This window comes from Anolis carolinensis, chromosome 3 (assembly GCF_035594765.1).
Source record: "Anolis carolinensis isolate JA03-04 chromosome 3, rAnoCar3.1.pri, whole genome shotgun sequence".
In the NCBI taxonomy this organism is placed as follows: Eukaryota; Metazoa; Chordata; class Lepidosauria; order Squamata; family Dactyloidae; genus Anolis; species Anolis carolinensis.
Genome location: NC_085843.1, coordinates 188,111,893 through 188,183,981, shown reverse-complemented (window position 1 = coordinate 188,183,981; position 72,089 = coordinate 188,111,893). Strand labels below are relative to the sequence as shown.

Genomic DNA, 72,089 nt, shown 5'->3' with positions numbered 1-72,089 from the left:
ATGAGCGTCCCTTTTACAGATTGAATAAAACTTCTGTCGTTTGCCTTCACACTGGTGAGATCTTGATTTCTCATCTTGGAACATTCATGTTTAGCAGAACTCGCCAGGATATTTCCCTCAGTATCCGTGGGGTAGCTAAAACTTCAAATTTTCCAGCTTCAGCACTACCATATAATCCTCTTTCTGAATGCAGATTGACTGCATTAGATTATATGGCAGTGTAGATCTGTATAATCCAGTTCAAAGCAGTTAATCTGCATTCAGAAATTGGATTATATGCCAGTGTAGTTCCAGTCTGTGTGAGATCAGGGCTGGGGTGGAGAGGGGGAGGGATCCTTTCTAGTAAGTAAACAGAATTCATGCTACTCAGCGTCTAAAAGAAATGGCTGACAAAATTTAGCTTCACTGTAATCAGAATGTGAACGATATTCACTTCAGTCAAATAAAATTGTTGAAACCTTAAATTCATGACTTATATCAGTACCAGACAGGATGAGAGTGAAAAAGAATGAAGGCAAGGCAAAACTGTTACTAGCTGTTAGAATTGTAAAAAAGACTTTCACTCTCCTTGTAAAGTAGGAATATGCTTATAACACTATGTAGCAAAATTTGAAAAAAAAAATCTGTTCCTGGTTTGAAAGTTTTATTTCCTGTTTAATTGTATGGTCGTTACTTTGAAAGTACAGTACAGTAGAGTCTCACTTATCCAACATTCGCTTTTATAATGTTCTGGATTATCCAACATAGTCTGCCTTTTAGTAGTCAATGTTTTTGTAGTCAATCTTTTCAATACATTGCAATGTTTTGATGCTAAATACGTGAATACAATAGAGTATCACTTATCCAACACTCGCTTATCCAATGTTCTGGATTATCCAACGCATTTTTGTAGTTAATGTTTTCAATACATCGTGATATTTTGGTGCTAAATTCGTAAATACAGTAATTACAACATAGCATTACTGCGTATTAAACTACTTTTTCTGCCAAATTTGTTGTATAACCTGATGTTTTGGTGCTTAATTTGTAAAATCATAACCTGATTTGATGTTTAATAGGCTTTTACTTAATGCTTCCTTACTATCCAACATATTCACTTATCCAACATTCTGCTGGCCCGTTTATGTTGGATAAGTGAGACTCTACTGTATAGTAATTACTACATAACACTGATGTATATTGAACTGCTTTTTCTGTCAAATTTGTTGTAAAACATGATGTTTTGGTGCTTAATTTGTAAAATCATAATGTAATTTGATGTTTAATAGGCTTTTTCTTAATCCCTCCTTATTATCCAACATATTTGCTTATCCAATGTTCTGTCAGCCTGTTTATGTTGGATAAGTGAGACTCTACTGTAGTTTTTATACTCCAGAAACATTGTTTTTGTGGCTGCCACAAATAATGTTGAATTGGTTGAAACTCTAAGATATTCACTGGAAAACTATAGAAAAATGTGATGCAGGATGTCCCTTTTGCAGTTTAATACACTTTTTCCATATTTTTATGATAGAACCAATTAGGAAATGATATTTGTAACCCAAGATCAAAAATCGTGTTACATAATGTAATCCGTGGCTCTTCTGATATCATGTCCTTAGCCCCCGGTGGCACTGTGGGTTAAACCCTTGTTCCGACAGGACTGATGATTTGAAGGTTGGGTTGCTGACTTGACGGTTGCCGGTTCGAATCCAACCTGGGGAGAGTGTGGGTGGGCTCCCTCTGTCAGCCCCAGCTCCATGCGGAGACATGAGAGAAGCCTTCCATAAGGATGGTAAAAACATCAAAAGTCTTAATTTAACCATTTCCTAACAAGGGTTATGGGCCCAGCACGCTTCCGCTGAGCCACTCTGCTCATCTTTCTCTCCCAGGCCCCTTTCTCAGCCGGCTTGGAGACACTGTTTCCCTCTAGCCATAAATCTCTATGCAGTTAACTCTTACATTACTGGATTACATGCTGCATTACAGACACACACAGTCGGTTAGTTTAAAACTAAAAGTACAAATTTCAAACTACACAAAAACAATACATTCACAAAAACATCCAGGTGTCCCCTGGGCAACGTCCTTGCAGATGGCAATTCTCTCACACCAGAAGTGACTTGCAGTTTCTCAAGTCGCTCCTGACACAAATAAAAAATTTCCATAGCTTAAATATCCATATTGCAGACGTGGCCTTGAGTACCTTTGTATTGTTGAAGCTGGTGTTCCAGTGTGATGCCTATTCTTCATGAAGTCAGATATAGCTATAGTAACGTGCCATAGTCGCAACTCCTTCAGATTAGTATCGGACACTCAACATGGAACTACCTTTGAAAACTGGATCAGAAAAAAATTGTATAACCCAGGTGTGATGCTCTACATTATCACAATGCACTGCATTATAACAAAGAAAACATTCAAGGTAGTATTGTTGGTACTGATCCATCTGCCCATTTTATAATAGCCCCCATTTCGAGATGTTGCCAATGCTATTTTGCACTTTATTGTCCATTTCTACCGGCACATTCTGTTCTGGATTTTATGAATTAGTCTCCTGTTTTAATATTGTATGTTTTTCGTATGCTTCTTGCCGATTTTAACGATTGTTTTATTGCTATTGATGTTTTACTGGTCTAATTGTTTTATAGTTGTGTTACTGATATTGATTGTTTTATTGGGCTAGGCCCCATGTAAGCCACCCCGAGTCCCTTCGGGGAGATGGGTCGGGGTATAAAAATAAAGTTATTATTATTATTATTATTATTATTATTATTATTATTATTATTATTATTGCCTATTTTTATTATTTATTTATTTATTACAATATTTATATTCCGCCCTTCTCACCCAACAGGGGACTCAGGGTGGCTTACAATAAAACGCATATATAAAAATTGTACAATACACTATAAATCAGTTAAAAAATTAACTTACACCGGACATTCATAAAACGCATTATAAAATACAAATAGGCACCAGCACTATTTGTGGACGCCAGCACTGTAAGGAGCCAAAATATCTTTCCATTTCAAAGCATGTAGAACCTAGGGAAACTCTCACAACAGACAAAAAATTAGTAAAATATCAGGGCCAGTAGCTGCAGTGCAATTGCACATTTGTCATTCTTGAACTGGGCAATATGGGTGAAAGGGCAAGAAGGAAAGGACTCTGGTATATGGGAAACATCTGGTTCACAGTGACACTGAGCAGGAGTTTGCTGAACTCTGTTATTTGGATTTCTGACTGTCAATCCAGATGCACTAGCAAAAGGGTTTAGAGTCAAGTTTACATACGGCTGAAGTTTCTATTTTAGCTAAAAAATACAAGGATAAAATGTTAAAGCAAACATTTCTAGGTGAATGAGTGTGGAAGACAGCCAGGTTTCTACAGGATTAGAGTTCATATTTCAAATTGCCCATGTATGTGTGCAATTGTGGGAACTATTTGCATCTAATTGCTCACCGCTCTTTACTGGTCAGAAAAGATCCAAAAGTGTGTGGGATTTTAAACGTTCACTAACTTGTAGGGAAACCTGGTTATTGTACTCCTCTCAATGTTGCCTTAATGAAACTCCACTTGCTCTGCCCTAGACAAAAAAAGCTTTCTGGCACTAGGGTTCCCTGCCAGACCTCCGGGAACTTAGTTTGGGGGGGAAACTACAATAATGTCTGCTGTGAACAAAAGAAAATAAACACAATCTGAGATATCCTATGTACGTAGTAGAGGCCATTGGCTACACAGTTTATGACTATGACATTTCACATGAACCAAATCAGACAGATTCAGAAGTGTGCAAATCTAAGTATGGCAGCTCTGAAGTGAACTGAATATGAATCTTTTATTAGCAATTAGGATTCAAGGGATCATGAAAGCAAATAGTGTCTCCACAAAAATGTTGCCCCCTCCCCGCCCCACATTTGCAGGTTTCTGTTATGTGAACTTGATTGTTCATGAGTTTGCAGCAGCTGCTGCCTCGACCTCTTTGCCCCATTCGGTTTGTTACTCGCCCGATTTCTCCTTTCATGTCCTGCCAAAAGTGCTAGCCTTAACTCCAGTTTATACATGCGCACATATGTACACATGTATGTGTATATGTGTCAATATATTCAATGCTTCATCAGAGAAAGATACATTTAGTCATCCTGGCTGCTTTCGAAAACAATAGCAGCTTCACTCTTTTAAAAAGAGAAATCACAGTTCATTAGACTTTATTAACAGTTCAAATCGTAGGATGGCTTGTAAAATATTCATCGACTTTTTAATCATTGCTGTTTAGGTATTCTGCATATGTAAAATATTGTAGGTGTATTTTGAATTGGTTTCTTTGTATTGTAAGCTTTACAACATAGTTCCTAATTAACATAAATTAATTGGGAGTTAATGGTTCATTACCTAGGAAAATTGGGGTTTTTTTTCCAGAAAAACCTCTTTTATAGTGACCCTTTTACCTTCCACCATTTGGGCTTTTCCCCATCCTCATTGTCTCACATCAATACAGTACCGCTAGAAGCAAAAAGATGACAGAAGGAATATATAGTTCTCTACAGATAGAAAGAATATCTTTCAGATATGCAGATAATCAATTATTTTGGAAAGGAATAATAATAATAATAATAATAATAATAATAACAACAACAACAATGATCCTGCAAAAGTACTGGAAAATGAGCACGCAAAGATACTGTGGGAATCCAGACTGACAAATTTCTGGAACACAACACACCAGACATCACAGTTGTGGAAAAGAAAAAGGCTTGGATCATTGATGTCGCCATCCCAGGAGACAATCCCAGGACTGATGAAAAACAACAGGAAAAACTCAGCCGCTATCAGGACCTCAAGATTGAACTTCAAAGACTCTAGCAGAAACCAGTACAGGTGGTCCTGGTGGTGATCGGCACATTGGGTGCCGTGCCAAAAGATTTGAGCCAGTATTTGGAAACAATAGACATTGACAAAATTACGATCTGCCAACTGCAAAAGGCCACCCTACTGGGATCTGCACGCATCATCCGAAAATACATCACACAGTCCTAGACACTTGGGAAGTGTTCAACTTGTGATTTTGTGATATGAAATCCAGCATATCTATCTTTTTTGCTGTGTCATAATAATAATAAAATAAAATAATAATAATAATAATAATAATAATAATAAACTTTATGTCTAGACCACCCTCTCTCCCCCAGAGGGACTCAGGTCAGTTAACTTACATATAAAATGGCAAACATTCAATTCCACAACTACATCACTTAATATTAAAAAGAATAAAAAACAATAACATACTTATTATAGCAAAAATGCAAATTAGAAAAAAACAATAAATTTAATCATAATACAGTGTTCCCTCACTTATTGCTTGGGTTAGGTTCCAGGACCACCCGCAATAAGTGAAAATCCGCGAAGTTTGGATACTATATTTATTTTAATATTTATACATTATTTTAGTAGTTATATACTATTTTAAGTCTTTATCAACCAATTGTGTGTTGATAAATCACCTCCTTCTCCTCCCATTGCCGCTTGGGCTCCTTTTCTCTCCCTTTGGCTTCTCCTTCCTCCTTTCCTTAGGCTGTAAATTGTAATTTTTTATGATTTATAATAGTATTTTAGAGTTTATTGAAAAACCGCAAAGCAGCAAATCCGCAAAAAGTGAACCGCAAAGTAGTGAGGGAACACTGTAGTCAGTAAAAACATTATTGCACAGAGCATACAACCGGACTGAATTAAATGACCAAACTGCAAAAAAAAAAGTTGTCATTTCACTTAGACCATAACCGCTATGAGGTAATGATGTTAATCCTCCTCTCCGTACGCTAAGGTACATAGATGTGTCTTTAACTGTTTCTTAAAGGAGAAGAGGGTGGGGACCATTTTAATTTCTTTCTTGAGGAATACCTGTCCTTCTCCCAAATCAGTGGATATCAAGAGCTAGCCACCCTACCTTTATGTTGGCTGAATATTGGCAACAATGAATGTTGTTGTTGTTGTTGTTGTTTTTCCGGTTGTAGATTCAAGGCAGATTACAAATTTAAAACAGATACAGCTAAAAACTGTAATAGAAAGTATAAAAACATGACTAACCTATCAACATTTAAAGCAGATAAAAGCGTAACCATTAAAAGAACAAGAACTATAAACAACCCAAGCAGTCAGCTCTCAAAGACCCGCTGAAAAAGAAAGATCTTCATCCTCAGATATATGACTAGCCTAACCTCACCAGAAAGGGAGTTCCAGGACCTGGCAGAAGCAATCACTAAGCCCTCTGATGTATTTTTGTTTTCTCTTTCTCTGTCTCTTTCTCGGCACATGAAATAAAAAAAGGTCTTAAATCCACATAACAGTCATATTTGGAAGACGTGAATCAGTCCTAGCCATGCCTGCAGTTAGAAGATAAAATATTAACAATTAGCTTCTTGTTAAATGATTGCACAAATGAAACTGAAACATTTCATTGTCCAGCTGTTTTCATAGTTTTCAGATCAATCAGCCGTGTAGTGTTTATTTTTCTAATAGTAAATCAGAACGTTCTTTCAATTTCATAAAATAAGATTCTGTTTATACAAGTGTTTCTGTGCTGTATGTGTGCACATTTTGGTGCCCTCTCTGTGGGACAAAACTATGAAGCTAGAGCGTCTAGAAGTTTATGGCAGAATTGCTGCCATTTTCACAGATGAACAAAAGACAAATTGGAAATGTACAGCACTACCAGGGTGTACACACAGGCTTTTGAATAAGTACCACCTTCTTGAATGTTGAATTATTGTACAAATGCTTATCCTTGATCGGTTGCATCCGCATGGGTAATTTTCCTATATAGCCTCAGGGTTCAACTCACTTTTGGGTTCTCCCCCATGTTCTTATAGCACTTTTAACTTCCTCCGTGTTTACAAATTCTCACTTAGTGCACTTTGATCAGCCCATCCTTATGTTTTATTGATGTGTTTTAACTTTGTCTTATTAATGGTTTGATTTTTAATTGTATGTTTTAATTTTTCATTTGTGCGTTTTCGGTATTTGATGTTTTGTACGTATACTCTTTTGCATTTGTAAGCCGCCCTGATTCCCTGTGGGGAGATAGAGGTGGGGTAAAAGAATAAAATAATAATAATAACAATTATTATTATTATTATTATTATTATTATTATTATTATTATTATTATTACAAAGACCCACCAGATTTTTTTTTTTGCAAACTAGTCTTTCTTCAAAGAGTAATGAATTTTTTTCAGCAGTTTTAGTAGTTGCAACAAACATAGCCCTGTTTGTATGATTTAAAATTATTTTTAATTAACTTTATTTAAAGAGTTGTAAAAGTTACATTAAAAGTCAAAAAAAGGAAATCAAGAAAAGAACTATGGAGGAGAAAAACAAAAAATGACAAGAAAAAAAAAAAGATAACAGAAAGAAGGAAGAAAAAACAATGTCGATGAGCTCTGATTTATCTTCACTTGGCCCAAAGAAAACAAAATAAGCTTCACCTTCTAGGTCAATGGTTCTCAACCTGTGGGTCTGCAGATGTTTTGGCTTTCAACTCCCAGAAATCCTAACAGTTGGTAAACTGGCTGGGATTTCAGGGAGTTGTAGGACAAAACACCTAGGGACCCACAGGTTGATAACCACTGCTCTAGGCCTCCCAATTTTGACTCCTTTTTCGAACAACCCCTCCCCAAATTATTCTTCAAAACTCAAAATTGGCAAGCCCTTCACTTTCTGTTGCAAAAAATAAACAAAAGATTTCCAGTCTTTCAATTCTTTCCTATGTCAATTTGGTTAATTTGTCCATCTTGGCCATGATGGGTTGAAGGCAAAATCAGAGGCATTTATTCTCAATGGCCAAAGAGGATGTCAGAAGAGTCTGTGCTCCAAAGACTGACATATCCACAATTCCGAACAAACAATTTGATTTATTTACATTACACTGACAGTGATACAAAACAATAAGACTTTGCCATGTCAATCATTCATTGGCCCAGGTGATGCTGGCTGGGATACGACACCTCATTGGAGGAAAGATGTGGCCTCTGATTGGTTCAAAGGTGAGTTCGGAAATTTAATAAAATGTCATTGATGAATTTGAAGGCTTGCATCTGTCTGTGAGTCCTCCCAGGAAACAGGTGTGCTTGGAAAGGGATGTAGCTGATCAAAAGTTAATGGATCTTCATTCTTAGTTAAAGAATAGAAGGATGAAACTTTTTTGTACCTTTCTCCATAAGTTTTTTTTGTAAAGCAAAGAATCAATGACTAACCCAATAATAAAGGACAACATCTCTTTTTTTTAGTGTTTGTCCCTATTGTTACAGAAAAAGAGGCTGATTCAATATTGTTCTTTTTTTGTATCACCCTCTTTTGTTTATATAGAACGGGAAATGCAAAGGCGAAGATGGAAGTCATTTTTATCATTTTTACTATATTTTTTTAATTTTTTTATATTATTATTATTACTATTTTTCTTTATTTTCTTCTCTCCTTTTTCTTCTCTTCTTTTTTCTTCTTCACTTTCTGTCAAAAATCATTGTTCTCACTCTTTCGTTGTTACTTAATTATTATATATACCAATAAAAATTTTTTAAAAAGTTAATGGATCTTGATGTCCCAGTGCCGGGCTTAAACAATGAGTGCCAGATATAAAGAGTAGTTCAGTATTTTAAAAAACTCTAAAATTAGGGCAGTAAATTAGAAGCAACACTCAGAAAACAGGGGAATTCCAGACAGGGAACAATCAGGACCAGCTAACACCTCCCAACAAAGGATGCCCCCCGGCAGGAAGCAGCCAAGCTTTGAAGCTGCAAGACGATTCAATGCTAATCAAGCTGGTCAACTGCAACATTCACACCTACCTCAAACAGACCAGAGTTCTTTCTTCCACCCTGAACATTTCACAGATACATAAACCCCACTTTCCTAGTTTCCAACAGACCTCACAACCTCTGAGGATGCCTGCGAAACATCAGAAGAGAATGCTTATTTAATATGGTCATATAGCCTGGAAAACTCACAACAACCTAGTAGTTCAGGGTGTCAGGCGATACAATGGGGATCTCACAGAGGGGGCTCAATACAACACTATAGATGAGGCAATGTTCCCAGAATAAATTCAGATAATACTTGGAAACCCCTTGTATATATATTTATTTATTACGGTCAATGACCAGCACCAAAAGAAAACCCTTGTGTGTTCCGTGCGAATTTCCAGGGTATTATGAAGGGATTATGCTAAATGTGTGGCTATTCCCTGAGGTCTGGGGTGTGTGGAAAAGTTAGGCAACATGCCAGGGAGCAGTTCATTAAAGATTATTGTAGAATTAAGGGAGAGGTCAACTCATTCTCACTGCCTGTCCCAATGGGGGACTCTGGGGTTCATATTTTAGGGTCCAATTTTTGATAACAAAATGATCCTAGATACCAAATCAGTATGTTGCTGTGTGTTGTATAGAAAATTAAGAATCAAATTGCTTCCACACTAGAGCCCTTTAAGCACTGCATATTTCAGATTCTGCCACAACCAGATGGTGGTAAAATTAAGTAAAGGTAAAGGTTTCCCCTGACGTTAAGTCCAGTCATGTCTGACTCTGGGGGTTGGTGCTCATCTCCATTTCTAAGCCGAAGAGCCGGCGTTGTCTGTAGGCACCTCCAAGGTCATGTGGCCGGCATGACTGCATGGCGCGCCGTTACCTTCCTGCCGGAGCGGTACCTATTGATCTACTCACAATGGCATGTTTTCAAACTGCTAGGTTAGCAGGAGCTGGAGCTAACAGCGACCGCTCACACCGTTCCTGGGGTTTGCACCTGGGACCTTTCGGTCTCCAGTTCAGTGCTTTAACGCACTTCACCACTGGGGCTCCGATGGTAAAATTAGTCCGTGTTATTTCCCATGTGTTTACATTGTCATGATTATACATAGTTGTCACCATAGCAAAGGTGGAAAAGAATGGCATATTATTGGTATAGGATTTATTACGAGTGGATATTCTGTGGTCAGTTTCCCAAATTTAACACCTCTTTTACACTATTCACATATCCCAGGATCTGATCCCAGGTTATCTACTTTGAACTGAGTCTCCATTGCCATATAATCTGGGATAAGAAGGTAATTTGGGATGAGATCCTGGGATATAAGGACAGTGTAGAAGGGATCTCATCTTATTTGTAGTCCACAGAATATGTGAGCATGATTTGCATAGAAACTTCACTTTGTATGTAAAATTGTAATTGATTCCCTTCCTTTCTTCAACATGGATTTTGCACTGTCTTATCCAACTATGTCCACAATATTTATTTTTAAAAAACCAACCATCACTAATACCATTCCAGCATGAGTCTCTAAAGAAGTGACAAAATCTAATGGCTTTGTCAACACAAGTGATACATCTTTGACTGCCCAACATCTCATGTATACAATTTCATCACAATAATACTTTAATAATAATAATAATATTTATACCCCGCCACCATCTCCCCAACGGGGACTCGGGGCGGCTAACATGGGGCCATGCCCAGAGTAATACAATATAACAAAATATAAAACAACATAACATAGCACCATTAAAAATACAATAAATGCATCAACATCAAGAAATCAAAAAAACAGTAAAACAAGGGCAGGCCACGTGAACACAAAGATAAAACCTGGGGTGAGAGGGACATAGGGGTACTCCACTGTGGGCAGGGACATATGGAAGTGGGGTAATCTAGAGGATAGATGTTCGGGGTGGGAGTAACACAGAAATAACAGAACTAACTTTAACAGAAATAACTTTAGTATACTGGATTTAGTATACGGGGCCCCTGGTGGCACAGTGTGTTAAAGGGCTGAGCTGCTGAACTTGCGGACTGTCAGAACCCTGCTACTAGAGCCTGGATGTGGCTCTGAGTTTCAGGGTCACTGACATTGATAAGACACCTGCGGCTCAGGACTCGGAGAAGAAACGGCTGCTGGACTTGGCGGGGAATTTGCGCGGGGTTTTGCTGAGCGGGAAGAGACTTTTCAAATGAGGGGGAGGGTATATAAAGGATGGTTGGCCGGAGCCTCCCATTCTTGGCTTTTTTGATGTTCATGTTTCCTACAGTAAAAGTTTCTGGTGATAACACAGAGAGTCTCGTGTGTTCATTCAGGAGCGGCTGTGGTGAGCTGACACTAAGCCAAGAATACGGACACCATCCCGCTGTAGCGGTGAGGTGTAACATGCAAGTGGAGGATGGAGAGCTCTTGGGCGCAGGAGGAGGAAGGTCGGAAAGGGCCACTCCCGAGCCGGACGCTGAGTTCCACCAGCTGGCGGCCCTGGCGTCATCCACCGCTTATGCCCAGCCAAATGGGGTAACCCAGAGGCGTGGAGTGGTGCGGGGAGACAGCACCGGAGGAGAGGAAGGTTCACCTTCCCCAGGCCCACAAAGGATGGTGTTTCTGGAGGAGAGGATGTCGGCGATGGAGACCACCCTGGCAGTGATGTCGAGGGCGATGGAGCGCCTGGCGTTTTTGGCGGAGCCAGAGAGAGGAAGGGAACTTCGGGCTGGCTCAATGTGGGACGTGAGCGTGGGAAGCAGCCAGGGCTTTGCAGACCTCCCAGCACCGAAGGGAAGGGAAATGCGAAAGGAGCCCGGCGCCCAGCCCAAGACCCAAACAAGCCTGACGCGGGTGGAGGAGAGTGACGACGAAGGGGAAAAACCTCCGAGAATCCCAGCTACGCTCCCAGCTGAGACCCTGGTGCCCCTGGCGAATGCCGGGCGTGGCACAGGGCCAAGAGAAGCAGCAGCGGGGCCCACTGGTCCGCAAGGGGGCTTGCGACGGGCGGAGAATTGGGGATTGCCTCCACAGGGACCCCTACCGAGACGAGAGGAACTAAGGATCGAGTTTGGGGGAGAGTCCTCTGAACTGGATTTTTTCCTGACCACGGTGAGGGGCTATATGGAGGACAATGCTCACACCTTTAGAACGGAATCCAGCCGGATACGGGCCATTGGTGCAGTGTTGAAGAGGGGAGCGGCCAGCTGGTACGTTCAGCTACACGCGCGGCGCGACCCATGTCTGGGGTCACTCCGACGCTTTATGGGGGCCCTGGAGACCCGTTTCCGAGATCCACTGGAGCAGATCCGGGCGAGGGAGAAGTTGAAGACCGTCTCCCAGGGGCAGAGGTCGGTATCTGAGTATGCGGAGGAGTTCCAATGCCTCGCCGAAAAGGTGCCGGAATGGTCTGCAGTAACAAAGATAGAACTCTTCAAAGAGGGTCTCAGGCGGGAGATCCTCTCCTGGGCGGTGCATCGTGATGAGCCTGACACACTGCGCGGATGGATTCAGCTGGCGGGGCGCGTCGAGACATCGCTGGCCCAGGCGAGGAGGCACCGAGGAGGGCTACAGCAGCGGCCGCAGATGAAAGAGGGGAGCCGGAAGGAGGGATCAACCCCAGCCGGGAGGAGAACGGAGCCGACAGGGAACGTGAGCGCCAGCAGGAGTGGCTGCTTCGTGTGCGGCCGGTTGGGCCACAGGGCTGCCGAGTGCTGGCAGAGAAAAGGGGAAGGCGGAGGCCAGCCCAAACCCAGAGCCGTGGCAGGAAAACGCGCCGAGGAAGAACCACCGATGAGGCACCACTCGGGGGAGTTGGTAAGTCAGGACAAAGCTATGATAGTGGTCCCCATTCAGCTTGAAAATGGCAGCAAACAAGCAACCTGCAAAGCATTTGTGGATTGTGGATGTTCAAGGAACATCATCTCCCCTGAATTAGCCGAGGGATTGGGATGCGAAAGAACGAACCTAGAATCCCCAATAGCTTTTTCGCAGTTGGACGGATCCACAGCATCGGGATCGTTAGCTAAGTACAGTGCCGAAGATGTAAAGTGTAAGATAGGGAGTTGGGAAGGAAAGGTGTCATTTGTGATATCACAAATAGCCAGCTATAATGTTATACTAGGCATGCCGTGGCTGGGGCAGGCCAACCCGCAAATCAACTGGGAGGATAAGAGCATGATCTTCAGGATGAATTTGGAAGAAGGGAGCCAGGAAGTTGAGAGGGAGCCAGGGAAAAGGGGGGAGGAAGACTCTATCAGAATAGCAGAACTGGCAGATAAATTACCCCCAGAGTATCGGGATTTTGTGGACGTGTTTGATGAGAAGGAAGCAGACAATTTCCCACCGAAGCGGAGAGTTGAAGTGAAAATAGAGCTAGTCCCAGGAGCAGAGCTTCCCAAGGCAAAAATATACCCGATGTCAGCTAGGGAAAAGGAGGAACTGAGAAAATACATTGATAAAAACCTAGCGAGGGGTTTCATAGAGCCTTCAAATTCCCCTCTAGGGGCGCCTGTGTTGTTCAGGCGGAAAAAGGACCAAACGCTGAGGCTCTGCATTGACTACAGGGGCCTAAATGCAATCAGTACTGTAAATAAATACCCCCTACCCTTAGTGAAGGACTTGATCGCCCAGTTATCGGAAGGACAGATATTCACTAAATTGGACTTAATTGAGGCCTACCATAAATTGCAGATCAAACCAGAGGACAGGTGGAAGACGGCCTTCTCCTGCGCATTCGGATTATTCAATTATCGTGTGCTCCCCTTCGGTTTGTGCGGGGGAGGGGCCGCGTTCATGCAATTAATCAACGAAGTATTGCATCCATTGTTGTACAAGGGAGTCTTTATTTTTTTAGATGACATATTGATAATGTCTCGAACTAAGGAACAACACGTAGAACTAGTCAGGGAAGTCCTACAAAAGTTGAGGGAAGCGAAACTGTATGCGAAGCTTGCCAAGTGCGAGTTCAATAAAGACCAGATAGACTTTCTGGGGTATAGGATTTCCTCCCAGGGAGTGGCGATGGACCCTGCGAAGGTGGAAGACGTGAGGGGGTGGGAAGCCCCCAAAACACGGAAGCAGCTGCAATCCTTCCTAGGGTTCGCAAACTTCTATAGAACATTTATCAAGGACTTTGCGCGCCTCACTTTGCCATTAACGGATTTGTTAAAAACTAAAGGCAGGGGAGAAACAGCCAAAGTGAAGGCCCCAGGGGCCAAACTGACATGGACAATAGAATGCCAGGAAGCTTTCGAAGCCCTTAAAAAGCGTTTTACTGAGGAACCTGTCCTACAGCACCCTGATATGTCTAAGGCCTTTGTACTACATTGCGATGCGTCAGACCGGGCATATGGGGCAGTTCTGCTGCAGAAAGACGAGGGGGGGAACCTGAAGCCATGTGGCTATCTGTCAAAAAAGTTTAGCGATACAGAAAAAAACTGGCCGATTTGGGAGAGAGAAGCCTTAGCGATTCTAAAAGCACTAGAGTGCTGGAGACACTTTCTGGAAGGAAGTGGAACACCGTTTGAGGTGTGGACTGATCATAGAAATTTACAGTATCTAAGATCCCCTCGTAAACTATCAGCGAAGCAAATTAGATGGGCCCAATATTTCAGCCGTTTTGATTTCAGACTCAGATTCTTCCAGGGGAAACATAACATACTCGCTGACGCTCTCTCTCGGATGCCTCAGCACGGGGGAGGAATTCAGGAATCTGAAGGGAGCCTGTTCCTAGATAAGCAGTGGGGCCTGGCAGTACTAACTCGAGCACAAGCGGCCAAAGAAAACAAACGTACTGCCATTTCCACGGGGGGAGGAGAAATATGGGAGGAAGAGTTGAAGCGAGCGTATGGAATGGACAAATGGTTACAAACTAACAAGGAAAAGGGAGAATTGTGTGGGGATTTGGTGTTTGTAAATAAGAAATTGTATATTCCTGAATGTTTAAGACGAGAAATGTTAAGGAAGTGCCACGATAACAAGGGTGCGGGTCATCTAGGCCCCACCAGGACTATTAAACTGTTGGCCAAACAATGCTGGTGGCCCGGAATGAGGAAAGACGCCAGGGGGTACGTCACGCAGTGTGAATTATGTGCAGAGGGAAAAACACCACCGGGGAAGCCCCAGGGGCTATTGCAGAAGGTGGTGGAGCCCATGAGGCCATGGGAATGCGTGGCCATGGATTTTGTAGGCGAACTACCCCCCAGCAGAGGCCACAGATACATTTGGACAATATTGGACCTATTCTCAAAACAGGCACACTTTGTGGCCCTGCCGAAACTCCCCTCAGCTGAAAAACTTGCTGATTTGTATGTGAAGCATGTATATCGCCTACATGGGTGTCCCGACAAAATAATTAGCGACCGGGGAGTCCAATTTACTGCAAAATTTTGGGGAAAATTCTTACAGCTGTTAGGAGCAGAAAGGAACCTGAGCTCGGCTTTTCATCCCGCAACCAACGGGGGAGTCGAACGCACCCAACAAACACTGTGCCAATTCTTGAGGATGTACACCAATTATAGACAGGATGATTGGGCGGACCTTCTACCGTTTGCTGAGATGGCTTTTAACGGGGCCGTACATTCGGCCACAGGTCGTGCCCCATTCGAAATAGTATACGGACAGGAGGTGGCACCTTTCCCCAGGCTACCCGAGTGGAAGGAAGGAGAGGGCCAGACCGACAAGGAATGGCCGGCCAAAATTAAGCAAGGGTGGCAGACCGTGGTGGAGGCATTGCGGGAAACACAAAAGAAGTACAAGCTCTTTGCCGATCGTAGGCGCCGAGAGGGGGACAAATTGGGCGAAGGGGATCTGGTTTGGCTGAGCACAAAAAACCTGAAATTGGGGTTCCCATCTAAAAAATTGGCTCCACGCTATATAGGGCCGTTCAGGGTAGCAAAAAGAATAAACGAAGTGACCTATGAGCTGAGGCTACCCAAGGACCTAGGAAAGGTACACCCGGTATTCCATTGCAGCCTGTTAAAAAAGTATAAAGGAACTCTGGACAGCGGAGAACAATAGTTGTGTTTAATCTTTTCCTTCCAGGACGAAGGGGAGGAGGACGCCATGTCAGAACCCTGCTACTAGAGCCTGGATGTGGCTCTGAGTTTCAGGGTCACTGACATTGATAAGACACCTGCGGCTCAGGACTCGGAGAAGAAACGGCTGCTGGACTTGGCGGGGAATTTGCGCGGGGTTTTGCTGAGCGGGAAGAGACTTTTCAAATGAGGGGGAGGGTATATAAAGGATGGTTGGCCGGAGCCTCCCATTCTTGGCTTTTTTGATGTTCATGTTTCCTACAGTAAAAGTTTCTGGTGATAACACAGAGAGTCTCGTGTGTTCATTCAGGAGCGGCTGTGGTGAGCTGACAGCGGACCAAAAGGTCCCAGGTTCAAATCCCGGGAGCGGAGTGAGTGCCCGCTGTTAGCCCCAGCTCCTGCCAACCTAGCAGTTTGAAAACATGCAAATGTGAGTAGATCAATAGGTACTGCTCCAGCGGGAAGGTAACAGCGCTCCATGCAGTCATGCCGGCCACATGACCTTGGAGGTGTCTATGGACAATGCCAGCTCTTAGGCTTAGAAATGGAGATGAGTACCAACCCCCAGAGTCGGTCACGACTGGACATAATGTTAGGGGAAACCTTTACCTTTACCTATACTGGATCATGTAAATGAAGTATTTTGCATTTGTTGTAATTTTTTAAGATTATTCAGTGGTTTGAAATATCTAGATCCAAGTGGTCTATTCATAAATAGATAAAGGATGGCTGAATGCCGTGATAACCTTGAACCATAAGGAAGACTAAGCTTTCATTTAAAGCCAATTTACATGTTTGAATAAATACAAATCAGTTTAAAAATAGAGAATTTGTTTAAGAATGGTTGCTTAAAATATCAAGTGCTTTAAGTGACAAAAAGCAGCCTTTTAAACTCTACTCCTTTCCCAACCCCCATTCCCAGGGCCCCCCAGAGATTTATGGCTGAAAATAAAATATGTCTCTCTGCAGGAAAAGGTCACTGAATGGTTGGAAGCAAAACTGAGGTCCATGGAAAAATCCATGTCTGTTTAGTTTACCAGTGTCACATAATTAGTCACGTATTAGGATTGCAATATTATGTTTTTTAACATATCCGTTGATGTGTTATTGTGTTTTCCATGTTTAGGGAAGTTATTTGAAGTACTTTAAAAAAAGCAACAACAGTTCTATTTGCTCCTTATGGGCAGTTAAAACAGGTTACAGTGTTGAGTATGGATTGCAGAGAGAAGAGTGAGTATGCACAATCTTCCAAGCCCCATCTATACTGCCATGTAATGCAGTTTGAAACTGCATTACCGTATATACTTGAATATAAACTGACTCGAATATAAGCCAAGGCACCTAATTTTACCACAAAAGACTGGGATAACTTATTGACTCAAGTATAAACCGAGGGTGGGAAATGCAGCAGCTACGGGTAAATTTCAAAATAAAAATAGATACCAATAAAATTTCATTAATCGAGTAGGTTAAATGTTTTTGAATATTTACCATATTTCAAAGAAAAACAATAAACTAGCTCTATAAGTGGAAAAGTAGGGGCAACAAAAACAATATGGTATCAACAATAACCTAATAATAATAATACAGTAGAGTCTCACTTATCCAACATAAATGGGCCGGCAGAACGTTGGATAAGCAAATATGTTGGATAATAAGGTGGGATCAAGGAAAAGCCTATTAAACCTTAAATTAGGTTATGATTTTACAAATTAAGCACCAAAACATCTTGTTATACAACAAATTTGACAGAAAAAGTAGTTCAATACGTAGTGATGCTATGTAGCAATTACTGTATTTATGAATTTAGCACCAAAATATCATGGTATATTGAAAACATTGACTACAAAAATGCGTTGGATAATCCAGAACATTGGATAAGCGAGTGTTGGATAAGTGAGACTCTACTGTAATAATAACAACAACAACAACAACAACAACAACAACAACGAAGACTTCATTTGGATCCCACCCTATCTCCCCATGGGGACTCAGGCCGGCTTCCAACATAGTAACAGGCAAACATTCAATGCTTATATAAACAATGCAGAGCTAGATATAGATCTATAATTATAGATACTAATTTCACATATGCATTTCCCCCTGAAACGTTTGCAAATCCCCTCTGTGTGTGCGTGTGTGTGTGCATTTCCTCCCTGTAATATTTTGCAAGCCCTGTTCTGCCTCCATGGTTAACTAAATGAACTGGAAGGACCCATAGCACGAAGGACAGATTGGACACTGTGTTATGTAAAACAAAATATTTTATTAATAGACAAAATTGATCTCTTTTCCTCTTGTTGCCACTATGAAGTCTCTTGTGAGGAAAGAAATCTTTGAGTCTATACAGTTCTGGATAGATATTGCCACACAGTATAAAGTCTTGTTATGACTGGATTCTTTGTATCTTTGAGATGACTTCAATGCAGTGTTGTTGACATGGCTTTCTCTATTGCTGTAGTCTGTGGCTTTTTAATCTAATTTGAATACAGTTCCAACATGACGTGAATTTCTGTGATCCTTTTACTTCCTACACTTCCTTCCAGTGCCTCACCAACTGACAAATTCTAACTGACAAAAATAACTGCCATTTCAGGCTGGCAGGAGCCAAGGCTAAGCTCCGCCCCTTTAGAATCTTAAAGAGACAGGGCAGCAGGTAATGTTTTGCCTCCTCGTGGCATGACAAGCCCTATATATAGGTAGGTAAGAATATATTCATATCTATCCAGACATCTTTCTTTATATAGATATTTGCAGGGACTTGCAAACATAAGAAGGTAAATTCATATATAAAAATAATATATATGTATGGCTACAGATACATAGGTACATGGATCTACAGTAGAGTCTCACTTATTCAACATAAACGGGCCAGCAGAATGTTGGATAAGCGAATATGTTGGATAATAAGGAGGGATTAAGGAAAAGCCTATTAAACATCAAATTAGGTTATGATTTTACAAATTAAGCACCAAAACATCATGTTATACAACAAATTTGACAGAAAAAGTAGTTCAATATGCAGTAATGCTAAGTAGTAATTACTGTATTTACGAATTTAGCACCAAAATATCACGATGTATTGAAAACATTGACTACAAAAATGCGTTGGATAATCCAGAACGTTGGATAAGTGAGTGTTGGATAAGTGAGACTCTACTGTATATGTATAAAGGATTTGCAAAGACCTGCAAACATATGAGGGAAAGTTCATATATAAAATTAATGTATATAGATAGATACACATATAAAGGTACATAGAGATGGCAAAAGCTTGAAGGGGTTAATGCCTATATATCTGTAGGAGAGTTTAACAAATATTTCAGGGAAAAATGCTTTCATAAGATTAATGAATATATATTTTTCTTCTTCCTGACTTGCAAGGGTGCCTTTCTCTTATCAAAACATTCCCTTGATTAAGAGCGAGGGAGGCTTTGCAAAAGAAAACACACTGATACTGGAGAAGAGAGAAATGGATTACATATTGCAAGCAATAGCCTGCAGGCTCCATTGCTGCCTTGACCCGATTATAAGCCGAGGGAGGCTTTCCTAGCTCATAAATAAGGGCTGAAAAACTCAGCTTATCTTTGAGTATATATGGTATATGGCATTGTAGATGGGGCCCTAGACATGATACATTAGTTTGAATAATAGATTTCTCCTGTTGTAAAATGTATATGTGGAAGACTGCATTACAGATGGTAGATACAATCAAGGAAGTCACTGTTCTAATTCTGTAAAACCTAAATAGTACTGTTGATGATAGGATCACCATAAGGGCCTCATCACATTGAGGCCAGTAAGCTAGGCAACAGCAGGGGGATTCACCATAGATAGTTGCAGTAATAACAATAAAAAATTATATCACTTGTTTTTCTTTGCAGACAAAATCACTTGGATAGGTCTGATTGGGATATAGAAGGATGTAGAGGAAATCCTTGGAGATGAGAGACTCACAACATGTATATTCATTTCCTTGACTTCCTTGGCTTCTGAAAGCAGCTAGAGGGGAACTGGCTAAGTGGTGCATGCCTCATTGCATGCAGAGAAATCTCCATCCCACCTAAAAGAGGCTGAAGTGAACTATTATTTTAATAAAGGTTTCCAGGAGTCCCACCATGCTGAATAACACTGAAAAACTGGTATTTTGTTTCCTTTACCATGTTTAGGGTACCAAATAGATTTTTTGATGCTGATCACATAAATAACTTCAAAACTGTCACACCACTTAAGGTTTTTGAGAAACAGCCAATTTTGTTTTACAATTACAGTAGAGTCTCACTTATTCAACATTCGCTTATCCAACATTCTGGATTATCCAAAGCAGTTTGCCTCCCGCCCCGATCCACAGCTATTTCTCTAGACAGCAAGGATTGAACTTTTCATGGATTTAATTTCCAACAATTACTACTGTAATTTCATTTTATGCAATTCTATCTTTATTTGTAGTCGATTTGTTAGTAGCCAATGATTTTTTAGTCAATGTTTTCAATATACTGTATTGCGATGTTTTGCTGCTAAATTCATAAATACAGTAATTACTACATAACGTTACCATCTTTTGGATTGCTGTTTTTGTCAATTTGTTGTAAAACATGATGTTTTGGTGCTTAATTTGTAAAATCATAACATAATTTAACATTTAATAGGCTTTTCCTTAATCCCTCCTTATTATCCAAGATTTCGCTTGGCCCGTTTGCTGGCCCATTATGTTGGATAAGTGAGACTCTACTGTATTGCAAAATTATGAAACTATTTTTCTCGACAGTACTTTGCATGATTTTTTAGATTGCTCATATCTTTGACAGCCATAACAACCATTATGTAACATGTAACAGTGACTCAGTCTGTTAAAATACCACAAAAATACATTTCTGATCATGTAGAAACTTGCTTGGACATGACAGAGACATGGACACTAGAACAGTGGTTCTCAACCTAGGGTCCCCAGATGTTTTTGGCATACAACTCCCAGAAATCCCAGCCAGTTTACCAGCTGTTAGGATTTCTGGGAGTTGAAGGCCAAAAACATCTGGGGACCCCAGGTTGAGTACCACTGCACTAGAGGATGAGGAGACAGGCGATGATCGTGATCAGTTGCAGATGGAAGCTGATGCTGATCCTGACTTTGTGCCATCAACATGCAGTGATCTTCATTTAATATCTCAGGCAGAGCTAAGCGATCTGGTCGGAGATTTGGGTTTATCGAAGAGTCAGGCAGAGCTGCTTGAATCAAGGCTGCAAGGATGGAATCTTTTGTCATCCAGTACGAAAATCTCAAAATGTCTACACTGTGATGAAGATTTGACAAAATATTTTAGCCAAACGGACAGTGTGACCTTTTGCTATCACATCAAGAGATTGTTTTGTGCTCTCAGATGTAACCATGACCCCATCAGAATGGTGATTGTTTATTGACTCATCAATCGTAGAATCATAGAGCTAGAAGAGACCACATGGGCCATCTAGTCCAACTCACTGCCATGCAGGAAAAGCACAAAGTATTTGACAGATTCTTAAGTTCAAAGACTATTTTGCTGCACATCGGCAATATCTACCCTTCTATACCTGGCGAACATGCTGTTAATATGAAAGAATCAGATGAGAACATGCAACTTCTGCTGAACCGCCTTCAATACTCAAAGCACAACTGAAATTTGTGTGGTGATCTTAAGGTAGTTGCAATTCTACTGGATCTGCAACTTGGTTGCACAAAGTATTGGTGCTTCCTTTGTGAGTCGGATAGTCGAGCAAGAGATTTGCATTATATTGGATGTTGTACATGTTGTACATGACCCACTAGTTGATCCAAAAAAGATATTTCTGCCACCTTTACACATCAAACTCAGACTAATGAAAAGTTTTGTAAAGGCAATGAACAAGCAAAGTGAAGCCTTAATTTATTTGCGGTAAATGTTTCTCCTCACAAATCAGGCAAAGAGAAAAGGTGTTTTAATTGGCCCACAAATCCAAGATGTGATGAAGGACAACCACTTTTATGGTCTTCTACAGGGTGCAGAACATGTTGCATGGGCAGCCTTTAAGAATGTTGGGTTGTTGTATGTCTTTCGGGCTGTGTGGCCATGTTCCAGAAGCATTCTCTCCTGACGTTTCGCCCACATCTATGGCAGGCATCCTCAGAGGTTGTGAGGTATGGAGAAAACCTCACAATGTTGTTTGAAGAATGTTGTTTGTAACTTTCTAGGCAGCTATAAAGCACCAAATTATGTCCAACAAGTTGAAAGTCTGCTTCAAGTATACAAATCAATGAAGTGCAACGTGTCACTGAAGATACATTTTCTTCTTTCCAGACAACCTGGGTGCCATGAGTGATTTTTTAATATTTATTTTTATTTTATTGTTTATACCACTCCCACGCTCCCACTCTCCTTCTGGACATACAATTTATACAACAAACTACAGAAATTACATTTGAAATATCAGTCTTAATCTCAATTTTTCCACTCCACATCTTAATACATTCTCTAAATAATTCCCAACTGGATTCCACATGTTCTTAATTATTATAACATTTGTTATTTTATCTATATTGTTCAATTTACAATTTGTTATTTCCACATTTAACATATTTACTATATAATTATACCAATTTGTCAAAATCCACTTTGTTTTATCTTTCCAACCCCTCAGTAAAACAATTTGTGCACACGCTATTAATTTGTCAACCTTTTGGACATTATACACTCCTGGTATCCTTGCATGTAATACATTTCTATTAACTATTATGATTTGAAGATTTAACATTCTATGAATTTCTCCTTCAATTGTTCTCCAGTACACCTGTACGCTGTCACATTCCCATATCATGTGATTAAACACACCTCTTTGTTTACAACAGTGGTTCTCAACCTGTGAGTCCCCAGATGTTTTGGCCTTCAACTCCCAGAAATCCTAACATCTGTTAATCTGGCTGGGATTTCTGGGAGTTGTAGGCCAAAACATCTGGGGACCCACAGGTTGAGAACCACTGGTATACAACCATGTCAACACCTCTCCTTTACCCCTGGTTAAAAAAAACAACGTGAAAGTTGTGCAGGAGTCCTCTACAATTTTTGTAACATTTTCCTTCTTACTTCCCTAAGTACATTGTATTTTTCCTTTGCTATAGTACTTATTTCCCTTTGGATATCTTCCCTCTCAATTTCTATATCCATTCTCCACATTTAAAATATTTCCTCTTTATTATTTCTTCTTTTACAGTTATAATTTGTTCATACAAGTCTCCTGCCTCTTTTTTTCTCCTCTCTCAAACATTTCCTAATCACCTTCTCAAATGGACTGTCCTGTTCCCTAATTCTCTCCCTCCGTCAATAAATATTTTGTCTTATAGTCCAACGTTGGATCCAATTTCCTGCTCCTATTCAATTCTGAATTTCTTTTTGCTGTAAAGGATTCCCATCATTTGTATACAAGTCCTCAACTAATCTTTTCCTTCTTCTTTCAATCGATCTCAGTGCTCTACCAACATTTATATCTTTGTTGTGATTAATTTGCCATATTGTTGCCAGCTTATTTTCATTGTTTGGACTTAATTTCTTCTTTCTTTTTTCCCCCACACTCTTATTGTTCCCTTAAATGGTTCCTTACATTCCGTTTCCTCTCTTCTATTCCATTCTTTAAATATTATTTCTAAATTTTTTGGTGCTGTGAGTGATGAATATAGTGAAAAGTTTCATTGCAACATTGCCAAGATAGAGAAATGGTATAAGGGCAAGGAGGGCCATAGCCAGGAAAAAAAATTCAGGGTGGGGGTGGTTGGAGATTGAAACCTTTTTTAGCGAATCATGAAGAGTAGTTCCATAATGCAAAATAATTTAGAAATAAAGGCTCCATTGATAAACTTCAGTGGACACTCAAGACAGATAAACTTCAGTGCACACTCATGGGAATTTGGTTAATCAGTTAAAATTCATGAGTAAACCAGATTTTTAAAAAATCTGAAAAATTTCAGCAGCTGGAGGTGAACCCCTAAACCCTGGGCAAGTGGAATCAGTCTATATTGAGTAACTATTGTTGGACTGCCATCTAGGAAGCGTCAGACAGTGATTACAAATGAAAATCTGCGGCAAAACATTTTTAGTTTTGTTTCATGACGACACCATTACTGTCATAGCACATGTTGTTATATACATACAGCAATGCTTATTTTTAACTTTGAATATGTTTTAATGGATTTTAACTGTGAATTTTAATACTGTTTATATTTAATTCTGTTGTAATAATTACATATTTGAATATTTTAAATTGTATGTGAATGTTTTAATCTTAAGGGGCATTAATAATAATGATCCTTGCAGCCCAGGAGCAACAAATGCAATTAAGGCCAAGATCGAAAAATCAGCTGATGACCCAAAATGCAGACTGTGCAAGGAAGCTGATGAAACCATTGATCATATCCTCAGCTGCTGTAAGAAAATTGCACAGACAGACTACAAACAGAGGCACAACTATATGGCCCAAATGATTCATTGGAACTTATGCCTCAAGTACCACCTCCCAGCAGTAAAGAACTGGTGGGATCACAAACCTGCAAAGGTCATGGAAAATGAATGCGCAAAGATACTGTGGGACTTTCTAATATAGACTGACAAAGTTCTGGAACACAACACACCAGACCTCACAGTTGTGGAAAAGAAAAAGGTTTGGATTATTGATGTTGCCATCCCAGGTGACAGTCGAATTGATGAAAAACAACAGTAAAAACTCAGCCGCTATCAGGACCTCAAGATCGAACTGCAAAGACTCTGGCAGAAACCAGTACAGGTGGTCCCAGTGGTGATGGGCACACTGGGTGCCATGCCAAAAGATTTCAGCTAGCATTTGGAAACAATAGACATTGACAAAATTACGATCTGTCAACTGCAAAAGGCCACCCTACTGGGATCTGCGCACATCATCCGAAAATACATCACACAGTCCTAGACACTTGGGAAGTGTTCGACTTGTGATTTTGTGAAACAAAATCCAACATATCTTTCTTGTTTGCTGTGTCATACTATGTCATTGTGTCAATAATAATAATAATAATAATAATAATAATAATAATAATAATAATAATATGCCTTTTCCTGGAAAACCGTACATGATACAGACATAATAAATACATAATTGTGTTCAGCGTGTTAAAATCAACTTTATTCACCCAAAACTGTGAAGAAAACAAACATTCCCCAAAATTTGTTGTCCAGTGTAATCATCAGCCAGTCTAATTTGGACAAGGTTATGGTGAATGTGGTGTTCTCACAGATCCAGGGATTTCTGGATGAGATGGATTATTGAAATCCATTTCAACTTTCCTCAGGCCTATTTATGCAGCCATATTGGGCTGGAAGTGTTGTCGTTCTTCTCAGATCTTGATGGGGAGGAAGAAGTGGTCCGTCCGTCCGTCCGTCCGTCCGTCCGTCCCATGCCGTCCCATCCCCCAACATTCCTGACTCTCTTCTGCCCAATGCTGAAATTTAAGAATGGCTGTGAAACCCAAACCTAAGAAATATACAGCTAAATATGTCTCCTCTTGCTTTCCCATCTGAAAACATCTGTACAGTGTAAGGAAGAGAGTTTGTTTTTGGCCTGTGTCTCTCTCTCCAGGAAATGGTGAAAATAAAATGAAACGGCCTTAACTCTTAAATTGGCAGGGCTTTTATTTTATAATGATTGAACAAATGCTTAGGGAACACCATTGCCCCAATAAATACAGGATAATGAAGACTTGATCTGGAGTAGAACTACATAGACGTGAAAAAGATTTTTTGAATGCCTGGTTGGGAAAATAGTGGGGGAGTTGGCAGCACTGGCACTTTCCCCTCTGCAATAACCTTTGACTTATTGGCAGGGTATATCAACATCCAAAAGCTGCCCCTGGTTTATATACGAAGTTGATTTATGCATGAGTATTTCTGCCTAATTGAATAAGCTAATATCAACTAAATTTACCTCCAAGATATTGTTTCTTACTGTTTAGCAAAACCGCTTTGTATCTCTCCTCGTCTGAATCACACGGACCTTACCTTCATGCCCTGCATTTTTTAAATTCAATGAACTATGAAAGTAGCAAACCCCGCAGTGCCCTAGCAGGAGACATTGATTCAGTTGACATGTCCCAAGAGATCTAAAACCCAAGCAGAAAGCAGTCTGGTGTGAGTGGGGTCTTAGACTTAAACTGGTGCTGCTTACTCAGCTGGAATTAATTTCCTTCGTGAAACTTTCTGAAACATCCATTTACGCACACAGGGGGCTGGAGAGAAGGAAGCAGAAAATAGCAAAGAGTCTTTATTTTTTCTTCTCTGTGTTGCTTAGTCTGGCCCTGGTCTGTCTTGAGTTTATGGTAAGACAAAGGGCATTTCCATAAATGAGATGTAAGAGTCAATCTACATACCTGGGAATTATATTGATACTTAAAAATGACTAAAACTTAAAATTCCTGTTTTGCACAGGACATTGTTTATGTATTTGCCGCTGCTCTAATCACACATCTCAGAGAGACTTCTGGTGAGTACCAATGATGATACAGAGTTAAACAAGCATTGCCCTGTTATGGGAAAAGTCAGAGAATGCTTGGTAGTTTGCTTGAAAATTTTGAGTTTCAGTTTCAGGGCAGTGTAGACAACTAAATTGGATTTGATTTGTACTGGTCCATTTTTTGAAAAATAATATTTTATTGATTGTTTTGCACACAGTAGTGAGAAATATAAACACAAGTAATGGTGGAAGAAAAAGAAGAAAAAAAAAGAAAAAACAAACATATAACAAAATTAAAATGAAATGCAGCAAGAAAAATACAGAATAAACTCCTAATACCTAATACCAAATATAAACTAATAAAAGGAAATATAAGAGGAGAAAGCAATTAAGATAAACAACTGGTCGTAGGAAACATCTCTAATCCACTGTGAAATCTTATAAACACAAAGGGAAGAAGCAGAGAAAAGGGAAGAAGAGAGAAGAAAAGACAAGGAAAAAATTTAAAGAAAAAGAAACTAAAATGAAAAAAAAATCATAATAATAAAATGACTTCCATTTCTTTGAATGGTGTATTTAATATTTTGCCATCCATTATTCTTTTGTCATTGTTGTCTCGGAGAGTCTGGGGAAGTTCTATATCATGGGCCCTTTCCATACTTTTCTTAAGTTATTATTTTAATTTTCTCTTTTTTAAGATAATTTAGCACCGGCTCCCAATTAGTCTGTTACCTTAATTTATATGTATTATTGGCAAGAGAGTAGGAGACAGTGTCCATATTCCTAATCTCTAAAATCTTATTAAACCAGGTATTAATTTCTGGGGTTCCTGTTTCTCCCCACTGCTTCGCATAAATCATTCTGGCTGCTGTTACTAAGTAGTTGAATAGCACTTCCTTATTTTTATCCTTTTCAATATTTAACATTCCCAGAAGAAAATATTTAGGATTTAAGTCAATTTTAATTTGTAGTATCTTTTGAATTCTAGAGTGTATATCTTTCCAATATATTTTGGCTTTCCCACAGGTCCACCAGCTATGGAAGAAAGTTCCTTCATGAGTTCCACATTTCCAGCATCTATTGGATGTATTTTTAAAATATTTTGACAGTTTTTGGGATTTTGTACTGGTCCATTGTCCACATGGGACACTGTCATCAGTGAAGGGAAAGGGGGTAGATTGTACCAGTGTCACCACAGTCACTGGTCTCAGGCAGCTACAAAGCTCCTGTCGCACCTCAGGTTAGCTTCACCTTGCTATATACACCAAACTGCACATAGGTTGAAGTCTTTTTTAGTTTATTAGAAAATAGAAGATAAAAGGTTCTTTAAAAGCAAAAGTAAAGTTCCAAAAAGTGGTTACAAAATAAAGCCATAGAGAATAAATCCCGAAATCACGAGGAATACACAAGGTTTCAACACAGCATGACAAAGAACATGAACACAAAAGCTGCAAGGTAATCCAGGAAAACAAGAGCTTGCTTCTTGGATGAACAAAAGTTGCTTTGACAAAGGTTTGTCTCCAAACACATTGCTTTAATACCCTTTGCAAAGCATGAAAGCATTTCTCTGGCCTCTAGCCTCCCTCTTGTTTGCAATTCTCACACTCCTCCGAACCCTGAATTCCAAATGGTCAGCTTGATCTAAGGAACCTGTTTCGTCAAGGTCAGCCTGCTCGTTAGTTTGCTGAGCCTCATTATCAGACTGAGAACTGTCCTCCTTTTCCAAGTCCATTTGCACCTGGCTAGTTTCAGTATCAACAACATCATTCCTTGCTGTGGGAAAATGAACTAGCACTCCCTGTTCCTCATCTTCTACAACAGGGACATCGTTACACCCCTAGGCAGCGCGAGCACTGAAAACCAACACAAAGGCGAATAACAATATAATATCTTTATTAAAGCAATTAAAGTTCCAAAAGGAAATAAGCAGCAAAGCTGAATAAGCAATTGACCTTTCAGGAAAGATCAAAATTAGTCCAATAGGTGAAAGTCTTATGTCCAATATTAGAGTCCAAAATCCAGAAACCGAAACACAATCAAACTCGGCTTGAGTATTGAGTGGGGAAAAGAGCAAGGTGGCAATGAGAGTTCTCCAGAATAAATGTCCACAACAAGATTTCAGAGCAAGGCAGGAACTAGATGTGCAGGAGCTGAAACACAGTCCAAACCTGGGCAAGGAGGTAGACCGGCGCCCGGTCTACTCAAGAGTAAGCGCACCTTCAGGCCGCTTAGATTCCAAAAGCTAGAGACGATGATGCTTCTCAGTCTGAAGTAAAATTGACACCACACAGGAAAGTTCCCAGCGTAATACTTTTATTGAGTTCATAAGCTCCCCCAAACCAGGTGCCTGACTCCCTAAAACTTCCCAAGAGAACTGAGCTTGTTATGTTACCACGCCAGGTGTCCGACTCCCCAATTCTTCCCAAGGGAACTGGGCTTAGCCATAGTCACCACGCTCCACCAATCTGGCACTTCTCCTCAAACTTTGTCTCTGCGATCTTTCTGTTTTCAAAAACGCCTTACGATCAAACACCAAACCTTCAGGAGAATCTGGGAGAGCCGACTCTGCTTCAAGGGCATTCTTAATTGGCTCTGACTCGGGGATTCAACAGAAGGCATCTGGAAAGGAGTTGAATCTTGCTGATGTGGGAGAAAACCAAAATCTTCTTCGTTCTGGACAGAAATGGCCACAGGGTCAGGGGCCAAAGGTGCCCTAGGCATCCCAGACATTTTGAACCTGATTGTGAACCTGAATCCCATCATCCTCATCAGAGTCAATCTGAGGTTTCAGCTGAGTCACAACAGCTCCATTGTAGACTCTTGGCCATTTCAGTCATCAAATGGCGCACCCATGCAACCTTCCTGGACATGTGAACGCCTTTGGTAATGTCAGAACAGGGCACGTGATGGCTAAGAGCTTACATAAAGCTCTGCAGTTGTCTGGGGGCAGTGATGGCAGCAAAGAAGGTGAGGCGACAGTTCTACAGTTCCAAATTATAGCATTACATGGCCACTTCCACTTATTTTGAGCCAGTGACCAATTCTTCCTTGTTGGTTCGGCTCATAATTCTTCCTACCCTGGCGCCTGTTGCTACTCTTTCCTTTTCTCTGATTTGTTGTTAACGCTTCCTAAGTTGGAGATTTTGGAGGAAGCTGCTGCTAGTGCTTACCTTGACTACTGGGTCTGGGCTGTGGCGCAGGCTGTTGAGCAGCCAGCTGCAGCCAGCTGCAACAAATCACTCTGACCAAGAGGTCATGCGTTCGAGGCCAGCTCGGAGCCCCGCGTTTGTCTTTGTTCTATGTTAAGGCATTGAATGTTTGCCTTATATGTGTAATGTGATCCGCCCTGAGTCCCCTTCGGGGTGAGAAGGGCGGAATATAAATACTGTAAATAATAAATACTGTATATCGGCAGGCACACACAGCTTCAGTAGGATCAGCAAAAGTAGTATTCCATTCTTTCCCAGGTCAAGCTGCATTGCATTGTTTTTTGCAGAAACACACCTGAAATTTGATACTGAAAATCTTTCTCCAGCCCTCTTCTTCATCTTCCCAATGCTGCTAAAATTGAGGATAAGAAAGGAAAGGGGGCTGGGCAGTTGTAAAAAGACTTTATAAAGAGAAGCTCATTATCTGAAGCTTTGTTAACGGAAGGATTGTACTTTTTTGTGACATTGCATTTGATATTTTGCTCCAGCTAATGCTTTTCTTTCTGAGTTTTTAGATGGAATAGACAGGGAACACTGAGAAATAACCTATTTTAGGAAGGGTTCCAAATTGTATAGATTAATGAGAAAATGTCAGTAAACACAGAAACAAGAAACCAAAAGAGAAGAAGGAAAAAGTCTTTATCAACAACAATATAATGTTTACACAATCCCAGTTCCATGTGATACTACTACAGGCCAAATTCCAATTTAAATATTATAATGGAGATGAAATTACAGGGAAAAGAAATGCTTATTATTTATATTAAGTATGTATACAGGCATTCCCCAAGTTACGAATAAGATTTTCTTGCTTAAAATTAAAAAAAAAAATCTCCTAAATTGCTCTTCTCTTTGACATGGTGTCAAAGTGTGTTAAAGCACTGAGCTGCTGAACTTGCAGACTAAAAGGTCCCAGGTTCAAATCCCAGGAGCGGAGTGAGCGCCTGCTGTTAGCTCTAGCTTCTGCCAACCTAGCAGTTCAAAAACATGCCAATGTGAGTAGATCAATAGGTCCCGCTCCGGCGGGAAGGTAACGGCGCTCCATGCAGTCATGCCAGCCACATGACCTGGAGATATCTACGGACAACGCCGGCTCTTCGGCTTAGAAATGGAGATGAGCACCAACCCCCAGAGTCGGTCACGACTGGACTTAACGTCAGGGGGAACTTTTACCTTTTTAAGGATCCTGCTCATGTGTGCACTAGGTTTCTTGTTTCCCTTGGGGAGCAAAAAGCAGTGGTTCTTAATCTGTGGGCTGAGGCCCAGCAGTGGACCGCGAGAACGACAATCCAATCTGCAAACCTCCTTCCTCTTCATTTATTTTATTTTATTTATTTTATTTTATATTAACTTGTAAGCCGCCTTGAGTCCCCCTCAGGGTAGAAAAAGGCGGGATATAAATATGGTAAAATATTTATATCCGGGCTGTGGTGCAGCCTGCTGCAATAAAACACTCTGACCATGAGGTCATGAGTTTGAGGCCAGCCGTGGCGGGGTGAGCACCCGTCAATTAAAAATAAAAAATAGCCCCTGCTCGTTGCTGTCCCAAAAGATAGTTGCATCTATCAAGTAGGAAATAGGTACCACTTATAAAAGTGGGGAGGCAAGTTTAACTAATTTACAACGTTGGAATGAGAAAGTGCCATCAGAGTGGATGATGAAGCAGCTGCTCCCCTCTGTGACCAGAATAGAACATCCTCTCAGGAGAAGGTTAAATTGCCTCTGCATCTGTCTGTCTCTGTCTTGGTTCTATGTGTTTATGGGCATTGAATGTTTGCCCTATATGTATATAATGTGATCCACCCTGAGTCCCCTTCGGGGTGAGAAGGGCGGAATATAAATACTGTAAATAAATAAATAATAAATAATAAAATAAATAAATAAATATTTTCACTCCTTTCCGCAGAACTGATTATTGCATTGGATAGACCGCATCAACTCTAGATGATTAAATATGGTTTTCTGTAGGCAAGCAGATGGTGACTACTGGATGACATATGTTCTGTATCAGAAACTGGAGCTGATGTAGTCTATCCCATGCAATTTTCTGAATCAGCATCCCAAATAACCAAACCAAATCTAAAGTTGACCAAAAACTGATTTGTAACCCTTTTGGTAGTAATGTTGGAGAGTGGGCCCTGGTCAAAGCGGTCCCTGGTCAAAAAAGGTTGGGAATAGAAAATGCAATAGAAAATGCAAATTCATTTGCTTCAGTACTTTCCTATTAAAGTACTGTGTCGGAGGATTAAAAATATTGAGTGGTGATACTGTGGATGATCTCAAGGGGTCCTGTTTCTGACACTAGAAGAAGCAGACTCATCCATTACCCATCTCCTTTGAAACAGTGTGCAAGGCCGCAAACAGTAATTAAATGCAGATAATATATAACATTTTTAGCAATCAGTTAAAAACACTTTAAATCACAACTGTAAAATACTGAGAAATAAACAGCATCTCTCTGTTAAGTCTAATTCATCAGGAAGATAGTTTAACAGCAGGGGTGAAAAAAAGTTTTTCTATTGCTTTTGAGATAGATCCCATCCAAAGAACCCTATTCTTAGGAGCATTATTACTGAATTTGCACTTGCCCTTGCAAAGAAGGCTAGGCTGATGGCGGGGGGGGGGGGGGTTGCTATTTGCTTCTCCACTCTCTTTTTATGCAGACTTCATTTTTGTTCTCCACCTGGCCTCAGTTTGATTCCTGGTCTGAATCCTAATGAGAAAAAAGCATCCCTGCAGTGAAGCAAATGTTGGATGTAATCCTCTGTTTATAGGCAGTTATTGTCACAGCTGTGGTGCAGCTAACAATTTTGGGAGTTTTTTTTTCATGTTCCTGTGCATGATGCACCACCATCCATGTGTTCAAACCAAATTTGTGTAACTGAGGTCCAGACTGATTTTAAAAGACCAGAATGTTCCAGGTTATGTTCCTGTCATTTCGTGCACGTTTTGTCTATTTTGAGATAAGCAAAAATCAGAGACTTTTTTATATCGACTCCACAGGTTAGTTTATTCTAACCCAGTACCAAATCTGAGATGTTTCAATCAGTCTGGTTGCACTCAGACTCAGTCTTAAGAATTTTTTTTCATCAACATATTTACAAAGGTTGAATGAAAAGTAATGCCTCTACCTTCGTTACTTGGGTTTGGATGGGAATATTTTAACAACAACAACAACAACAACAACAACAACGGGTGCTGTGCCAAAAGATCTCAGCCAGCATTTGGAAACAATAGACATTGACCAAATTACGATCTGTCAACTGCAAAAGGCCACCCTACTGGGATCTGCACGCATCATTCGAAAATACATCACACAGTCCTAGACACTTGGGAAGTGTTCGACTTGTGATTTTGTGATACAAAATCGAGCATATCTGTCTTGTTTGCTGTGTCATAAAATAATAATAATAATAATAATAATAATAATAATAATAATAATAATAATAATAATATTTTTACGCCCCATCTTCCCGAAGGGCGGCTTACATGGGGCCAAGCCCAGGCCAAACAGGAAATACAAAACACAACAATAAAACAAATCAATCAACAATAAAACAAATCATAAAACTAATGAGGTTGCATAAAATAGACATATTTTGATAAAATCCTGGTTTGGCTCCTAAAAGGAACTAGGCCAAAGAGAGTGTCAGTAGTGTCAGATACAGTGGCAGGGGGGACAATACCAAAACTATTGTCCCAATTAAAGTGCTAGGGGAGGCATAAACAAGGAAAACTATGGCCGGCTAAAGGAATAAAGTGCAGTAAAAAATAGGCAACAGGTCAGTCATTTACTATGGAAGTTTAATAAATCAAATGCAGAAATAATCCTTAAAATGTGCTCTTTAACTACCACTGTTCACTTTTCCACATAATCACCAGACAATTGGATACTTTTCTGCCAACTATGAACAAGTTTTCTGAAGCCGTCACGGAAAAAGTCGACACTCTGTTTCCGCAACCAACGTCTCACAGTACCCATTGTGCACAGATCTTCCGATAGCCAAGCAAAGCAATAATGTGACCCACACATTCTTGTGAAATGCCGATTACGCTTGAAATTTCTCTCTGAGTGATATAACGATCATCCTGAATCAATCTTTCAAGCTTTTGCTTGTAAAACTCGGTGGTTGCTGTCACAGGTCGTCCAACTCTTTGTTTGTCATGCAAGTCAGATGTTCCCACCTCAACATCTTTAAACTTACTCGCCCAACAATGCACAGTACTCACATCAACACAATCACTATAAACAGCTTGCATTCTCTGATGAATCTCCTTTGGGGTGACACTTTCTGCTGCCAAGAATTTAATGACTCCATGTTGCTTAAGTCGCATTGACCGACCATCTGCGCAGGGTTCCATACTTTGCACTTTAACAACACAACCGTTCAATGTTAAGGCTTCCTGCCAAATGGAACTGTAGATGAGAGTCTACTGAACAAGTCAGTACCTGCCGCATACCAGTACTGCCATCTGTTGAGGAGTTACGAAGGTGGAGGCATTACTTTTCATTCAACCCTCGTACAATAGGAGAGTTCCAGGTGTTTAAATGCAAATATTTCCTTCAATCATGAGGGTGAGAACAGAATAGCAAATACAGGGTAGGACATAAGGATCTCATATATTTTGAAGGGGCACGGTGTGGGCTGTAGTGGGGGTAGAGGTGGAGTAGGTCTAACTTGGTAGGTTAGGCTCTGTTATTTTCAGTACCCATCATGATTTGTTTGTACTGGTGAGCATCGGGGCTTTATTGTTCAAATGTATTATGAAAGCAACCATTCTGTGTAATGATTCAGAGAGCATCCTGCCTGATATGACCTGGAGACTGATGGAAACATTCTAGTAACATCTTCAGCCACAACGGTCATTTGTCTGATATGATTTTTAAAACAAAACTGTTTTAATGTACTTTTCAGAAATAAGGTAAAGGTAAAGGTAAAGGTTTCCCCTGACATTAAGTCCAGTCGTGTTCGACTCTGGGGGTTAGTGCTCATCTCCATTTCTAAGCTGAAGAGCCGGCGTTGTCCGTAGACACCTCTAGGACATGTGGCCAGCATGACTGCATGGAGCGCTGTTACCTTCCCACTGGAGCGGTACCTATTGATCTACTCACATTGGCATGTTTTCGAACTGCTAGGTTGGCAGAAGCTGGAGCGAACAGTGGGCGCTCACTCTGTTCCCTGGATTTGAACCTGGAACCTTTCAGTCTGCAGGTTCAGCAGCTCAGCGCTTTAACACACTGTGCCACCGGAGGCTCCCTTTCAGAAATAGTGTACATATAATTTTTTTCTACCCTGAAAATAGACATCCCCAGAAAATAAGACCTAGTAGAGGTTTTGCTGAATTGCTAAATATAAGGCCTCCCCTGAAAGTAAGACCTAGCAAAGTTTTTGTTTGGAAGTATGCCCACCAAACAGAACACCAGAGCATGCAGGATCGGTAAATGTACATACCAGAGTGTTGTACATGGAAATAATGGTAGTAACAAGAAATTCTTGATAGGATTCACAGTTTGTCTGATTATGCTGGTTTGTGATGACAACTACTGTACAGTATATAATAAATGTTCATTTTTTTGTTCAACAATAAATGTGAATTCTTCTTCATGGAAAAATAAGACGTCCCCTGAAAATAAGACCTAGAGCATCTTTGGGCGCAAAAATTAATATAAGACACTGTCCTATTTTCGGGAAAACACGGTAGATAGCTTCGTTTATTTATTTATTTTTTATTTATTTACAGTATTTATATTCCGCCCTTCTCACCCCGAAGGGGACTCAGGGCGGATCACATTATAACACACATAGGGCAAACATTCAATGCCCATAAACACATCAAACAGAGACTGAGAGACACACGCAGAGGCAAGTTAACCTTCTGATGGGATGTTCGATTCTGGCCACAATGGGGAGCAGCTGCTTCATCATCCACACTGACGGCACTTCCTCATTCCAGGTTGTAAATTAGTTAATCTTGCCTCCCCACTTTATAAGTGGTACCTTATCTCCTACTTGATAGATGCAACTATCTTTCAGGTTGCTAGGTCAGCAACGAGCAGGGGCTATTTTTTATTTTTTAATTGACGGGTGCTCACCCCGCCACGGGCTGGCCTCGAACTCATGACCTCATGGTCAGAGTGATTTAAAGCAGCTGCTCAACAGCTGCGCCACCCCGGCCTTTATATATATTTATATACCCTTTCAAAACAGGGAGATCCTTACGCCCCACTCTGTACAACAAAATAACATCCAGCAGAATGTATCTTGTGTTTTAGAGTTTTGATCTAAATGAATTGTTTATTGTACCAGCCACAGGCCATGACATCAAATAATATACAACCTTTAAAAGTACAATAAGCATGATATAAACATTAAAACCTATTCTATATACTGGCTCTGTAAAATTACAGTAGCAGTGACGTGATAACAATAACAATGTCTGATTTGTATCATCCCAAACTCATTTCCATTTCTAGCCTCCGCTGTGGACTTTACTAATTTAGTTCAGAATTTTTGGGCTGTGACTATAAATGTGGAGTTTTGATCTAAAGATGCAAGCTATCTTCTTTCAAGCTTTTAACAGTTGTTTCCCTAGTCTTTGCAAAATATAACTACAGTAAGACACCTGTATCTGTGGATCCCATATCTGTGGTTTCATTTAAACATTGTTCACAAGAATAGCCTTGGATTTGGGTTGGGTGAAGGAAGCAGAAAGACTCCCCCTCCCCTCAATTCCCTCCTTGATGCTGTTGTGTACATATAGTTGTTCAACAATTATAGCCTTTGATCCCAAGTGCTAAGGAAATAATTTCTCAAGCAAAATATATTCCTAGGTTGAGTTCTGAAAGAGTTCATTTTGCCTTTGGCTCATTTTCTAGTCTATGGAACAGCAGAAAAAACTTGTTCAATCTCCTATATCGCACCTCTTTAAACGTTTAAATATGTTTATTGTTATCTTGTTGTAAAGGCACAGTGACCCCTGTAAAGATCTATAGTTCACAAAGGGCTCCCCAATAAATATGTTGTTTTTAAAATTATTTTTTAAAATACTTTTTTAAACTTTTGCTATTTTGAAGCATTGGAGATTGAGCCGCAGCTTCATCCCCTGAAAAACTGGATGGAGAGGCTGGATGGTCATCTGTTGGGGGTGCTTTGAATGTGATTTCATGCTTCTTTGCAGGGACTGGATGGCCCATGAGGTCTCTTCCAACTCTATGATTCTAAGTCTTTAACCCTTTAATGAATTTTATCTGTTTTTGCCTTTGACAACACATTGTATTTGTTTTTCTTGACTTATGTGTAACTTGTATCTTTTGGTATACTGTATCTACTTCCTTTATATAAAATGTATAAAACTTCTTTATAAAATGTAACAAGATATAGCCCAGAGATTGTCACTTCTCTATAACCATGCTGAGGTATTTCCATGGGAGCAAGAAGGTTGGGCAAATCCCTCTGGCTGTTTCCCAAGCAGGCAATCATCAAAAATCCAATGCTTGTGTATGAAGAGATAGTGCATAGATATGCCCAGGATATTCCCCATAGTAACCTATGGCTGCAAGAGCTGGACCATAAGTAAGGCTGAGCGAAGGAAGATAAGACACTTTTGAACTCTGGTGCTGGAGGAAAATCCTGAGAGTGCCTTGGACCGCAAGAAGATCCAACCAGTCCATCCTCCAGGAAATAATGCCCGACTGCTCACTGGAGGGAAGGATATTAGAGGCAAAGTTGAAGTACTTTGGCCACATCATGAGAAGACAGGAAAGCTTGGAGAAGATCATGACGCTGGGGAAAATGGAAGGAAAAAGGAAGAGAGGCCGACCAAGGGCGAGATGGATGGACGGTATCCTTGAAGTGACTGGCTCGACCTTAAAAGAAATGGGGGTGGCAACGGCCGACAGGGAGCTCTAGCGTGGACTGGTCCATGAGGTCACGAAGAGTCGAAAACGACTGAACGAGTGAGATGACGACGACGATGCCCAGAATTATTAGTCTAGTTAATGGTTCACTTGAGGCTGAGAGATTGCTGACCATGGAAACAGTAGCTCAGGGTATGTACATTTGTTAACCCTCTTTATTGACAGTCCAGCTCTTGTTTGCCCAGAATCATTACCTTTTGTTTTAGGAGCCTCATGATTTCATGTGCAGAAGCTCCTATCATTATCAAACTCAGAACCGGACAGTTGAGTTAATCAAGAGCTCATTATCATTATCTTTACAAATGACACCTCTTCCTGGGGGACATTCCACCAGTTGTTTGGCTTACCAATCAGCCAATCCAGAGTTATCATTTCCCTGTGAAAGGGAATCCCTGCATGGAGGCAGCAACATCAGCAGCGTTTTCAGCTAAGAGGGGCACAAATCCAGACTGGCCCCTCTCTCAGCCAATCAAGGAAGAGATTTGGATTTTTGAATAGCTATCAAACTGTATAAGACATCTTGCTTTATCTGTATGTTTTATGCCTGTACATTTTGAAGCATCCATTTGTACTTGCATGCCTTTGGCCATATTGAATAAACCTCTGTGGCTTGTCTTTAACCTGACGTTTGTCAGCCTTGGCCTATTCAGTTTAGCTTGTGTTCGCCAAGCACAGATAGAATAGAATAAAATAGCTTTATTGTCATTGTACTATTTCACAATGAAATTAAATGCCTTCCCCAGCACACACCACAAAACAATACACCCATACCACCACTGCACAACCCCCAATGCCACATCAATGCCAAATCATGGAATTCAACCTATCCTTTTATCTGTGGTCCTAGTTATCCACTTCAATCTCATTCCCAAAACTTCTCTAAACCTAGAAGCTAAAAGAGTATATTACTTGTTCGTACCAGGACACATGTGAGGCATATAACCAGAACCGGCCCTAGGTAATTTTTAATAGTAGGTGAACAGAATTTTGACACCCCCCCCCCCTGAATTTTGGTGCCCCCCCCCCACAAACCAAGCACTGAAAAATAAACCCCACTTGCCTTTCTGCAGACTTCAGCCACGGCGGGGGTGGCAGCTGCAGTCGCGGCGCATGCTGGCATGCAGGGCTGGTGGGCTCACGCCAGCGTGGGCCCACCTTCTGGGCGGCAGGCATGCTCTCCAGCTAGTTGAAGGCCCACCAGCCACCAGTCCATGTGGGCGATTGAATCCCTGCGCATGCGCACAGGAGGACTATTGGACACTTTGGGCGATGGTCCTGTGCACATGCGCAGGGCTTCCATTTGCCCACGTGGACAGGTGGCTGACGTGCCTTCCGTGTCCGCGCGGGTGAATGGAAGCCCTGTACATGCGCACAGGACTATCAGCCATTTTGGGCAATGGGCGATGGGCCTGGGCCTGCCACCCGCCTTCGGGCCTTCCTTCGCCCTGGCCTGGCCGACGGACATCGTGGCAACGGCAGCAGACCGGGAGTACCTCAACTGTGCCCCCAGTAGTTTTGTGCCATAGGCGAGCACCTAATTGGCCTCGCTGGTGGACCGCCTCTGCATATAACATCAGAGATGTTAAACATGGTAAAAGCTATTACTGAGGAAGAACACACAAGTTAATACAATGCACTAGTTTCCTTTTACCTGAGCCTGCTGGGAGGGACAAACTCCATCCCTATGCTGCTTTGAGTACATTTTGCACTCTCAACTCAGTTTGCAGCAACTGAAGCAAGACAAAGGATTTCATTGGGACTATCCCTACCAATTCAGGACAGTTGCAGAGTAAGATCCTCACAGTATGCCCTACTGAGTCCACATCCAAAGGGAAAGGTGAGGTAGGAAATACAGTAGAGTCTCATTTAGCCAACATAAACGGGCCGGCAGAACGTTGGATAAGCGAATATGTTGGATAATAAGGAGGGATTAAGGAAAAGCCTATTAAACAACCAATATGGTTATGATTTTACAAATTAAGCACCAAAACATCGTGTTATGCAACAAATTTGACAGAAAAAGTAGTTCAATACATGGTAATGATATGTAATTACTGTATTTACGAATTTAGTACCAAAATATCATGATGTATTCAAAACATTGTTTACAAAAATGCATTGGATAATCCAGAACATTGGATAAGTGAGTGTTGGATAAGTGAGACTCTACTGTAGTGAGAAGCAGCCACAAGAGCCTCCTACCATGGCTTCTTGGCAGCATTTTTCAGACACCATTGCTGTACATAAGCAGAAGTTTGCTCTATTCCAGATCCGCACCCCACCCCCTGCAGTACACAGTAAGGGAAGCAGACGGCTTCAGCTGCTGCTTTGCAGAAGGCTCTAAACCGCACCACTGATTTTCCTGTATTCCTCAGTCTGGCTCATCCAAATTAATTGTTGGTCAGGCAAATCATTTGTCAGGTTGGTAAAGGGCTACAAAAAGGTTGGTAAAGGACTGTAAAATTATGTCCAGTTTTTTAGCAGCTGTGTATAGAAGACACATATTGTCATGCAAGGTACACTTGTATAGAAGGCAGGTCTCCGGATATTTCAGAACTTTCACCCTCTCTGCAAGCCTGACCAAGCATGCAAAATGAAGTCCAAAATATCTATAGAGACCTACTTTCTGTGCTCCCCTGATCTACTGGGCTCATCTCATGCCATGACAACAAAGCCAGTTTTGTTCAACTGCCTGCCTCACACTCCCTCCCAGCTCAGTCCTAATGCTCATGTTCCCCTGATCTTCTTGCAGCCATGCATATACTGCATATTCGCAAACCATTGCATGAAAATATTGTCATAAGCTAAACTACTCCCCATACACACATATTGAGCATTGCGTGATTATTTACATTTTAAAAAGGCTTTAATGATATCAAGATATATATCCACAGCATTCCCTTCATCAACCAAGCTTGTAACTCTATCAAAAAAAAAAAAAAGATAAAGTTCATCTGACATGACTTGTTTTTGAGAAAACCATGTTAATATTTTCTCAGAAGTATTGCATTTCTTCGCCTTCCTCTGGTCTGCTGGAATTTCCCCTCCAGGAATTTTGAAATATTATTTCAATTGGTTCTGAAATTACTTCTGCCAGTTCTTTTCATACCCTTGGCTGTAGTTCCTCTGGTCTTGGAAACTTGAATTCATTTATATTAGGCAGATATTTCTGCCCCTTTACTAATTATGTGCTGCATATCCCCTATTGCACCATCTATTCCATTATTTCCCAGTTGAGCACTGTTAACCTTTAGGGACAGGCCTAGAGCCAGAAAAAAATCAGAGGGGTAGGTGTGAAGCAATGTTTAGGGTTTTAGAGAGTCACGAAGAGTAGATCCATAACAAAAAATAATGTAAATTATATGACTCATTCTATATATTTATATAAACTTCATTAAATCAAATTTCTATTTTAGCTACAAAGCCTTAAAAACTGTAAATGACTTGTAACTGGTAATTTAGTGACTACAAAAGAATACTGCAATGCTTGTTGGAAACACTTGAAAACTGTCAATTCATTTTGATAGAAATCAGGCTCTATCAACAAACTTTGATGGACATTCAAGAGTGCAAGTCCAGTCATTCTTTCTTGCCCTGTTGTGCTTCTTATTTAAGAGTTGAAAACAACCTTTCATTTGTAACTGTTACATTACTTCTTAGCACTTTAATCCCTTCCTACCTTGCCTTATCCCATATTATCCCAGTTGACTCTTTGACACTTGTTTATGCACTTTATTAAAGCTTTGGATATTGAGTTTTATATGCCCGACCCCTTTTATCTCGAGTGGTTGATGCTGTATTATTACTCATTTGTTCTGATTTTATGTGTTTTATTGTATTTTTTAAAATATTTAAATTGTTTATTTGATTTGATTTATGTTATTACTGTTTTGTTTTGATATTCATTGTAATTGCTTTATTCTGTTTTGTTTTGGGCATCGCCCCATGTTAGCCGCCCCGAGTCCCTTTCGGGAGATGGTGATGGGATAGAAAAATAAAGTATTATTATATTATTATTATTTAACTGTTGACACTGGCAATATTGCAGAAATCTGACAAATTTTATTTACATTCAGAAAAAATGTCCATTACAGACAAGATATGCTTCCAGTGCATTTGATGGTTTTTCTGCAGGTGCAATCTTTTTCCATTTTCTACACCACAGATCAAATTCTTCCAACAATGTGTCAGTATCTTGAAGGCATTCATTGTAAAGTTTTGTGCACTTGTTCAAGTTGGATTTTAAATGGCCACAATTAATAGGGAGGAACACTTGCAGTTCCTGAACTACTTCCCTGTGCCTTATAAACCTTACTTGAAGCTAACTGCAGAAAAATCCAGAAACGGGATGTACACAAATAATAATAATAATGATGATAAGAAGAAGAAGAAGAAGAAGAAGAAGAAGAAGAAGAAGAAGAAGAAGAAGAAGAACAACAACAACAACAACAACAACAACAACAGGAAAAGCTGACATGATATGAGGATTTGAAGATCAAATTGCAAAGACTCTGGCACAAGCCAGTCAAGGTAGTCCCAGTGGTGATCGGCACACTGGGTACAGTGCCTAAAGACCTTGGCCTGCATTTAAACACAATCAACACTGACAAAATTACCACCTGCCAGCTGCAGAAGGCCACCTTACTGGGATCTGCGCACATTATTCGCCAATACATCACACAGTCCTAGACACTTGGGAAGTGTCCGACATGTGATCCAATACAATAGCCAGCAGAGTGTCTTCTGTGGACTTATCTTGTTGTGTTTCAAATAATAATAATAATCTTCATTTATATCCTGCCAGAAGGGACTTGGGGCGGTTTACAAAAGCACTAGTAGTATTTAGCCTATAATATTCCATTAGTGTTGGTGAAGCTGCCTGCATGTTGTTTTTACAAGTCTACCTTGAACGGATGTGAGGAATCCTAACTTCTCCTCCCATAGACTCTACCGCTGATTTTGCTATGTCAAAGATTTCCTGAAATTCTTTCACAGATTTTGTACACATCTCCCTGGCTTTCTGTTTTCTGTTTTCTTTTTCTGTATCATGATGACTTGTCAATGATAAAACTCATGATGCGGATCAAGACGTTTTCCTCTGTGAGCAAGAAATTTTCAGCCAAGCACAAGCTGTTCTGATGATATTCCATTTTTGGTGTCAATTGAAGACTTGTATTGCATCTTTCCATCACATAGATGGTTTAGCAACCAATGTACCAAGCTGCTGATGACCACCTTTAACCCCAACTTCTCTTCCAAACACCACACAGTACTTACAGAGTGCATCTTGTACATGGAATGACTAGGCTAACCAGGAAAATCTGTTGAACCGTTTGGGTTGAAAACTTTACATGCCTCTTCTTAGGCACAGGAAAGACATATCCTGGCAATGGAATCCGTTGATTTTGGAAGTGATAGTCAGTGGTGGCTGCCCTGGTGGCACAGTGTGTTAAAGTGCTGAGCTGCTGAACTTGCGGACCGAAAGGTCCCAGGTTCAAATCCTGGGAGCGGAATGAGCGCCCGCTGTTAGCCCCAGCTCCTGCCAACCTAGCAGTTTGAAAACATGTACATGTGAGTAGATCAATAGGTACCGCTCCGGCGGGAAGGTAACGGCGCTCCATGCAGTCATGCCGGCCACATGACCTTGGAGGTGTCTACGGAAAACGCCGGCTCTTCAGCTTAGAAATGGAGATGAGCACCAACCCCCAGAGTCGGTCACAACTGGACTTAACGTCAGGGGAAAACCTTTACCTTTACCTTTAGTCAGTGGTATTAAAAATGTAATTAGTGGTATTAAAAATTCTGTTAAAATCCATTAAAACATATTCAAAGCTAAAAACCACAACACTGTCTGACTTGAACTTAAAAACCTTATTCTCTAAAAACTTGCCTGAATAAAAAAGTTTTAGCCTGCCGACGGAAGGACAGCAAGGAGGGGGGCATTCTGGCGTCCTTGGGAAGGGAGTTCTAGATTCGTGGGGCAGCCACTGGGAAGGCCCTCTCTCTCGTTCCCATCAACCGAGCATAAGATAGAGGTGGGACTGAGAGAAGGACCTCTCCTGAAGATCTCAGGGCCCAGGCAGGTTCGTTCAAAGAGATGCAGTCAGCCAAATAACCTGGATCTGAACTATATAGAGCTTTAAAGGTCATAATCAGCATTTTAAACAAGGAGCCTCCGGTGGCTTAGGGGATAAAAGCCTCATGACTTGAAGGTTGGGTTGCTGACCTGAAAGCTGCCAGGTTCGAATCCCACCCGGGGAGAGCGCGGATGAGCTCCCTCTTTCAGCTCCAGCTCCATGCGGGGACATGAGAGAAGCCTCCCACAAGGATGGTAAAAACATCAAAACATCCAGGCGTCCCCTGGGCAACGTCCTTGCAGACGGCCAATTCTCTCACTCCAGAAGCAACTCTGGTTGCTCCTGACACGGAAAAAAAAAGCACTTTAAACTGCCCGAAAACAAACTGGCAGCCAGTGGAGCCACTGCAACAAGGAGGTTGTCTGCTCCCAGTAGCCAGCCAGTTAGTAACATGCTGAAGCTTTTTGGACCAGCTGAAGTTTCTGAACACTTTTCAAAGGTAGTCCCACGTAGAGCGCATTAGTAATTAAGACGAGATGTAACTAAGTTATGTACCACTGTGGCCAGATCTGGTTTCTCAAGGAATGAGCGCAGTTGGAGTACAAGTTTTAATTTTGCAAAGGCCCTCCTGGCCACCACCGACACCTGGGCCTCCAGATTCAACACTAAATCCATGAGGATCCCCATACTGCGGACCTGTGTCTTCAGGGAGAGTGGGGCTGGATCCAACTGATCAGGAGTACCTTTGTCTTATTTGGATTAAGTTTCAATTTGTTTGGGAGCCCCGGTGGCGAAGTGTGTTAAAGCACTGAGCTGGAGACTGAAAGGTCCCAGGTTCAAATCCCAGGAGTGGAATGAGCACCCGCTGTTGCTCCAGCTTCTGCCAACCTAGCAGTTCAAAAACATGCCAATGTGAGTAGATCAATAGGTACCGCTCCGGCGGGAAGGTAATGGCGCTCCATGCAGTCATGCCGGCCACATGACCTTGGAGGTGTCTATGGACAACGCCGGCTCTTCGGCTTACAAATGAAGATGAGCACCAACCCCCAGAGTCAGACATGACTGGACTTAACGTCAGGAGAAACCTTTACCTTTACCTTCAATTTGTTTGCTCTCATCCAGTCCATTATGATGACAGGCACTGGTTTAGGGTCAGGACAGCTTCCTTGACTGTAGGTGGGAAGGAGTAATAGAATTTGGTGTCATCTGCATGTAGGAGGCACCTCACTGCAGAACTCCAGATGACCTCTCCTAATTCATGCTGTTAGGATTTAAATTCTTTGGCAATGGGCAGAGATTTATGGAGCTATCTCTGATCAGACCCATTTCTCTTTCCAAAGGAATGTTTTGATCATTATCATTTCCCCATCCCCAAGGCAAGACAAAGGATGGACAGGATCGACATGGGGTCAACAAGGGGGTGGAACTCACAAAAAGCAACACTGCCAGTCTTTTTAAAGCGGGGTACTCATTACAAATTCAAATGAATACAATATAGCTGAAAACATACAAATGTAAGAATTAAACTATTAGCAATATTAAACCAATTTGAACACACAATTAAAAATAATAAAAACATCTTTAAAAGGGTACAATTAAAACAATATAGCACTCTTTAAAAGCCCTTTCTGTTTTCAAAATATCTTTCATTCTTAAAAACCTGCCAGAACTACAAAAAAGTATTTGTCTGTCAATGTAAAAACAGCAAGAAGGGAACTTTTTGGACCTTTCTGGGAAGGGAGTTCCAGGGTCTGATGAAGTCACCATGATAGAGGCTTACGAAGGTGGTAAGGCTGTGGAAAACATCTCTGCAGCAAAGTGTCTTAAAATGAAAGTCCCAACCCCCAATTGGATTGTGTTAAGTCAGTATTTCTCAACCTGGGGGTCAGGACCCCTGGGGGGGATCACAAAGGGGCTGTCGGAAGGGTTTCCAAAGACCACTATTTTCTATTGGTCATGAGGCTTCTGTGTGGGAAGTTTGGCTCAATTTTATCATTGGTGGGGTTCAAGGGGCTCTTTGATTGGAGATGAACGATAAATCCCACAACTACAACTTCCAAATATCAAGGTCTATTTTCCCCAAACTCCACCAGTGTTCAAATTTGGGCATATAGAGTATTCATGCCAAGTCCAGATCCATCATTGTTTGAGTCCACAGTGCTCTCTGCATGTAGATGAACTACAACTCCAAAATTCAAGGTCAATGCCCACCAATTCTAGTATTTTCTGTTGGTCATGGGAATTCTGTGTGCCAAGTTTGGTTCATTTCCATCGTTGGAGTTCTGAATGCTCTTTGATTGTAGGTGAACTATAAATCCCAGCAACTACAACTCTCAAATGACAAAATCATCCCCTCCTGAAACCCACCAGTATTCAATTTTGGGTGTATAGGGTATTTGTGCATATTTGGTGTAGTGAATGAAAACACAGCCTGCCTATCAGATATTTACATTATGATTCATAATGTGAGCCGCTCTGAGTCCCCGATGGGGAAATGGAGGCAACATACAAAAATAAAGTTGTTGTTGTTGTTGTTATTATTATTATTATTATTATTATTGCCCACCAAAGGGAAACCCACCAGTTTTTTCAAATACCTTGATGTCTTGTTGCAATGGTATTGTTTCAAAATCTCTTGTCCCTTTTCAACCACATCCTGCACCTTTAAGTCTACTCCCCTTTATGTTTCTGGAACCAAATGTCATTTATTCAGTTTAAGTCTTTAGCCTTGGATTGTTTCACTGGAATATCTATTTCCTTTTGTTAGTCTTGTTTCTTGGTAACTACCACCAACCCCAATTGTTATGGTATAAGCTATGTGTTTACTACTTCCGTTCTCTACACATTGTGTTGTGGAAGCCTTAACAAATTGTCTTCCATGAAATTCAAAGTTCAACTTAGAGAAAAAACTTTGCCCACGGCAGCTATTTTGGGCTTATTTTAACGTGGCATTTTGAGTGTTTCTAAATTATGATGATCAGTATAAACTTTGAATTTGTGGGGTGTCCCTTGTAAGATATGTTTGCATAAGAAAGGCTTCTAATGCAAATTTATAGCAGTTGCATCGTTTTCCAAGATTGGCCAGGTGGATTCGATCTCATTACATTTTCTGACAGGTAAACACAAGGGGGCAAGTTTCCCTTTTCATCTTTTTGAAATAAAATCCCTCCAGTTGCTGTATCACTGGTGTCCATGTTTACTACAAATGGCTGTTGGGGGTCTGGATGTTTCAAAACTGGCTCTCAACTCATGAGACATTTTAGGGTTTCTTTGATCATTACTCTATAGTGAGCCTCTCTCAGCTCCGGCTTGGTGAAAATCTTCTATATGCTTGATTTGCAGCATGTTCTTGATCAGTGGGAGGGGATTTGCCTGGCTAGTGAAAATAGCATTTAACCCTCGATAGTCTGTAACCAGTCTCAATGATCCATCTTCCTTTTTAAAAAATCCTTGGGAGCTCCAATGAGTGAAGTGGATCATCATCATCATCTTTATTTATATCCTGCTCTATCTCCCCAAAGGGGACTCATGATGGGGCAATGAAACCACAATTTAGGTTTTTATCAATGTACTCTTTCAATGCTGACATTTTCTTCAAGGTCATAGTATAAATCTTTTATTTGGACAGTTATGTTTCCAGCTCAAGGTCCCGGTGGGGAGGCAATTTGCCATACTTTGTCCTCAAAAAATTCTCTTGAGTCCATGTGCTCTGCTGTGGTAGATGTGGGACTTTCCATTATTGTCCCACCCAAGACATCTTTGTTTTCTCCCTTCTCCTCTCTGGAGATCTATCCGTTCTCTGAAATGTGACTACTTCACAAGGGGGTTGCAAACTTTATTTCTCCCTTTCTCCATTTAAAACAATTTAAGCCTGACGAGTAGATAGTGGGAAGAAGAGGCAATAACAAACTGTATTGTTTCTCAATGTTCCCCTGCCCTCAAAAACATGAATTTGGTCTTCTGTTTATATAGACCTTCTGTTTTCATCTTGCTACTATCCATTTGTATAAAAGTTATTGGAGCACGAAGTCGCTCTGAAATTATTTCCAGTCCAGTAGCTGTATCGGAGCTTATGGTGGATCTTGTACAGCCTGAATCCATCACTGCATCTATTTCCAAATCCTTTTAAAAAAAATTTTAAATTACACTTTCACTGTCATATACTATTGGTTTTGAATGCAATTTTTCTGATGTCTGGATGCCAGTATGCTCTAATAAAAACAACTCTCATTTCCCGACAGGTTCTTGCTGTCAGCCTCTTATCCCGTTGGTAGTGCTGGGAGTGCTCAGCACCAAAACCCAGCACCGAGACCTTACATGGCCAGCCCTGTAGAAGGGGGAGGTGGACCGGCCTGCTGAAATGTATCTTATCTTAATATTGGCTTCTTATTTTTGCCAAGTTATGCAGGCCTGCACTAGTTTATCTTTGCCCCCACCCCAATGTTTTCTATCCAAACTAAAAACTTGGCTCTTTAACCAAGCTTTCTAATAGGGATAGAGCCCAAAATCTTTATACTGTAGAGTCATTAGTTTTCACTGAAAGCACTTTATATGACTGGTTGGGTGTTATTCATTTTATGTCAATAATTAACTCAACATCTTATTGATGTCTATTTTGGGGTTGATTGATTTTATTATGGTATTGCTTTATGCATTGTTGATGTAAATTATGTTTTCCTTTGATATCGATGTATCTGTATTCATTGCACCATATGCATTATTCCATTACAAATGCTTTGTAAGGCGTCCCGAGTCCCTTTTGGGAGATGGTTGCAGGGTAGAAATAAAGATGATGATGATGATGATGATGATGATGATGATTATTATTATTATTATTTTGCTTGAGGCCCAGATGGTATAACTAGAACCAGAACAATAGAGCAGCAAGGTCCAAATCCAAGTTGTGTGGCCAAATGGTGAAGAAAAAGGTTATGAAAAAACAGCTTCCATAAAAATTTCACTGAAAAGGAGTGAATTAATCAAAGCAAAATAGCTCCTTTGACACAGAAAAGTATATGATTATGGCAGCGAGGATCATCTATGTTCAAAGATGGAAAGGATCAACTATCCTGATGCAGGAAGATTAGCCTACGAAGACACGGGAACTAATGGAAATGGACAAACTCACAATGTTAACTAAAGAGAAATCTCTAATCAATTTCAAGAAAGACGGGGGTCTATTTATTACGTTTCTGCAGCAAAGATGAGGTCCACAACTTTGGTGTTTTTTTAATTAAAAGAGTGTCATCTCATGGGGAAAGGAGGTATTAATTGTTTTTCTTCTTTTAATGGGCATGGAAAATTGAGACAATACAAAACATCAGAAAGAGAATGCAAAGCCCTTAGACTAAGTAATGTAGACTTGTATGTAGTTAATGGTTAGTGGGGGCAGGGGTCCAAGTAAATGCAGTAGTATTAAGAAAATGTCTCTATTGTTTTTGTATTTAGTCTTTTTTGTGTGTAGATCAATTTTTCTGAATAAAAATAATTTAAAAAGAGCAATCCAGTTGCATGACAGTTTCTGTAAAAATAGTCTTTTCCTTTCCAGAAATGAAGTTCAGCAACTCACCCAGGCTCCCAAGAAACATGCCAACAGTACAAACCAGCAGCCAGAAATAAGAATATGAGTCATCCTTTTGTGGTATATTTACTTGCATTGAACAGAGAAAAATATAAACTGAGAAAAGTAGAATTTGAATACATATTTCATTATGAACATTATAAATATGTATATATTAAATACAAAGAAAGAAAAATAAAGCTGCTTATCAATCCAAAACATCGTAACATTTTTGGAAGATGCATGGGGATATCTGAAATATGAGACACAGCATTAACTACACTCTAATCAATCTGAAAACAATTTATACTTTCATACTACTGTACAGTGGCTGCTTTCAATTGGATGTGCTGCAGCTGCTCTCTGTAATGAAGTAGTCATGCACAGGAATTCACTATAAACACCCTCCAATTTTCACATCACTATAAACCACATAGATATTTTTAAAGCTGCAGAGATGCTCAGACATTAGTGCATTAGAATTCATTCCCTTGTAATATCAAGTGGTCACTATGTAATAAAAAGACTAGCATTCTTTTCTCTTGATGATGCGCTCTGTGGTGAACTTGCCTATCTGTCAGTTCTGTGGCTTAAAGAAACAAAGGATGTTGTGATTATACACAGAGCTACTTTCAGACCTCGGGTTACTCTTTCTGAATTGAAGAGTTACTCTGAATTAAGAGTTTTACAAACCGCTGCCTTCAGGAAATCTCACATTGATTTGCATGATAATAAAACATGAATCTGTTGACACCTACCCTGCCCTCACCATTAAAAGTTGTGGAAAACTTCACAAATACTGTAAAGGGTACTCTCTGGGAATAACTACTACATATTTTTTGTGGAGAAGCCCAGATTTTGGAAATGTTTTGTTTTTAATCCTTTGAATTTTTAGGATACTACTTTTGATTTCCTGTACCATGGCCATAGGCCTGAGTTGGACTTGCCGTTTCTCAGTCTGACAGTCCTCAGCCATTTGCTGTAGTTGATTTTGTTTCTTTACCATGTTGTCTATGGCGTTTTCTAATTACTAATGGACAAAGATGGGCCTAAGAACCACTTTTCCATAGTCTGTTCACAAGTATATCTGTTTGGACTATGTAACCTCTGGTTCTGCAGAACTGTGTGCTTTTTTAATGCTGAATATGCAGCCCTCTGGATTTGCTATCTAGAAATTACTAACATTAATAGCACAGTCCTATACACATCTACCTAAAAGTCATTCCTATTGACATGAATAGTGCTCACTCCCAGGAACATGCAAGATTGCATTCTGGAAACATGCAGATTTCTGTGTCGTCGAAGGCTTTCATGGCCGGGATCACAGGGTCTTTCGGGCTGTGTGGCCATGTTCCAGAAGATGTGGGCGAAACGTCAGGAGAGAATGCTTCTGGAACATGGCCACACAGCCCGAAAGACATACAACAACCATGCAGATTTCTCTTGAGGGAAAGTCACACTGGACTTCATGGTGCTTCTTTCTAGTAGAAGAAGAAAGCACCATTGAATTTAGTGTGACTTTTTATCAAGAAGGTTTTTAAAGCCTTACAATCCAAATTACTTACTTCTTTTAGAACAGTGATGGGGACCTTTGAGTAGATATTCAACTCTCAGAACACCAAGCCATTGGCAAGAGATTTTCAGTCCAAAACATTTAGAGGACCAAATGTTTCTCTCCACTGAAGGAGACGAACCATTAAGCAAATTTGCCAGAAGGTGTTTCAGCCGAGGCAGTTATTATGTAACCATGCTATTTCTCAAAATTTTACAGGGAGTTCATATGAAGACATCAGTTTGTATTCCTTACATCAGCTTGAACTTTTTCATTCAACATTAACCCACTAAGGAATAAATTATTAAACAGTCTAAAAACAGGTAATGCTCTTTGGCAGAATACACAGGTTTTGTTTTTCCAGTGTTCCATAAATGTATAGTGGGGAGAGATCAAACCCTGTCTAATTACTCTTTTCCCTCTTGCTATTCTTTCTCCATCCCAAAGCATCTGATTGTCCCAGAGCCATCTAAAACAGACAAGCTTACTTTTGAAGACATGTAGTGAGTTGCCAGAGGGATAGGAAATCACTAAAAGCCTTAATTTTGTTGTTCTATGGAGGGAATGATATAAGTGAATTCCACTTCCTATTCCCTGTTACAGTTCATTATACTATTAGCTATAACCCTGCTTAAAATCTCTTGTGATTTTTTCACATTTATTAGAGGTTACATATTTCAGTGCTATTCTAAGTAATCAGTGTTTTTGTTTCTGTTGCAAGCATACTGTCCTTTCCACCTGAATTTTATTTTAGTTGACAGTTAAATGAAGAAAATGAGGATTGCCACTTGTATCCTTCTACAATCCTTTAGACACATACCATACAATACAGTGCTTAGACTCTACTGATCACTGTAACAGAAAATCTTTGAAAATCGCCAATATGTTTCACCTTATTTGGGATGATTTCAGCGGCAAATCTGTAATCCTGAATTGCAGCTTCTCAGCCTTACATGGTTAAAGGAACCTGCCATGATCTTTATTCAAGCCCATTCTCCCCAATGTCCTTGATTTTTCATGAACAACCATTTTGTTCCACAAATGTGCTGTCATTTACTACAAAAACTCTGGCCACAGCTTGTTTTATTTTCAAACACAGTTCTATTTTTAGAAGGTGGGGATCAAGACCATCTCTACAAATATCAGAGATCCAACCATCCTTTTCTATTCCATACATCCACCTAAAAACCCACCTAGGAAGTTATTGTATAAGGAGCAAATGCCAGGGTTCTACACAGCAAAATGCATATAAATGCTGTTTCATATATGTTCCCGTTACCTATATGAGTGCTACGTAATGTCAAACTTTGCCAAAGGGCAAGTCTATACAGGCATGAAAACCCAAACTCACTCCGAATTGACCTTTGGCTATCCTCACAATGTTCCTATACTTCTGGTGAATATCACAGTTTATCCTGGGTTAAACTGGCTTTGTCCCACTTCAGACAAAGTTGGGGGATGCTCTGACATTTGCTGGAAACTTTGGAGTATCCTTCAGATAAGATGTAGTGTGGACACCTGGATCAAATTCAGTTCAGCCTGGCATGTGCCCATGTTGCCACTGTTGCTGCTCCCAGCAGGCCACAAAGTTCCTTGCATCCCATTGTGAGACCAGCAGAACTACACAGACAACCAGGAAGATCAGCCTCATCCTTCTTCCTGATTGTATGGGCTTCTATTTTGATATCAGAACGGGGCACCCATGATGGCCAAGAGATTGCATGAAGCTCTGTTGCTGACTAGGAGTGGCAATGGCAACACAGATGGTGAAGTGATGGTCCAGTGTGGTTTTGTCCTAGCAAAACAGTGGGTTCATCAGGTTACATGTTTGCCTCCTCCAGGACCAGCCTAGAGCATTTCTACTGATTTACTGACCAGTGTAGACTCACCCAAAGATTCAAACTAGATCAGATAGTGCTGGCAAAGTCTAAACATTTTGTGCAAATATATGGCTTCAGAAGTGCTTTTTGATATGTAATAGAAGAGATGCAGTTAGCATTCCCTAGTAGAAGGATATCTCTGGCTTCTACATAGGGGCATCCTGTGGATGGCGACAGTGCTCGCCTCTTACATCTTGAGTCTCCTGTTGGTGAAGAACAGATTAAGATTCTATTAAGGAACATAACTGTTCAGAGATGGTAGCGCTTGTAAGAAAGTAACTACCAATTCTAGACACTCTGTAACATATGAAGAGGGTAAAGGAAGCAGGCTTGTTAATGCAATTAATATATGAAGTCCTTCGTGGAGAATTGTTTCTTGGCAATCTCTGTTCTAACTGTGTTCATGGCAATCAGAACATAATAAAGAGAACCAGAACTTCATGTGGTAAATACAAAACCAAAGATATTCATGGAAGGGGTTAAACAGGAATTCAACTCATGGACCAAAATGTAAAACCGCTTAGGAGGTTTACTGCTAAATGTTCTGGAGTATATAATTAATCTTAGAAAGGCGTAAGGAAGCAGGATGGAAAAGAAAAATAAATGTGGCAGCACCTGATTTTTATTTTTGCAAAAATGATTCTTTTTTTAATTTCCCCTTGTTACAGCTACTTCTTTGAAAACTCCTATAAATCTTAGTATTTCAAGTTAGACTGCATCAAGGAAAGCGAAGTGGACATTTTGATGCAGAGCTGGATTTCAAGAGGTTTCATAATAAGCAGTGCATGACTAGAGAGTTCCCTACTGTGAACTATCCATCCCATAAACGACTGATAGTCACACTTCAATGCTACCTACTCCAAGCTTCTTTGATGAAGGTGGTAATGTTATCGGGAAGAAGGGTCCCAGAAGAAGAGGCTTAGCATCACAGCCACCACAGCTGATGTTTTAACAAAAAAAGCAATACAAGGTCCTCCAGGTGATTCAATGGTATGCTTTGGCTAGAATCTATCATAGAGTTCCATTGGAAAAACTAGAAAATTCTTAGAGAGGACGTCCTTTTAGGGATTGCTAAGTATTCCAGGGTAATGTCTATGGTAGTGATTTATTTCAATAGGAGCTGCGGTGCTGCAATGGGTTAAACCTTGTGCCGGCTGAAATGCTGACCTAAAGGTTGGGTTGATGACCTGAAGGTTGTCGGTTCGAATCCACGAGATGGGGTGAGCTCCCGTCAGCTCCAGCTTGTGGGGACATGAGAGAAGCCTCCCAGCTAACACATCCGGGCGTCCCCTGGGCAACGTCTCTGTAGACGGCCAATTTTTTCACACCAGAAGTGACTTGTATGTTCTCAAGTTGCTTCTGACACAATTTTTTTTATTATTATTTCAATAGGGTTTGCAATCATCCAGATTTCTGTTTCCACAATAAGTTCAAGAAAGTTCATCACAGATATGGGGTCAGTTCTTTCTCGCCACACAATATCACTGAAGAGGCAGTGGGACTGAGCATCTTCACTCCATCCCTAACACCACATACTAGGCTGACCTTTCTCACACAACATCTATATTTTGGCCTGGGGGATCTGCAACTTCGTATGAGGAAAATATACATACATTCTACCCTTCCTTCAATGTATGGATAGCACTGGGATGGCAGAGTGCAATGATAGAGGAGGATAGAGCATTTATGTTCCCTTCCCCTTCTCCCTCTAAATAAGAATACAAGGGGGTAAATGCCCAGAAATCCAGTCCAGCAATGGATTCATGTATCAACACAGACATCCTTTCCCAACACAAGCAGATTGTATACATCATGTCACAATGAAGAAAAATGGTAGGTTTTCTCAAAGAAGGAATGGCTATGGATGGGTTTGGAATTTAGGACAGAGTAATTCTGAGACCTGAGTCCCAGAAAAAGCAAAGCAGGCAGACAGCTGTTCCTCTCATCTCCCTCAATGCAGAGAAGAGTGACTAGTTTTTGTGACTCATCTGGATTCTTTAAGCATGATTTTCAAAAACAACAAGTATATTAATCTGAACAGCAAAGCAACAAGCAGCTTCTGGGATAACGTGAATCCTCAGTCCCTTCTCTACATCTCTCCAGTGTGCCCTTTGAGTAACCTCACTGACCAAATCCTTTACGTAAAAGTTTCATTTGTGCCCAGCTCTTTTCCCTGGTTTTGTATGCTTATTAAAATAGGATAACCTTTACATTCAGTGCAATACATAATTCCTGCTGTATGTTTATCAAATGTGGTAACTGTATCAGCTTTTTTCCCTACAAACTCAGAAATATGTCACCACAGTAACAAAACCATGATGAGACAGTAGTATCTGGCATTTGGTCTGGCTTTTTAAAGAAAGGTTTATTATTCTGATTTAAAATGTATTTATTTTATTTCAAGTACAAGGTCCGTTATTTTGATGAAGGAAATGACCCAAGGGAAAGGCTAAGCATCTCCCTCTTCCCTGCTCCTTCACCTGTGGCCCATGTTTACATTTTTGTGAGCTGAAAGGCTGCATATACATTTCCCATGTTGCATCTTGTTTGGCACTCACCAAAGGGTTCACAGTAAAATGCCTTTGGGCAAAGCTACATACCAGGATTGCACTTGAATTTGAAGCATACTGTGCTCTGTTAATAAAAATCCATTATCACAAAATGCTGTGAAACAGTCCTAGTGAGCTGTTGCACACCCCTTCTTCCTTTTCACCCTCTCTAAAATCTCATCCTTTTTGTGAAGCTTTTGGTTGCAAGCCTACAGAAAGTGATCACTTGGTAGCTTTGGACCTTTCCCTGTTTTTCTTATTAATTCTTGAAATTTTAAAGTTTTTTGTAATTTCTTTCTTTACACAAAATAAAAGAAAGCAAGAGAGGAAAGTAATTCAAGACATATCAATATTAATTTTAATGATGTAGGTGTTAGCATGACTGAAATCAGGACTTGATTTTTTTTAATATTTTGGAATTAGGAGTTAATATTACATGAAACTGGATATCTAAGCAGAAGACTGTTAAGAGGATCAGGGTCAGGAAGAGCTGTTACTAGCCTCAGGTCTTAATGGCGCAGCTTCAGTTAGACGCAAAGCCCCTCAATTAAAACGGCGTTAAGAGTTGCAGCTCAGGCAATTTTAACTTGAAAGAACAAGGAAGTCTTTGGCAGAAAAATCTTTGGTTTCCATTTCTGCCATAGCTCAAAAACATCAGAGGGATAAACTTTAGCAATAATTATGGGAAAACAGACAGGCCCCATCTACACTACCATATAATCTGCATTATGAAACTGCATTTTATGGTATTGTAGATCCAGCCTAAGAAAAAATAAGTAGGGTTAGTGAGTGACAAACTTACTCCTGGCCAAAAGGTTTTCATTTCACCATGAAAACCAGCCCCCATACAATACATAGTCTCTGTAGTGTGAGAAGGTGAAACAATTTACAAGAGCCCATCTTTTAAAAAAGCATTCATTTTATTTTATAAAATAAATTTCCATATACAGTTGGGCTTTTATAATATTAAAAATAGCCACTTTTATTTCTAGACTGTGATGTGCACGTATATATTTATACATGTGTGTGTGCATATATGTACGCGAGTGCATGTTCATGTATAATACATTGTAATACAATCTTAATACAAGTGAAAAACTGAAGGTCTTTAAAGCTACATTATAATAATTGTAAAATATTCATTTTTCCATATAATCATTTATGGGGACAGCAGTCAGTAAGGTATCACTCGACACAGGCCAGCAATTGAAAAACATATCCGACTGACAAGAAATGCTAAAAGAAAATGCTTTGGAATTAGATTTAAATTCAGCACTATGCAGATAGGGAAAATGACCTGCAGGTATGCTTGAAGCAGAGTTTAGATGCACACAACCCCCACCAAAGACATGTGTTGTGGAAGGATTTTGGCATTCAATTTTTGCATATTTTACATATTCAATATATCCAAAAGGGAACATTCTCAGACAGAAATTTGAATATGGCTATGAACCATGCAGGTTACCCACTAAAGGGGTACAAACAAAGGGCTGAGTTGCAACATTTATGTTTTTTATGAGAACTGCACTCAGGATTGGCTCATTTTCGCACGGCTCAGTTAGCCCTTGTTTCTAGTCCCGAATACTGAAAATGCTGGTGTCAGATAGAAAACCCCCAAATCGTTCCTGTTAGCAAAACAGGAAGAAAAATCCCAAAAGACCTGAAGCAAGAACACGGTCTATTTTCTCAGGGGGGAGAGTGGAAATGATCCATCTGGCCAGAATAAGCCTTCAGTGCTTTACCCAGTGTGCTTTAGCTGTTAGTCCTTTTGTTTTCTTGGCTTACTTGTGTAGATATTTCTCCAGATACTCCTGAATCCACTTTAGCTTCGGATCAATGCAGATCTGTTTGCTGCTATTTTTCAATCTTGCACTGCCAAAAAGGAGAAAAGAGAAAAGTTGCATAATCTATATCTATACACATGATAGAAGTGAAAATACGTATTTATGTGTGTGGCTGGGGTGTCCACTTCCACAGACAAGCTCCCACTTCCACAAATAGCTATAGCTCCCACTACATAGGAGACACCAATGGCCCTCCCTCCAATGACACTGTAGGTGTAGTGAGCTCCATGAACATATCCAAGAGCCCTGCCAATGTCCTCCACAAATACCATACTGCCCACCACCCAAGTGAAGGCTTTCATTCAGGGACAATTTTAGCCTAGATTTTATGTGTTTCCTCCACCACAAACATCCCAGTGTTTCCTACTTTCTCCACTGGTGTGGAATTTGCATGACCCCGCTCACTGCCTCTCTCTTAACGCTTTCATATTCTTTTCTATGGCACACAGCAAACAGGAACTGATCACCAATTGAACATACTGGAGAGGTCTGGGGAGAATTCACCATGATTTATAGCAGTTGTAGGTACTGGAATGTATAGTTCACCTGCAATCTAAGAGCACTCTGAACTTCACCAATGATAGACCTGGAACTCACTTGGCACACAGAACCCCCATGACCAACAAAAAATACTGGAGTTCTTTGGAGGGCTTGATAGGAGTTGTCATTTGCTTACATCCAGAGCGCACTATGAACTCAAACAATGATGGATCTGGACCAAATTTGGAATGCATACCCGAAATGCCCAAATTTGAATACTGGTGGACTTTGAGAGGAATTGGCTTGGACATTTTGGAGTTGTAGGTACTGGAATGTATAGTTTACCTGCAATCAATGAGCACTCTGAACTCCACCAAAGATGGAATTGGACCAAACTTGGCACACAGAGGCCCCATGACCAGAAAAAAATACTGGAGGTCTTTGGGGAAAATTCACCTTGATTTGGGGGAACTGTAGTTCACCTACATCCAGAGAGCACTGTGATCCCAAACACCAATGGATCTGGACCCAATTTGGCATGCATACCTGATATGCCAAAATTTTATGACTGGAGAGGTTTAGGGGGAAATGACCTTCCTTTCTGGAAGTTGTTAGTTCACCCACAACCAGAGAGACTGTGACCTCCACCAATGATGGATCTGGACCAAACTTGTCACACAGAACCCCCACGACTAACTCAACCTACTGGAGGAATTTGAGGGGACTGACTCACCATAGTGGGAGTTGTAGTTTACCCTAAAGCCAGAGAGCAAACTTTTGGGCCCTGTCTGGATCCCAAACCCTTGTCCGACAATGACATTAGCATGTGAGTTTACCTTTCACTTGCCGCACGGCCAGCCTAATATTTTAACCAGGGTGGAGAATATGTAGTCTGGCAAATATTATTACGAGTAGTTCCCAACATTCTTCAGGAACAAGAGCAAAATAGACCTTTTTTCTTTTTTACAATTAACTAACTATTCACACTCCAGTTTTTATCAACTTTACATATTTGATCTGACAAGATGATGAAATTTAAGGACACCAAATGTTGCTGAAGATATATTAACAATGGCGTGCAACTTTAAACTGCATTTTATGTTCATAATTCGTGGCTCCAAAGTTATTTTTGAGGGCAGCTTATTTTCCACTGATAACACATATATTGGCTAAATCATATTAGACAAAAACATCTAGCTAAATACAATTGATGTAGTCCCACTTAAGGTAGTTCCAAAAGAACATACGTCACAAAACATGTTTTTTAAATATATTTGAGCTCTTGAAATATGCAATTGCATTAAATTTGCAGAGGGTTGGTAGAATTAATGGTAAGATAGGATTTCTATGTGTATATAAAACTTAAAATATAAAATATGTTCCAGATGACTGCAATAAGTACAGTGCTGCACAGAATGCCCTACAGCTTTTTACCAAATCATATAGAAAACAATTATTACGTTTGAATGATCAGAATCCTTTATCTGCCTCTTCTTAATTTAACCTTTCAGCAACATCTTCTCTATTCCCAGGTGCCTCTTGCTCAGTGTAAACAAGATGGCTAAACAAATTAATAAAGATCCAGGAAGAAGCCCAGAATCTTTGTTATTAAGCTCAGGGCTAGATTGATACAACCCCTTTCCACACATCATTATGTCAAAGTCTCCCTACAATTAAAAGTGGAAGGAAGGAAATGTTCCAGTAGCATCACAATTGTCCTACCTTCCAAAGACCCTGTGTATCCATATAGGACAAATACTGATCTCCAAATGAGATCTCCAAAGAGTTGCATGGGAGAAGGTGATATTGGGCAGGTAGCAAGGAAGGGTTTTCCCTCCCACATACCAACCTGTCTGGATGCACTAAATGGCAAAAAAATCTCCTTGGGAAGCTTGAAATCCACAGGCAATCACTGTGTTTTTAAAATATGTCTCCCCTACCCCCATCCCCCTGGCTTGCACAATAGCCATTTCCTGTTCCTCTAGCAGAGTACATTTTCGCTCTGAGGCTGAACAGTATGGCACTATGAGCTTGCTCCCTCTTCAGCCCCTCTCTCTTCAAATTGCAAGTCATTAATTGACTCCAGGAGCAGGAGTGTATGCTTTGAAAAAGCTGGAGGGAAGGGGGGCACTCTCTGTACCGCCTGACCTGAACAGCATGGAAGCTAGCAGAAATGGCCAAACTAACCGCTTTTACAGTCCAAATTAATGTTTCTTTTCATTTATTTCAAAGTGCATGATAAAAAGTGGAGGTGACTGGGTGACCTGTTTCTCTGTGTGTAAGATGAATGGAATTCTGAGCATGAAGGCGTAAGAAAGTCAATAGGCAGGATAATTTTCTTAACAAGTAATGAGCAAAACAGCCGAGAACTGTACAGTAGTCAAATTGGTCAACATCTCTTATAAAGGTTGGCGCTGAAACGTTAATTGTAATAGTACTATTATAACTAAAAACAAAATTTGAAAACTGCACTTTGATCAAAATGTTTTTTAAAATGTGTAATGTAAAACATGTTGCAGACCCCAAGCAGGCAACTGGTGGCCCTCCAGATCAAGCTAAGCTGCAACTCCCACCCTCTCCTCTTAGGCCAGCTAAGGCTAATGGGAGTTGTGGTGCAGCCACTTAGCTGACTCTTTGCCACAAGTTGAATGCAATGCATCCCTGGAACACTCCTCTTCTCTGTTTCCTCCCTAGAGTTGAGGGTGATGCAGACCTAACTCAGGGGTTCAGTGAGAGGGGCTTCCTTGAGGGGGAACAGCATCCTGTGTGCAGCTTTTCTCCCCCAGGAGCATGGCATCGCTGCCTGACTGTGGCTTCCTCCAGCCTCAGGAGTGGAAAGGTGCCCCTCTCTTTCTTTCTCTCTCTCTTTCCCAGGAGGAGGAGGAGGAGGAGGAGGAGGAGGAAGGGGAACTCTCCAGGTTGATCTCTCCCTCCTCCTCCTCCTCTCTCCCAGTTGGGAAATGCCAAAAAAAGCCCATATTTTTTGTTCCGCACTAGCCACAACCATGTTTTGAATTACCATTATGACTTGCATATAAAGTCCTCAAGTTACAAACAAGACAGGTTCTGTAGTTTTGTTTTTAAGTTGAATTTATATGCAAGTTGGAACAGGTAATTTTTTTTAAGTCTAAGTCCAGCCAGATAGATAGATATAAGCTTTGGATAGCATAGATATAAGCTTTGTGGGTACAGTGTATTAAACCACTGAGCTGCTGAACTTGCTGACCAAAAGGTTGGTGGTTCAAATCCAGGGAGTGGGGTGAGCTCCCACTGTTAGCCCCAGCTTCTGCCAACCTAGCAGTTTGAAAACATGCAGATATGAGTAGATCAATAGGTACAGTGCTGGCAGGAAGGTAACGGCACTCCATGCAGTCATGCCGGCCATATGACCTTGAAGGTATCTACAGACAACGCTGGCTCTTCGGCTTAGAAATTAAGATGAGCACCAACCCCCAGACTCGGACACAACTCGACTTAATGTCAGGGGAAAACTTTTACCTTTACCTACTTTGGATAGCATACGGAAGAGTTAACACCCCTGTGGTATTTATTTTGCTGTCTGTGTCCCTGTTCAGAAGATTTCACCTCACTTTAGGTCCCTGTGATAATTGGATTTTGAAAAAATTGGCTTGTGGTGGAAACAAGTATTGGTGATAAAGCTTCACTAGAGACATCTTTTCCCCCATGAGAACTATTCCAGGAGTGAATTTCCCTTTCTGGGGGCAGATTTCTCTCACTTCCTGTTGTCTCAACCCCGTTCTTAACTAGGAGTCTCAACCTTTCCTAACTTTAAATGCCAGGGCTCAATGCTATGGAATCAGGGAGTTGTCCTTTTACAAGGTCTTTAGCCTTCTCTTCCCAAGAGTAGGGGTGCCCCACCAAACCTCAAGCCACACAATTTTGTAGCATTGAGCCATGGCCCTTAAATTAGCAAAATCATAGTATAAGTCAAAACAACATGCTCTTGATTTTAATTCATCTTTATAATTATTTACATCTCATGTTTTTATTGGCTGTTATTGTGTGCCTTCAAATAATTTCTGACTTATGGAGACAAGGGTGTTTCTATATTGACATTATAATTCAGCTTGGTTTGAGGCAATCCAGTTTCAGTGCCTGGGTGATTAGATTGACAATTCTGGAACCAGTTTAAGGGCAAGTGGGGAAGTTGGCCTCAAACTACTTTCCAGGGTTTATTTCTTCCAGAGATGCGCATATAGGGCTATCAAGTTTTTAAAAAAAGGGATAGTTAAAAGTGGAGGTGATCAATGACCTCTCCCAGGGAAACTATTTGCCCTCAGTTGTTTTTTTCTCCAGCCCTGTTCAGGATTCTTTACTGCGCTTCAGCAGGGGCAGGCGTCCATAATCAACTACGCATTTTGTGAAGCTGATTTTGCACTGGTATTAATTGGATTGCATTATATGGCTTACATTAGACTTTTTGTGACGTTTTGAATGTGCTTCCTGTTTAATCTGTGCTGCAGCATGCATTGGGGTGTTTTGTGGCCACAGTGATCTCAAATCAGCTTCGAACAACATTATATATGGTTAGTTTAGAAGGGCTCCACGGCTACCCTATAATGAGGTTTTCTTGGCAAGATTTGTTCCAAAAAAGTTTGAGGCTGAGAAACTGCTATTTGCACATATTCATCCAGTGGGTTTCTATGTTCTGTGCATATTTTTTAAAGGAAGAGCAATCCAGGCAACTATACCATGAAACCCAGATCCTCCTTACCATTAGCAAGAAGATAGGTTGGAAAGCATAACTAAGAGTTAGGAGGAGGAAAGTTAAGTCTCTTACACTTATTGGCTTTTCTCTGAAAATATCTGCAGGATTTGGGTTCTGCTGTTAAAGCTTAAATGAGAGAAAATGCTTTGCAAATGTCTCTACTGTTTGTTTATCTCTTGTGCTTTGTGTTGTATACAGACCATACTGTTGCTTAGGATAGAGAAATCCCACTTCCTTTCTCTAGCAATAATGATAACTGACTCTAGAGTTGCTTTCATCACATTCTGTTCTGAGAATGGTCTTTTCTATTCTTCTTCTGCAGGATATAAAATACTCAAATATTGTGGGACTCCCATTTCTTTTAGAGTAGTCAAAACAGTGAAACAAGGAGCGCCTTTCCTAGTGCTTCATGCCCTTCTCTGTTTCACCCCCACAAAATGAAAAATAAACATACAATATTAGATTATTTATTTAAAACCAGTATGCTGATGTTATTTCAGACTTCCCTGTTCTCCCCATACTTACCCCATTGCATTTGGCATTCTCTGTGTTTCCTCTAAACAATATAGAAAGGGTGTCTCTAGATCCAAGAGTACGGGAACTTGGCTCCCAATGGGGTTCATTAATGGTTTTAAATATGTATGTTATGTTTGTAAATAGGGTTTTATCACTGACAGTTTTATATAATCAGTTTGCTATAAGGAATGTATTGGGTTTTGATCTGTTTTAAGGTTTACTTTGTATGTTCTTATTGTATTGTTAGCCGATTTGAGTCTCGCCTTGGTGCGGGAGAAAAGCGAGGTAAAAATCGACTCAAAGAAATAAATATATAAGGAAATTTCTAAAGAGAGCCCCTTTTATATCTGTTCTGTTCATGTTTTCATCTGCAGCTTGACAATGAAGTAAATTGTTATAAAAGCAAGGCCATAAGCTATGCCGAACTCCATCGTTTTGCATTGATGTGGCATTGGGAGCTGTGCGGTGGTGGTTGAGGTGTAGAGAAATGGGTGTGTTGTTTTGTTGTGTGTGCTGGGAAAAGAATTTAATTTCATTGTGCAATAGCACAATGACAATAAAGCTATTCTATTCTATTCTGATTTCTTTTTAAATGCTCTCTATTTAAAATGAGTGGAATGTGCCCCACCTTTAATGTGTTTAGGAAAAAGTTATAAAATTATTCCAATCCCCCAAAATATTCTGAGAGTACATTTATTAGCATGCTCTGACAATGGCTGCGGCTTCTACTAAGCACAAAATGCATTAAGAAAATGTAAATACACTTACATAATCTGGAGTGAACAGCCAGGAACAGTCAGGATCTTCAGGTGCTTAATGTGAGACTTGGCCACACTGCTCTCAACATATCTGCAGGGGCAGCGATAAGTCAGGCTGATGGGCTTCTCTACAAGGCAATACAAAGAAAAAAATTCAAATCCCCAAATCTTTACTATCCTCACTCTACAGTACAAAGGATTTCAGCCTTTAATCCTTGTGTTTGGAGACAAAAATGAGGTGAGAAACCAGAGCCTAAGAAATGGAGATGTGACTTTTAGAAAAAATAGCAACAGCAGCCGCCAGCTAATTGTTCTCAGTCGATAGAGGCAATTGAGCAAGATAATGGGTTAAAGCAGAAAGGTGCTCGGCAGCTTCAATGTTAATCCCACCCAACAATTTGACCTGAGGCCAAATCAAAAGTCAAACAAGGGAAAAAAGCAAGTTCTCAGTTATGCAAAGCCAAACAAGTCACTCCTCCGTAAACTCATTATGGAGAGAGAAGTTATCAGGGCCTTTGGGTATTCAGATTTTTCCCAAAATATTGCTGTTGGCGTCTCTTGTTTCATGCATTGCTGGATAGAAAACCACAGTAAGAGTTTCAAAATCACAAAATTTAGGAATCACTAACCTGTAAAGTGCAGTCCCGAGACTACATGTTGCACCCAAACATTTACATAGATTGCTGGGCCTTCTTGTGCATCAAATCATGCCCACATGAACTTCTGGAAACCTTTTAAAAGGTAAGTATTTGGGAGCATTTGAGAGAATTTTCTGTGTCCCTGGAGGGCCCCTGAGACATCAAGCTGGTCACTAGTTTCCTACCCCAACCATGTACATTCTTTGTGCTAAGCTCCGTTTCTGTCTGATGTGTACCATTTTCAAAAGGTGGCAGACACTCATATGAAACAAGATATCAATTTAGATATATAGATATTCCTTGGTTTTCTGAAAGCAAAACTACACATGTGAGAGATCTGTGAATGACACACACTCTTTTTCCTTTGCTAAAAGTAGTTGCAATGTGCAGGGGATTACTTGGTTTGGGGTCATGATATTCTATGTTTGTGACAAACTTTCTTCTTTTTGGGGGAGGGGGGTAGGAGATAATACACTAAAATGGCAACCAAAAAAAGGAAATGGCAAAATCACGCAAGCAGTGAAATAACTCTTTATATGATCATCATGAACTGATCCAATTACACACATGAATTCCTAGCACATAAACTTTTATAAGGCAACTGTAGACGATTTTTCTTAAAATTAAAAGGCATTTTAGACGCCCAAGTAATTACTGCTAAATTTGGTTAAATGTATTATAATATATACGTATCACAATTTGTTTGAAAATATTAGTCAACAAATGAGTTCCGAAATATTTGAAAATGGAGTAGAATGCCCTAAACGCTGCTATTCTCACTTTCAAAAAATGAAACAGAAACTGACCATAATTCTTAAAGATACTTGCTAATGAAAGCAGGAGTCATTGAATACGGGACAGGTTTTTTTTTCTTTCCCTTATCATAACCACAGCCCCACACATATCTGGAATAATCAGCTGCAGAGGTTAAGGAGACTCCTAGAATAATGTGGCAGAACAAATCAGTGGAAATGTATCCCCCACTACCACCACCCAACAGAAACACTCACTGCATTATATAGAAACTCTGACTATAATAGACAGTTGAATTTCTTTTTTGTTTATATAACATAACTACCCCAAACCACATGTGCCACTGTTGGCTTCTTGTCTGGTGCAAATTATATCTGAGAAAATAGAATCATAGAGTAAAAAGAGGCCATAAGAGACATCCAGTCCATTCAGGAACACACAATCAAAACATCCCTGACAGATGGTCAGCCAGCCTCTGCTTTAAAACTTCTAGAAAAGGAGACTCCATTGCAGTGGAGAAGCATACTCCACTGCCAAACAGCTCTTACTTTCATCAGGAAGTCTTTCTAATGTTTATGTGGAATCTTTTTTCTGTAATTTGAATCCATTGCTCCGTGAGCAGCAGAAAACAAGCTTGCCCTGCTTCTTAATGTGACATCTTTTCAAATATTTCAGCATGGCTATCATGTCCCCTCTCTTCTCCAGTCTAAACATACTCAACACAGAGACTGTATTATTCAAGCCAGGTGTAACCCTTCCTGTATCTGTGCATCTCATTTTCATTGACTAAGAATTTCTAAAATACAAGGGAACTTTCATATATGTTATAAACTTGCTGCCACAAATCTAGTATGTAATTGTCATTCAACACACACTCCAATCAAAAGCAATTATAGTCACCAGTGAATTACAATATTTATTATTCTCCCATGTTCCCCACAGCTACCAGATGTTCATGCCATGATAATGTCCTTACAAAGTCCCAAAGAATTTTTACTCTGCTACGTCCTGATACTAATCAAACATAATAGGGGGCATAGTGTCCCAATGACAATAAAGAACAATTACAACTGTCCATAAATCCACAGAGATCTAGCTGTCTTGAAATCCCCTTCTCTTATTAATACATGGATTTTATTTATTATTTATTTATAAATGTATTTAGTTTGAATGCTTCAAAGGCTAAATCTGTAAACTTTTTATGTCTGGAAAAATGTTCCGCTTGCACATTCCTTCATTCGGTTTTTCAAAAAAGAATTTTGGTGTTAGTGTCTTGATAATAGAGGTATACCAGAAAGTATTCCAGCCAGAAACTGGATTGTACTTTTTCAGAGTTACAAAACTTCAGCAATTACTAAAGAGTAAATGTCCCTGTTGGATGGGATGGGATGTTTCAGGTAAGACATACAATTTCTACTGTTTTGAATAGGCTCTGTGATGACTTGAGTAGTCTGTAATGTTCCTAGTGCTTTGACAAATGAATAATGTTTTGTCTTTACAAGCAATTATATCTAAGGCCATGAGGTTAATCTAAGGGCCGCAATGAACTGTAGAGAGAAATACCAGCCTTTGCAGCTGCCTGTAACAAAAGAAACAAGATCTCAAACAAGCCATTCATAGTTGTCCTTCATCACACCATGTGTAGCATAGCAGAGATGCAGTTCGCTTTGAAAAAAAATAGATAAGTGGTCCATTATGTTGAGCCTCCATCCACAGTCCTAAGTTCATATAGTTCAGGCACTGGTTTACACTGCCATGGTAACAGAGTAAATCTAAGTTAGGGCACATTAACACTGACTAGTTATCTATCCTCAAGATTGGGCAAATCAGCTCCTTGGCAGCTAAACTACGCATGGAGATGATTCTGATTAATGCAGGGCATAAAACAATTTTGGACCCAGGTAAGCAGCTGAGCTAAGGAAGAACCAGTGGTAACTGTTTACATAGCCTCCTTGTATTGGGCTCGAATGGTTCAGGGAGAAGAGATGGCATTCACCGTCCCATCCCCTGTCCCCATCCTTGTCATTGCAGTTACCAGCATGTATGACATGGCTGGAGTGGTGTGACACCACTTGGAGTGGTGCTTATTTTTTATTACATTTATTTATACCCCGCTTTCTCTCTCCAAAAGAAGACTCAAGGTGGCTTGACATAAAAGTATTTGTATACAATTCAAAATATACAAACATTAAAACAGAATTAAATACAAACATCACTAAAAATTAACAGTTAAAATCCATCAAAACATATGCAAAGTGAATAGGGTAGTCACTCCAAATGAAAAGAGGAGAATATCTTCTCTTCTTGCCTTCTGCCATGGTCTTTAGTTGAACTAAAAATGAGCAGTTTCGGAAGACTGACGATAGATAATAGACATCATTAAATATCTGGGGGGGGGATATCATGGTGAAGATGAAAAGACCTCCTAGAGACAAGAACATGAACCAATGGATTCGAATTACAAGAAATGAAACCTTCCTAAACATTGGGGAAAACTTTGTTACTGGGTTGCCGTGAGTTTTCTGGGCTTTATGGCCATACAGCCCAGAAAAATCACAGCAACTCAGTGATTCCAGCCATGAAAGCGTTCGACAACTTTCTAACTGTTCAACAATGGAGCTGACTGCTTGGTTGGATGGTGGCCTCTCCATCTTAGGTGGTCTTTAAGCAGAGGTTGGATGGGCATATTTCAGGAATGCTTTAGTGTATAGGCAGTCTCTGAGCTACAAACATCTGACTTACAAAAGACTCACAGTTAAGAACAAGGGTGAGACAACAGGAAGTGAGAGAAATCTACCCCTGGGAAGGGAAATTCACTCCTAGAAGAATTATCATGGGGAAAAAGTGTCTCCACTGAAGCTTTATCATCAATCCTTGTTTCCACAACAAGCCAAATTTTTCAAAATCCAGTTCTCACAGGGACAGAAAGGGAGGCGAAATCTTCTGAACAGGGGCACAGACAGCAAAACAAACACCACAGGAGTGTTAACCCTTCCCTATGCTATCCAAAGCACACACATATATGTATACCTATAGCTGATGTTATATTTTTTTAATGTATCTGTTCCGACTTACAAATAAATTCAATTTAAGAACAAACCTACAGAACCTATCTTGTTCGCAATTTGAGAACTGCTTGTATTCCTGCCTGGTAGTGGCTTAGACTTAGATGGCCAAAGTGGGCCTGTGTAGATGGTCTGATAGCCATATATAGTCGGTTCGGGAATCTCAGGTTTTCTGGGATTTTCAGTCCTCTCACAGTGATAGGAACTGCAGACTAGCCACATTGTGGAGAACCACAGCCTGGGCCATTCAACATCCAGCGGCTGCAATGAGTTTTGCCAGACGCCTTTAGGAGCCACTTTCACAAGATGCTTCCCATCTCTGTCCTTTCCTCCCTCCCTCCCTCTGGGATTATGTCCTTATCCAGGAGAAAATCCTCATCTCGGTGTTCTCAGGGACTGGGGTCTGCCGAAGAAAGCCTTTGCTCTCCGGAAAGGAAAGAGACCCTACCATAACCCTTCCAACTCCTGAGGAAGCACAGTTCTTCCACGGCTGAGGAGACAGCGAAGTAGCTTTCAAAGGCCCCTTCCAGACAGCTGTATAAAATCCACATATGGCAGTGTGAGTTCAGATAATCCAGTTCAAATCAGATATTGTGGATTATCTGCCTTGATATTCCAGGTTATATGGCTGTGTGGAAGGGCCCAGAGGCTGCTTTGCTAAACCGCAACAAGCACTGAAAAGATTCTGGTGCCTTTCCTGGAAGACACTTTTGCTTTCTTCATCCCACCCTCCTGCGGTTCAGAAGCGTCGCCTGCTTTTGATTCTGTCCCAACAAGAAACCGGCAACAACATCTTCAAGGCAGTGTTGCTCACAACAAAACAAAAAAGGGCCTAGAATCATAGAATTAGAGATGGAAGACACCACATCAGCCATCTAGTCCGACCCTCTGCTATGCAGGAAAAGCACAATCAAAGTATCCCTGACAGATGGCCATCCGGCCTCTGTTTAAAAGTTTCCAAGGAAGGAGCTTCCACCCCACTCCTTAAAAAGGAATAATGAACCTGAGGCTGTGGATCAGAGAGCCTTGCTGGGAAGGAGAGGAAGGAGATCCCCTCTCAACACAGGAAGAAAAATAATGTGTTTCGAAGGCTTTCATGGCTGGAATCACTGGCTTGCAGCGAGTTTTCCGGGCTGTATGGCCATGTTCCAGAAGCATTCTCTCCTGACGTTCTGCCCACATCTATGGCAGGCATCCGCAGAGTTTGTGAGGTCTGTTGGAAACTAGGCAAGTGGGTTTATATATATGTGTGAAGTGTTTAGGTTGGGAGAAAATAGTCTCTCACACTTGGAGGCTTTCTCCCACCCTGGACCTTCCACAGATATATAAATCCCACTTGCCTAGTTTCCAACAGACCTCACAACCTCTGTGGATGCCTGCCTGGAAAACTCACAGCAACCCAAGAAAAATGTTTCAGGAAACTTCTACCAAACAGGGTATTCTGTGGCCCCATCTACACTGCCTCATAAAATCCAGTTTATCTGCTTTGAACTGGATTATCTGAGTCTACACTGCCCTATAATCCAGTTCAAATCAGATAATCTGAATTTTATGTGGCAGTGTAAAAGGGGGCTCAATATTGCTGTATAATGCCTTTTCAAGGCCCTTTCACAGTCATACAACCCAGAATATCAAAACAGAAAATCCACAATATCTGCCTTGAACTGGATTATCTGAGTCCATACTGTCCTATAATCCAGTTTAGGGTGGGAGAAAGAACTCTTGTCTGTTGGAGGCAAGTGTGAATGCTGCCACTGGCCAGCTTGATTAGCATTGAATAACCTTGCAGCTTCAAAGTCTGGCTGCTTCCTGCCTGGGGGAATTCTTTGTTGGGAGGTGTTAATTCCAGACAAGAAACAATCAGAGCCAGTTAACACCTCCCAACGATGGATTCCCCCAGGCAGGAAGAAGCCAGGCTTTGAAGCTGTAAGGCTATTAAATGCTAATCAAGCTGGCCAATTGCAACATGCACACTGTTTTTTCCTGTCAGGAGCGACTTGAGAAACTGCAAGTCGCTTCTAGAGTGAGAACTGACTATCTGCGAAGACGTTGCCCAGGGGACACCTGGAAGTTTTGATGTTTTTACTATCCTTGTGAGAGGCTTCTCTCATGTCCCTGCATGGGGAGCTGGAGCTGACAGAGGGTGCTCATCCGCATTCTCCCCGGATTCAAAGGGACAACCTTCAAGTCACCAACTCAACCTTCTGCTCAGCAGTCCTGCCGGCACAAGGGTTTAATCTAGCCGGCCAATTGCAACATTCTCACTTGCCTCAAACAGACAAGAGTTCTTTCTCCCACTCTGAACATTCCACAGATATATAAACCCCAGGCAGGCCCTTTATCCCAAGATTTGATCCCAAGTTTTCTGCTTAAACTGGATTATATGAGTCCGCACTATCAGATAATCCGAGATAAACAGAAAGCCTGGGATTTTTTTTTCGTGTCAGGAGCAACCGGAGTTGCTTCTGGAGTGAGAGAACTGGCCGTCTGCAAGGACGTTGCCCAGGGGATGCCCGGAGGTTTTGATGTTTTACCATCCTTGTGGGAGGCTTCTCTCATGTCCCCGCATGGAGCTGGAGCTGATAGAGGGAGCTCATCCGCGCTTTCCCCAGTGGGATCGAACCTGGCAGCTTTCAGGTCAGCAACCCAACCTTCAAGTCACGAGGCTTTTATCCCCTAGGCCACCGGAGCCTGGGATCAGATCCTGCCTGGGAGGATCCCTAGAATGCAGCTGTAACGGCATGGAAGGGGGTTAAATAGCAACCTGTAAAGCGGCTCAACGGTACTCTGAAACCGCATTATACAGCAGTGTAGACGCCGCCTGAGGCAAAGCAGGCGCAGGGGCTCTTTCCTCCTCAAGGTCGCCCGAGGCTCCTGATGTGTCTTGGTGGAGTTTCCAAGCGCCGACGGGAATCGCTGCCACCAGACGAAAGCGGCGTTTCTCGAAATCGGGGTCAAGAGCGTGTCAGAGACGGCGTCCTTTCTGCAGAATTCCGCAGCCCTTTCGCGCCCTCCCGCCCGCGCGCGCGCCCTCCTTCCCTCCCTCGCGCACTCCCTCGCGCACAGACTCACTCACCCTGGCTGGCCCCGAGGAGCGCGAGCAGGAGGAGGGCGAGGAGCGCGAGCCTGCGGGACTCCATGGCGGAAGACGGAGGCTGAGGCTGGCGCTGGGGCTGAGTGGCGCGGCGGTCTGCCTCCCTCCCCTCTATAGAGGCTGGGGAAGGGGAAGGGGAGGGAGGGGAGGAGAAGAGGAGGAGGAGGAAATGGGGGCCGCGCGCTCCCTGACTGATTGCCTTTGGCATGTTATGTGAGACCCCTCCTCCCTCCGAACAGCGCTGGGGTGGAAGCGGTCCCTCCAGACGGAATCGGACGCACGGGATTCGCCTCAGTGGAGAGGACTCTTCTCCCGCGAAGCCTCTCCCCGCTCACATTTCTTCTCAGGCTTGGCTTTGGCCCCCGTGGAAACGGCGGCGTGGATGCTTTAGCAAGCGAGAGGTCTCCTGCGGGTCACAGCCAGTGTTGCAACTTTCCAAACAGCTCTTGAGTTTTGGAAGAGTCTTCCTCGCCTCCAAAGATGTACTGAGAGGAAGGGCGGGCGCATCCATTACAAGCTGGCCCCTAAAAAAGGATTCCTCAGTAAGAACTGGCGGGAGCCCAGTATAACACTTGACTATGGGTATCATGAGGAGCCCCGGTGGCGAAGTGCTCCATGCAGTCATGCCGGCCACATGACCTTGGAGGTGTCTACGGACAACGCCGGCTCTTCGGCTTAGAAATGGAGATGAGCACCACACCCCAGAGTCAGACATGACTGGACTTAAGGTCAGGGGAAACCTTTACCTTTTATGGGCATCAGGGGTGTCCAACTTATTTCCACCCAGGGCCACTTCAGACTCACAGTTCCCTGAATCTATGAGATTCTGAGAGCCAACTATAACACTACCGGTATGTAACACGATTAGTGTTCTCGAATTATAAATATCATTTCCTAATTGGTTCTATCATCACAAAATGGAGGGGAAAAAGGGTTTCTCTCAGTGGCTCTCTTGGTGGCACAGTGTGTTAAAGTGCTGAGCTGCTGAACTTGCAGACTGAAAGGCCCCAGGTTCAAATCCCGGGAGCAGAGTGAGCACCCGCTGTCAGCTCCAGCTTCTGCCAACCTAGCAGTTCGAAAACATGCAAATGTGAGTAGATCAATAGGTACCGCTCCGGTGGGAAGGTAATGGCGCTCCATGCAGTCATGCCGGCCACATGACCTTGGAGGTGTCTACGGACAACGCT

The 72,089-nt window shown here is 41.0% G+C and overlaps 1 protein-coding gene across 2 annotated transcripts; it reads right to left on the bottom strand.

The window, feature by feature from the left end:
• Window positions 1-49,115: 49,115 nt before the first annotated feature.
• On the bottom strand, window positions 49,116-71,311 carry cxcl12 (C-X-C motif chemokine ligand 12). Of its 2 annotated transcripts, XM_003225395.4 has the most exons (4): window positions 70,885-71,311; window positions 63,363-63,480; window positions 56,811-56,897; window positions 49,116-52,679 (listed from the first exon to the last, which is right to left on the bottom strand). In XM_003225395.4, the coding sequence occupies exons 1-4, from the start codon at window positions 71,108-71,110 to the stop codon at window positions 52,664-52,666; spliced, it is 447 nt and encodes a 148-aa protein (XP_003225443.3). In that variant the 5' UTR covers window positions 71,111-71,311; the 3' UTR covers window positions 49,116-52,663. The 2 variants fall into 2 exon arrangements, with proteins under 2 accessions (XP_003225443.3, XP_062832027.1); XM_062975957.1 differs by lacking the exon at window positions 49,116-52,679 and having other exon boundaries at window positions 55,927-56,897; window positions 70,885-71,290.
• Window positions 71,312-72,089: the final 778 nt, after the last annotated feature.

Coding starts and splice junctions, on each gene's coding strand:
- cxcl12 (XM_003225395.4), bottom strand. CDS start 71,110: ATGCCAAAGGCAATCAGTCAGGGAGCGCGCGGCCCCCATTTCCTCCTC. Junction 63,481..70,884: donor GCTCCTCGGGGCCAGCCAGG/GTGAGTGAGTCT, acceptor ATTGCCTTGTAG/AGAAGCCCATCAGCCTGACT. Junction 56,898..63,362: donor GGCTGTTCACTCCAGATTAT/GTAAGTGTATTT, acceptor CCTTTTTGGCAG/TGCAAGATTGAAAAATAGCA.